Below are 69,800 nucleotides of genomic sequence, written 5' to 3' on the forward strand. Positions count from 1 at the left end.
CAACTTCATATGAGATAAAAAAAAATTGACAAATTTCAAGTGAATAGTGTCATGTTACTATTCATCCAAAATTTATCCTTTTTTGTTACCCAAATAAAGTTGAGTTTGAACTTGAGATTTGGTGAGAATGTATTTCATATTTACACCTTTAGTAATTTTTCATGAATTTACAAAACTTTTAGGTATAATTTTCATGAGTTTCCAACACTTGGCTCGTTTTCATCGGATATATCCTCTACAAAGATTATGCTCATACTCCTTCCGTCCCATATTATAAGGCTTTGTTTCAAGGAAAGTCAACATTTATAGCTTTTGAGTAGTAATTAAATTAAACTTCCGAGATACATATTTGGTTTCATGCATGTGACAATATTATGCTTGTACTTGGAAGTACTATAAAATGTTAATTTTTGTAGTTTTTAATATATTGTGTCGGACAAAATCAATGGCCAATGTTCTATAGAGACCATGTAAAAGAAGTATACAAAATAAATTTTGAGATGGAAGAAGTATATATACCCTAAATTCGAGGTGTGCATTGAATCAAACCAATCGTAGTAGTGACATTTATGTATCTAATGCTACTTAAAATGGGGAGTTTCGTTAATCCTCTCCCACCGACCACGCGCAGCGCACTTCCTTCTAATAAGGACATGAGGGCCAAAGAAGTCCAGAACTGGACTTGCATTGGAGAGAAAGGGAGGGGCAGCTAAGAAGAGGTCTACGGTCTGAGCAAGGCCTTACCACAAGGGAGCCGCGTAGGCGATTGCGACTGATAAGTAATAAGTGATTGACGGCTTAAGAAATGACTCAATAAGGACGGGGACAGCGAGTCATTGAGGCCACAAGGGCAAGAAAGAAGTTGTATTTTTGCTTTAATCTAATTGGGCTTGGGCCAGTAGGGGTGCCATGCTACCAACACTATTAACAACAACTTCCCGAGAGGGACGTCCTACAAAAAATGATGCAACCGACCAAGATGCTTCCTTAAGAACCATTGCTGGAGAGCAAACATGACACAATAAGAGTGGCTAAAGACGAAGTCGTCAAAACAATATCATCAACATATAAAAGCAAGTAAATTGTGGAACCGTTGTGATGATAGACTGAACGAAAACTATGGGAGTAGGGTCCTTCCTAGTTGGATTGGTGGCCCATAGGACATATAACGAGGGGTATACATTAGTAGGAAATTTTGACTGAGGTCAAGGCCCCCACTTGCGCCCACACAGGGCGTGCAATGGAAGGAACAAAGACTAGTTGGGGTGGAGGGCCATAGGTCATACAACTAGGGTTATACATTAGGAGGTAAATTTTGATGGGGTCCAATTTTGATGGGGGTCCTTCACCCCTACAGTTTATACGATAAATCTGCCCTTGCACACTAAGCACGTGTCAATGACCCAAGAACTGGGGTCCCCCCGGGCAGTAGGCGCATCATGAAGATGCCAAGTCCCGTGTGTCGCCTTATCCATCTTGGGTCTCCTGGGCAGTAGGCACATCATGAAGATGCCACATGTCACGTTATCCTACTCATGATATACGCTCAGGATTAAAGTGAGGGTGGCACATCCCCCATCTCAAAGCAAGAGGGATGCAAACCTCGGAGCACCCCCAACGAGTGGAGTCCTTATTTAAATTCTAAACCGCACACTCAGGCTAGCCTCGGGCCCTTAGCCTTGCCCTATTTATGTTCGATGGGACGGTTATCTGCCTAGAGTAGGAAGCATGAAAGACAGAGCAAAACATACAGTAGTTGCCTCCCATCACTTCACTTGAGTCAAGCTCGACATGGGCATGAGAAACTAGAGGGCATGGTTCATTATCGCACCCATACCTAGGCTTACCCCATTAACTGCCTTCCACCAGGCAATTACTGGAGACCCTATAGCCAACTAGGTGTGGTGCATGAGTGGGTTGAGCGGGGGTGCATGGCAGGCTTCCGCTGCACCCCATCGGTGTGGCCCCCGCTCATGACTGCCCTGAGGCCTCAATGGCTTTCGTTGCATCGCGTGGCAAGCTCTCATCATCTCCAACTCATAGCAGGCTCGTAGGGTTGGCCCTGAAGCCGGTAGAGCTAGCAAGAAGGGGAGTTGCTAACAAGACTTATCGTACCTCATAGGGATATGAATAAAATCTTCCCTAAAATTTTTATCATGTGGTGACTCCTAGAGGAAGTATAAGGGGGGGAGCCGGGAGAGGAGGTTGGACCCTGGGTGGCCAAGGAAAGACTAAAATTCTTAGGAAACCTAGTAGAGAAAGGAAGATGAACTATTCAGAGTAGCCAAAACTTGTAAGATCCTTAAAAGATAAAACAGCAAAAAAAAAACACCATAATAGGTGTAGGGTATTACACCTCCGGGTGATCCAAACATGTATAATTCCTTGTGTTCATCAGTCACAGCGCTATAGAGGGGCCTGAAGCCCCTCACTCACACGCGACTAGCTCTGCAGCCAAAATCACAAAAGGGGTCCCGTCGGGTCCCTGCTGTCGGGGTCCATTCCTCGATAGCACACCTATGCAGAAGTCCCCAAAAAAAACATTCAGTTTACTGACTCCGTATTTGTGTTCATTTGTTTTGTACAATATAGGTCTTTTACCAGACCCAAATTTTTACAAGCGGACATTTGGCAGGTTCGTAGACACTGACATTTCATCTGGGAAGAACAGTGGTACACGTTCTCCACATTTGCTCGTATGTGATAGTACTAAGAATGTGATGAACAGTGGTACTAGCTGACTGAAAATATTGATGCCACGGTACCTGGCTGGTCTGAACCGTTTGTTTTTAATCTGACTGCTCTAGTGTTACTGCAAAATATTGTAGTTCCTTGCATTAGCAGTTCAAATTGCAGAGGATCCGAATCCTTGATTGCAATAGACAAGTGTACTCATCTTTTCATCTTCAACCATGAAAAGATAGAAATCAAGGTCTCCCACTAGACGGTGTGGGAAATGAAGAAGCCGGTGATCAATGGAATATGAGACGTTGGGGTTGCCCTCATAACAAAAGTTTGTATCATTGTGTTCTGATTGCCACTCAATGGACTTAGTATACTTGAGTATTAGCAAAATTTGATGTATGCCACTCTAAAAAGGGTGATTAAAAAATACCACTTGCAACTTTGAAGACTGGAAATTGCGGGGAAAGTGACATTCTAAAACTTTATGATATCGACTAGCAAAAGTTGGCACTCTACCCCTCCTTTATAATGGACTGATTTTATGGGAATTATGTAAGAATTGAATCAGATCATATAAAATTTCCGTATTACAAAAGAATTCTAAAAGAGGCCATCCAGAATCATAAAACTATAAAAAAAAATGTCACGGCTTTTGGAAACATTCACAAATTTTGTGAAATCAAATGGTAAAACATAGTCAGATCACAATTGAAATATTTCGTTCTAACACATGAAGCATCGAGTTTCAATTACTGGAACATCAAAAAGTGGGAAATACATTAAAATCCTAGTTGAAACATTTCAGCCTCAAGTATGAAACACTGAATTTTAATAGTTAAAGCATAAATATTTTTAATCAAAATATGGTATCTTGTTAAGAAGAATTAAAAGTAATGAATATAAAATCACTGCTCAGATAAACAGCGTGTGAGCAAAATCATTTGAAGCTCGCATATTTATAGGCAACGGGAAAAGGAAGAGAGGAGGAATGGCTGTAATATGTTGGAATATTGGTGTACGGTCTGACGCCTAGTGTTGCATCAAACGACCGTTGGCCCTCAAAATATTCAAACATCATTATCAGAGGGTGTATGTCTTCTGTAAAGGTAGTGGCTCATGCTAAAAACCCTGGTGAACTTCCTGTTGCCAATTCAAGAACCTTGATGTCTCTCTCAATAAATCCTACTATTTAGCGATAAATCGCAAATGATATCGTAACGGCTGAGAAGTCAAAAGAACGAATTGCTGCAATCATTAATTATATATGATCAATCAAGAAATGTGTACAAAGATTCTACAAAATCACAAAACGAATCAAGATTTGATCACAACAATCTTGTAACCCAAAAAATTTTATTGCGATACAAACTACACGTCGATCACTTGATGAGGTTGGTTATGGCCGTGCAGATGATCGACATCTGCACGGAGCACCAGCTACACTGCACCAGCGGCGACGGGATGGCGGCCTTGGCAAAGGCATCGTCACACTGGTGCGCGAGGGGGATGGCCTCTCCCACCTTCTCCTTCCCCGCAGCATAGCTTCGCGCGTTGATACGGTCGTATCCTTCGGCGAACGCAAAGGACATCTCGTTGTACAGCTCCTGGCACCGCGCAAGCAACGGCTTCGCCTTGGTGCCGGTGCCTGGCTTGGCTACAAGTCCCTTGAATTCGAAGACCGTGTCTTCCGCGTTGGAGATGCCCAAGCTAGCCGCAATCAAGGCTAGGCCCCGCGTGTCCGCGTCTGGGCTGAGGTGGTGGTTGCTCAGCTTGGACACACAGAACTTGTAGCTGATGCGGCTGTCGATGCCGGCCGCGGCCTTGCATGTTCCTTGCACGTCCGCGTGTGCGGCGCCACTCAACGCAAGGATGGCGGTGGCTACAATGACGACAAGAGCAGGGGATGATGGTCTCATCTTGTTGGACTCGGAGAAGAGAGGTGGTCACTTTTAATGGTGGATTGTTTGACTTGCAATCTTAGTACTGGAGTGGAGTGAAGTGGATTGTTTGGCTTACAATCTTAGTACTGGACTGGACTACTAACTGGAGTGGTTTATTATAGGCAGAGGTAGCTGTAGAAAGGTATTATATACAGCTGCATGAGTAATGAGTATTAAATTACTGCCAAATATTTGATTTCGTTTCATTATCTATTGTATGAAAACATATGACATATCTTAGCTGGTATTTATTGTGTGAATATATATAACATATCTTGGTGGGATGGTCATATTTTTTTTTAGATAAATGCTATCGCACCATACGCCAACAAAAAGATGAATTAAAGGATTCTAAATTAAAGATACCTCTGCCGAGTGAGAGTTGTTTAGGGGTAAAATAAGATGAAATTTAATGAGGTAGCTAGATGGAAGAAGCATACCTTGTAATAATTGTGAACAAATATTTTACACTTGGATTTTACACGAGGAGCGCGTATGCGATGATCTTGCCTAAATGATTGTATTTTCCCAAGAAGGAATTATCAAGAGCAATAATTTACTACATATTGGAGATTTGGAGTGTTAAATGGTACAAGTGTTGTGCATACTCCATTACTCCTACAGGACCAGGATGAACCGTGTGACAATATTCGCAATATACTCCCTCAGTATTGTATTTTAATGCCATTTACTTTTTAACCAACATTTGACCATTCATCTCATTAAAAAAATTATATAATTATAATTTATTTTATTATGACGTAATTTATCATCAAATATTGTTTCAGTATGACATAAATACTTTTATATTTACACAAAAAACTTTAAATAAAACAGATAATCAAACATTCGAGGGAGTACTATTTCTTTCATGCTTTGGAGTACTATTTCTTTTTCATGAAAACAAGGTATGTTCTAAGTATGTTCTGATAAACCAGGCAATGCACATATTATGTGATCACATATTATGTGATTTTTGAGTAAACAGAACAGTCAAACGTTTAAGGGAGTTTAAGGGAGTACCATTTCTTTCTTATGAAAGCAAGGTACGTTGTGAGTATATTGTGATAAACCAGACAATGCACATATTGATGGTGTTTGAATGTCCTTAAGATGAAGATTATTAAGTTTTAATTATTACAAACTTGAAAAATGGATTAACCTGAAATTTTAAAACAACTTTCATATAGAAAGTTTTAGCACAAAACGCACTATTTTACAGTTATGCCCATTATCCTCGCACCATTTTCCAGGTTTTCATCTCCCAAGTTTGCCATGCTCTCCCGAATAAACAACGAAAGCAGTGGCCGGCCTGTAGTGGCATATGCTCAAGTAATCCAACAGGAGTATGTTCACCGGTCGAAGCAGATAACGTTGGTTACATTGAGGACAGCATGAATTGATGCAGAAACAGAGTTCAAAACTGGTTTAAATAATCCACCGAATGAAAAGCACAGAAACAAAATAGTCCAATGCAGACGGTAACATCTAGGAGAGCAGAGTGTTGTCGGTTTGAGGCCGCATGAAGATTACAGCCTCCTACCCCTTCTACCACCCTTTCTGCGTGTGCTATCAGTCGGCACTGGAGTAACATCCTCTGTATGACAGAAAATTGACAAGACGTCATCAGCTGAAAATTACAATGAAACAGCATACATTCGAAATAGAGTTCAACTAGGCCACAAAAGAACAGATGCAAGTACAGATGTTTCTTCTGTAAATTCCATTCGAGTAAATACAAAAGAAGTGTTCATTGCCTTCCTATTATCAAGGAAAATACGAACAGAATGACATAAAAAGCAAGGAAAGGCATTGCCGAATTATGCTCTTGGAAAATAAGAGTATGCAAGTAAAGGTCTGTTATCCCAACTGTAAACTCGAGCAATGATAGAAACATGGTCGATTCATGACTGAACAAAGGACTGCAGGAGGATTCACAGCTACTTATTACAGTTACACTGAGAATCCTATATAATATCGACACTTTGAAAGGCCGTGACATATTTTGAGAAACCAAAGCATTATGTTAATATGAGACACTTGTTGAACATTCTAGTTGCGCTAACATTTCATTGACTAGCATTAGGTTGATGCATGTCCATATTGCATACTTATATTCACTATGTTCATTCATACCACATTCTTAAAAGTGAATTATAACTTATACAGTCGAGTGCAAAATAATGCTAGAACACCAGGGAGCACTGTACGGTAAACAAACCAGCAATATAAAAAGCATGAATCCAAACGATCCAAAAAGAACAAGCAGATTTCAATTGGAATTTGTCTCCAATCAAATGATCTTACCATTCTGTCTAATTGGTTCATAATGTAGAGTGGTTAAACTATATATTATTTATTTGTTGATATAGCATTGAAACAAGTTATAAACTAAACAATGCTTATACGTTGATATTTTACATGCAGGATTTGTTTCAATAAAATTTTAACATTGAAGTGCTCCTCCTGGTGCAGACTTCATGCTGTCCAATAATATTAGAACAGAACAGGCCAATAGTTCAAACAGAATAAACAAATAAACCAACCATCATCCAACAAATATATCAGCAAGCATCATGCAGAAAAATAAATGTTTGTATGCTTACCAATACGACCAATCTTCATGCCAGATCGAGCAAGTGCTCTAAGTGCGGACTGAGCACCAGGACCAGGGGTTTTTGTCTTGTTACCACCAGTAGCTCGGAGCTTGATATGCAAAGCAGTTATTCCAAGCTCCTACAAAATGGATACAAGGCATTAATCATTAACTGACAAACAACAGTATTATCTTGACCAAAGTAGGGGGATACCTTGCATCTTTGAGCAACATCCTGTGAAGCAAGCATAGCAGCATAAGGGGAAGATTCGTCGCGATCAGCTTTAACCTTCATGCCACCTTGACAACAAACAATTAACATATTAAAACAACTGAACATTGTTATAACAAAGAAAATGATAACAGCCTACAAAAGACACATCTAGAATGAATATATAAATTATATTAAATGGTCAATCTGATATTAATCTTAAGCATGTAAAATTAAGTTGTGATTTCACCCATTTAACTTAAGTCTGTCGTACGACCGGTTAACAAAGATAACCACAGAAATAATTCAAGTTTATAAAGAAAATGACAGCAACATCCACAGTAAAGACAAAAATGAGACCATTTCTCTGAAAACAAAAACAACTATTTTCTAATGACTACACGATAATTTAAATTAACTGTGAAACTGCCTGATTGCTATCATGAACTTTTTACCAATCTCAACTGATATATTCACAACATCCTACAATGATTACGTCTAACAGAAAATGCGGTAATAAGTTATATATACACAGAGCGTGGGCAAATAAAAATACATTCTTGAAGAAAAATAAACCATGTCCACTCCCATAATATAGACATCTCCATTCAATTCACCGAGGCTTCCCAGGGTGAACAGCTCAGACAATCAGCACAAAATTGCGACTGATAAAAGTCCGAGCCACACAAAGGGATACACAAGCTGAGATGGAGATACCTAGAACAAAACAGGAAGAGGGAAGGACCAAAGAAAAACTCCGAGGTCCCTCATTGTTACTTTAGCACAGCTATGACTCGAAACGCTCCCACGTGACGAAAGGGAGGCGATCTTAAGGGCCGTGCTTAACAAATGAGCAAAAAAAAAACATCGCGACATGAACTCAAAAACACAAATTGTCTCCACCATTTCAGACAATAAGCAACCCCTAATGCATCACATCGGCATAGAGAGCGAGATAAACGGGGAAGGGGCTTAGGAGGGGAGGATTTTACCAGTGATGCGGACGAGCGTCTCCCTCCCGGACAGATCGGTGACATGCTGCAACGCAACCAAAATCGCACAGGGGTAAGCAAAAAAAAAAAAAATCCCAATCGACCAATCGAACGGGAAAGGGGGGAGGAGAGGGAGGGCGGGATCTGACGATGAAGGTGTCGTTGAAGGAGGCGAAGATGTGGGCGACACCGAAGACGTACTCGCCCTCGCGCACGGTCGGGCCGAGGGTGACGTTCTCCTCCTTGGGCTCCCGCGTCTTCTTCCTCCCGGACTGTCAACCGCAAACGCAGCACCATGGTCATCGCAACGCATCATTCGGCCTAACATGAGGAGAGCAGAGAGAGATAGTGTGTGTCACGGGAAACATACCATGGCGGCGGCGGTGGCGACGGCGACGGGGGCAGGGGAGAGTGGAGAAGAAGCGGCGGCGGCGGCGGCGGCGGCGGCGATAAAACCCTAGCTCAAGGGACGGCGGCTGGAGCAATTCGCTTTATATAAGTAGTGTTCAGCTGGGGGCATATGGGCTTCGGCCTTTGGGCTCCTTGTCGTAACGCGGCCCAGTATATATGCTAGGGTACGTCTTTTCCTTTTAGCTTTGCAATTGAGTCTATCTTGATTTATTCTCAAAAAAAGTCTATCTTGATTCCTTTATCTTTGAAAACTGTGCCCTAGTCTATTTTCAAAGATGGAGGAGGTATTATACCGGTTTTGCGTTTCAAGGAAATGATTCGATCAAAGGTATGGAGACGTAAAATGGACTTATTCCTTTAGCTTTTCTCAAGATGTCTTGGGCTCTTGTCTTGCTGTGGTTTGCTTTCTCATATCGTTTTCTTTTAAAACACAATACGAACGCAGGCTGTGTGCTAGTTCGTGTGCTAAAATTTATTTGAAGTATACGGATACACATTTGAAGTATTAAATGTAGACTAATAACAAAACAAATTACAGATTCCGCCTGTAAACTGCGAGACGAATTTATTAAGCCTAATCAATCCGTCATTGGTAAATGTTTACTATAGCATCATATTATCAAATCATGGCGTAATTAGGCTCAAAAGATTCATCTCACCATTTACATGCAAACTGTGCAATTGATTTTTTTTGTCCACATTTAATGCTTCATACATGTGTCCAAATATTTGATGTGATGGAATTTTTGGAAGTTTGAAGGGAACTAAACACTGCCGCAGTCACTTACAACATATGTACGCTTATCCCAATGAACACATACTCTGGATGCGTTTGGTTGGCCTGGCTGTCACAGCAGCTATAGCTGCGGCAGTTCAAACCGGCTACTATGTGTAGCCAGTTACAATTGTCGCAACCGTTGTGGCTACGGCAACTAGCATGTTCTAACATAGCCTCTATTACTATGAGTACCTCTAAAAAACTATACCAGCATATTTTGATATTAATAAAGTCAAGTCATCACGGATGTTTTGCTCTTAACAGGTACATTGTTTATCATTGAAAACATAATAAACTATAAATGCTCATGTTAAGTCTAGGGCATCAACCCGAGAGAGATGGTTCTACTACAAGAAACTCAATCATTCACTTCGTTTTCCGAAATCAATTGTGTATACAAGTGTGTAACGCGCATGTTTCTTGTAATCAGAATAAAGTTAAAATTAGATGCGTTCTATCCCTGATCTACGGAGGAACAACACTAGAAGTGATACGATGATACGAAACATATAATGCAAAATGCTTATGCGAGTATTGGTGCAAGAAAGTGTGCTTCCTGCAGGCTGCAGCCGGAAATTTTCCACGTAGAATCATGTGTACAATTATTTTTTTTTAAAAAAAATCATCATGTCATGTGTAGAACAAAAATTAAAAATAATCAGGTGTAGGAAATTAAAAATAGAATTGACAGCTGTGGGATTTGAACCCACGCCCTTTCGGACCAGAGCCTAAATCTGGCGCCTTAGACCACTCGGCCAAACTGTCGCGTTGTGTTCGACGTGCGATAAGTAATTCCTTAAACCTTTACAAAAATAATTCGGAAAAAGTTCCACAGACGAGAGTTCTATACTAGTCACAGAGTTCATTCATCGTACGGTTACAGCTTTTGGCTTTCGTTGTGTGATCTGAACTTCATTCTTCAGGTATTCAGGCCTATCACAGCAACACAAACAAAAAGGGGGGCAGCCAACAGTACAGCTAGAATACACACTTCCAGATTCCAATTGCTCATCACTAATCGAAGGGGTCTATCCGTGGGTCATGCTCGCTTGCCATTGCCGTTCCTGTGCACAAGCAAGTTGGGCACATCACCTGAAAATAGCGACCATGTACGTGAATTAGGGCAGTTTATGAGTTTATCAGGTTGGGGAAGTAGATCAGTAGAACAAGAAATGAAATGGCATTTCTTTCCTACTCTGCAACCTAAAAGGCCAGTTCAAGATAAACTTGCAGGATGGTTGGCAGAAGGAGTAAACAAAAAGTTTGGTCAGCACTGAATTTAGGCACTAAGTAGCATATGAATAGTATGTGCTGCTCCCTAATCATTTAATCCTCTTGTGTACATAAACTGTTTAGTTTCTAAATTTAATCTTGTTGACGGTATCAAACTGAGTTTTCTGAAACGAAACGGAATTCGATAGCGGGTACCTTTCCAGCTCCTGAACAATTGGGGCACCTTTCGGTTGTAGACCACATATTATGGCCGTTGTCACATGAAAGTGAAAAACTCTTGCTGTTCAATAGCATTCCACTTGCAGAACAGCGAGCGCATGGCAAGTATCCTATGATGCAGAATCAAGTTCAGGTATGAGAATGCAGTAAGATAATATCAAAGCCTAAAGAGTAATGATATCAGGAAAAAAGAGAGAGAGAGAAGAACAAAAGAAGGATCGTGATAATTGGTGTTAGCACAAGAAGCAAAACAATGTTTCAAGCATATTCCATTTTTGTATTTGGTACTACATTAGGGGCATGACCGAGCCATGTTAGGGGCAGACGGATGGTAAGGCAATTGATTATACCAGTCCCATGGCAATATGTACACCTTTTCTTCTCTTGCTGCCTGACGTTTCTAATTTCAACCAACATTAATGCCGAGATTACACCAACTGCACCACCTGAAAAGGATGCCACAATGGGATCTACCTGACTGAACAACAACCAAAAAGCATATATCAAATCACCAATTCTAATCAGTAAACACTACTGAAGAGTCTAGTAACAAAAATTTCAAGCACCTTAATTGAAGAGGCAAGTGCATGGTCCTTATAAAATCTTCATAAGATGTACCACCTAGCCCTAATTTCAGCTCAAGCTGCATGAAAAACATACTTTTAAGAGCCATGATATATTAATTAGGAAGGAAGTATGAATACAGAGACAAAGCTGCACTTACTACTGGGGCTATCAAGCCTCCAAAAAAGATTATCCCAGTTATGAATGAGAATGATGTCAAATAGAGTTGTTTCATTGTCTTCGGTGACTACATCAGGAAAAAGAAAGGAATTAATAGAGATTACTAGGAAAACAGTATGGTAAATTTCTTAAGGAGACTTATTGAGGGCCGGTAATCACCGTATTAGGCAAAAAGGGAATACTAGACGGGATTTCAGGCATTTCACTTTCTTCACTGCTTGCACCTCTGCTTTCAGAAGTTCTGATTCGCTGCTGCACCCGCAATCGTCTAACCTGAGAAAATACCCATATTGTGGTGAACTGCAATCTGCTGTTTCAACAAGCTAAAAATGGACTATTAAACTGAAGAGATGAATATAAAGTTCATATATATACTAGACACCTCTTCCATCAAGAGGAAAATTTTGTTACGGCGGCTCCTGATGTTGTCTTGAATCTCTTGTGATTGCATTTGAACAAAGTCTTGTATAGTCTCTGGGCCTTCAATTATGCAAAAACTGTAGAAGAAAATTTTTTTAATATATTTTTCTCACACCTACATTTTTATGCAAAGATAACAAAGATTATCCAATATAATACTAGGTATTTGCAGAAGGTGTATACACTTAACAATACTTGAGAACTTTTTGATAGGACTCCTCAATATCTAATTCATACTTACATTACTCTTACCATAGCGCCATTTTTACTCTCAACAACTACATTCTTGTGATGACTTCCTTGTAATCTTGGTCAATTTTTGGATACATGGTTTCCTAAGTTGCAAAACAACATTTATTTTTTCTACGATAGCACTACACCAGGCAGCCACCACAGCTGACAGATCACTAAGAGCATATGTACAATCTGAATTTTAAGTGAACCATATGTACAATCTGAATTTACGAGTTTTCAACATGTTGTTACTGTGCAATTGCCAAATCGAGGAGTAGCTCAAGAACCCCATCCATTTCCTAGAACAGAACAGAAGAAGGCGTTGGTTTTGATAAGGCAGCTGCTACAGTAACCCAACCTGGATAGGCCACCGTCGCCGGCCGCCCTGGGCTCGCCGGCGGAGGAGCACCGCCGCCGCACCAGCCGCTGGGCGGACACGGCGCCTCCCGTCACCCTCCCCCATAAAGTCGGAGGAGGGACCGACACCACGAAGAGGAAAGAGGACGCGCGCCTCGCCGCTGGCGCTGGCGCTGGCGCTGCCGGTGCCGCAGCGGCCGGCGGCGCGGCGAGGCAGTAGTACATGGCCGGCCGGCCGGCCAGCGACTAGTTGCAGGCTTGCAGCTGCAGGGCGCTGCTGGTGTATGGTGATGCTGGGGCGTACGGAACTATGGGGGGGGGGGGGGGGTGGGGGGTATCGCGACGGATTTGGATAGACGCCGGCCATGATTCGGGTTTACGGACCCCTGTTTACCACGCGGTTGGATCCGATAGGGCGCGCGGTAGAGGACAGATGGGGAGAGCTGGGGGCATCTTCCGCCAGCGGAATCGGTATTTTCCGCTTCGTCGCGCCGGCGCTGTGCGCGCGGTTTGGCGGAGTAGACGAGTGTGAAGGACTGAAGAAGTGAAGGGTGGACTATTCACAAATTAGATTTGCTGTGAGCGGTGCCTCTTTATTTAGACTTATAAATCAATTTATAAGTTAAAAAATCTAAGACTTATTCGTTTGGTCTTTTTGAAGCCATAAGCCACTCTAACACTATTAAGCCAAAAACTAAGTTGGAGAAGCTTTTTGGCTCATGTGAAGTAGATGTATGACTCCACCACTAAACTTAAGACATGAAATCCACCAGCTTATAAATCATATGGAGTATAAGCCAATAAGTTGACTTAAAAGTCTAAGCCAATAAGTCTAAGCCAGCTTCACATTTTTAGTTCATTTTGTGAGAACGCTTCACCTAATTCCGCTCATATTTTAGATAAAGCTAAAAACTATTTGGTTAGACTCTAGCTATAGGAGAGTTGAAGCTGGAGCTGTGTCAAACAGTTACTACACTTTCACAATCTGAAACATGTTCTGAGTTACACTTCGGCTGAGTTCGTTTCTCAGGGTTCTCCTCGTATTTTGTGCGCACGCTTTTGGAACTGCTAAACAATGTGTTTTTTGCAAAAAAAAAGTTTTATATGTGTTGACGACCAAATTTGGTAAGATGTGAACCAGGTTCGACATTGGGATCGAGGCGGATTCGATAAAGGGATCGATTCGAAGAATAGATTATGCGTCGGCTGCGAAGGCATCGGCTAGAGTGTGCATTGGTTGAGATGGATCGGACAGAGGATAAAAGATACAGCCGATTCCGATGAAGATGGTTTCAAGGCCGTTTCTAGAATTGTTCAAAGTGCTTTACAGGGATTGCCACGATGGAGATAAAGCTCTCGGTTTAGGCAATTGTATCTATTAATAGGATATTTTATGTAATTTATTTAGAGATATGTTTGGGCAAAAGACTTATGATATCTTAGAGTTTGTTAGAGATAAGTGTCGTGTCCGGCAAGGACATATTTTGTATCTCTGGTATAAATATGACCCGAACCCATGTAATCAAACAACAATCGTTCAATACAATCTCGGCGCATCGCCACCCTTTTTACTTTCGTTTATTTCGACGAGTTCTTGCTTTCGAGTTGAGCTGCATCGATTCGATCTTCAACTAAAGGTAAAACTTGTTATGGCGTCTTACGTTATCGGGGTTAATGCTTCCATCTTTATGATACTTTAACCCTATTTTTGTAATCAGTCGAGTTATCATATATCTGTTGCAATCTATGTTAGTTGCGCTATATAGCTTGTTATCGGCTGGTTCTTATCATTAGGGAATAATCGGTAGAGTTATATTTTGTTATTAATCTAGATTGTATCGTGTATCTACCATCTCTTGTAGATTTTCATCATCCTGTTTAGATCTCATACTTGTCTTTATGCTTGATGCTGCAACGGTTGAGTTCGATCTGTTAAGTTGCATTTATAATTATGATATCTGGCTTGTTTTATGATCATTGAGAGAGATAGTATCGGGGTTTCAACCGATCTTACCTGACTTAGCCTTATGTTTTACATGCTTAATTGATATGCTAAGTATGCCCTTTATATTAAGATCTTATTGCAATAAAGTATATTAGGCTTCTGTATGATATATTCTATCTGTTTTAACATCTTAACATAGAGTAGTATCGGAGTACTAGCCGATACACCGATACATGCTAGATCTACCTGATCAGCTATGCTATAAGCGTTTATAACCTTTATGTTAATGCATACTTCGATCTAAGTGATTTATACTGTCTCGGCATGGCGACCGATCTATCCCAATCACTTGGTTTAAATATACATCGACAGAAAGATTATATAGCGTTAATATCTACAGCCGATCGAGTAGATTTAGTCTTATCCTGCTTATTTACCACTACCGATCGATTCACATATGACATCGGCTTGAAAATAAATGATATGTCATCGGCGATTGGCCAATCGGCTATCGTTTACGGATTTAACTGTGGTTTCTTTCATCTTTATTTCTTGTTGATTGCAGGATCAAATCAACTGGTACGCTCGCGAATCTCAAGGCAAGCTTTTGGACCTATACTGGAGCTAAGCAAATCTCCTAGGCTAGTGTGTGTTTTTCGCATCAACAATATGAAAGTTGCTTTAAAAAATCATATCAATCCATTGTTCAAGTTTTTTCCAGCTAGTACTTAATTAATTACGTGTCAATGAACCGCTCTATTTTCCACGCCGGAAGAGAGCGTTCCCAACCGATACAAACGAACATAGCCTTATACAAACTTTTATTGCATCATTTTTTACTTGCACGCTTTCTAAAACGTCGAACGGTATTTTTTAAAAAATATATACAAATGTTATTTTTTAAAAAATTATATTAATTTATTTTCAAGTTTTTCTTTACTAAAACTTAATTAATCATGTGTTAATTTAACACTTCGTTTTGTATCATACGTTAATTTAACACTTGGTTTGCATACTGAGGAAAAGGGTTCCAAACCCCTTAAGAGAACACGTAGATTTGAATCCATCGACTACGATATGATTACTAAAGTTGTCAATCCCAGCAGATCCGAGGTTGTTACTACTGTGTAGTAGTAGTCCTTTTTTCCTTAGAGGGAAGGGAGTATTTCTTGATTGGCAACCACATCAATTGGCATGCTTAACACCTGTTAGCTAGCAAACAAGGTTAGACGGTTTATTCTCTAGGTTTGGTCTATTCTATTAGAGTGTGTGCACACGCAAAAAAGATTCAAAATTTTAATTTAGTATAGCCAACTCTCGTGATAGCAAAACAAATATTGTCTTTAGCCACGCTTGTTGGTCATCACCCTTATGACTACCGGCTACCACCCAAGATTTCCCTATTTCTTAGCTATCATTAACGCTTCTCATCATTAAATAGTTTATTCCTACCATGAACACTTATATTAAAGGCTCCGTCACACAAGACTTGTATGTTCGACAAAATTTCTTGTCGTTGTCCTTTCTCATGTTAGAGGTGCTCTCTCAACAATTTACCAATTGCCCATTGTTCATAATCCCAGTTTGTATTCAAAGACCTGTAAAAAATTTATGAATGATAGCCAAAGAAATGGCTTTGATGATTATCCAAATTGCTTCGGAAATTAAAATAGAATACTTATTGTTGTTTAAATAATACTACTCATCACTTAGGTTTTCTTCGTATGCTCGATGATGAATATGATGCAGCAAAAAACCGTGCAACAATCTCATTAAATTGGGTAGCATAGGTCAATGATACCAATTTAAAATATTCTTTTCAACAATTTTGAAAATAGGACAATACAAACATTCTTTTCTACACAAACAAACTATACTAATCTTACTCAGTTTAACAAAATTTACTTCATTTTGGTTAGGTTGCTCTAAGATTGGCAGCAATGCAATGCCCAAACAACACACGAGGGTCCTCCTAGTTGCAAGCCACTACAGTGAATCCTCCCAAAAAAAAATAAATTTAATATCAAAGTGGGCGCACATAGTCCACATGCCAGATAATAGTATTATAAACTGATAACATATACTCCCTCCATACTTATAAAGGAAGTCATTTAGGACAATGTTTAAGTCAAACCTTGGGAATATAAATCATGAATAACTCTCAAGTTGTTGAGTTTGAAAATGTAAAAACTATATGTATAGATTTTTCTTGAAAAATACTTTCATAAAAGTATACATATATCACTTTTCAATAAATATTATTATAGAAATAAGAAGTCAAAAATGTGTTTTCGAGACCGTATCGTTGTCCTAAACGATTTCCTTTATGAATATGGAGGGAGTACTACACTTATCTTATCCAAAGGACCGAGAAAGATATGAGTTGCAACAATGCTCTCCAACCCCCTTTTATATCCGCCATTTGCCCCTCCTCGGCTGTCAATAGTTCAACACCCAATGTGATACTAAAAGGAAAAAAGTTCACTTTGACTCCCTTAAAAGTTATCCGAATCTAATCCGTGACCCTCAACCGTAAAACCGGATAGCGTGACTCCCTGAATTATTCAAACTAGTGCAATTTGACTCCCTTAGCGGTTTTGGATGGCGGTTTTGCTGACGTGGCGGTGTTGACCTGGTCTTCATCCCACGTGGAGCTTATGTGGCATTACAATTAAAAATATTTTGTGGGACCCGTCTGTCATTTACACACAAAATATATTGTGGGATCCACATGTCATCCTTTCTCTCTCCAACCCTTCCTCCTCCCCCCCTCTCTCTCCCTTCTCTCTCTTTTCTCCTGCAGCCGCACCCGCTGAATATGCTGGTGCAGTTGAACCCGTGCGCCACCTCGCCGGTGCCAGACACCGCGATGAGCCCGATGAACCTCGTCTAGCCGTTCCTTGACGCAGTAGTCGATGGCCTCATGCAGCCCGACGCCCCTGTACTCCATAACGGCGGCGACGTCGCGCGCCAACGTGGAGCATATGATGGCCTTGCCTTCCCCCGACCCGATCAACGGCGAGTCGCCGATGCGCCCGGTCATCTTGTTCATCAGTCCGCCCGTGGACATGGCCGCCGCGGTGTGGCCGTTTGAGTGCACCACTGCGCAACCCACTGTCTCCGGCGTGGGATACGGCAGTCAAACTTCTTGTACCAATTAATCACAGGATGTCACGGTTAGATGTTAGCAATTTTCATAGGCGAATTGGTAACATGAGTCAATGCGCTGATCGACGAACCAAGATGCTGTTGGCCTCCTTGGCGAGCTTCAGCATGCCGATGTTGTCTTTGGTGATGAAGTAGCTATTGTCCACGACCTCAAGACCTTGCAAACAGTGACCAGAAAGAAAAAAATCAGACCAGTCCACGACCTCAAGATCTGCAGGACTCGGGTGGACCATGCTGGTAGGACGGATTCGTCCTGCAGCTACTGGTCCTGCCAAAATTCGACTGGATTCCATGGCGGCCGCGCATTGCTACCCCACACCGGCGCTGCACTTGCATCTGCTAGGCAACGCTGTGCACATGCATGTTCTCCGAGCAGAAAGAAACAGAGGCGGCACCCCCTGCCGGTGCAGACTGGGAGGCACGGCTAGGGCCGGCGGCATCTCAGGCCTCGCTGTCTGCATTAGCCTTCTCGTTCGTCCCAGCCTGGCGCGGCACCATTGTGGGGGAGGCCACCGGCCGGACGCCCCCGCCTTCTCCTGCAAGCTGTGGCCGTCGCCGCTCCACCGCCTCTCCTCTGGCTCTCTGCCGTCGCCGCCGCTCGACCCGCTCAAGTTCCTTCCTCCGCGCCGGCCCTCACCCTGCCGCCGCCGCCGCCGCTCCAGATTCCGCACCGAATCTGGAGGAAGAGAAACATACAGAGGAGGGAGAGAGAGAGGAGGGGGGAAGGAGGATAGATAGAGGATGACATGTGGGCCTCGCAATTTTTTTTATGTGAATGACGAATGGAGTCCATATAATTTTTTATTTTAATGCCATATAAGCGGCACATCAACAACACAGATCAAGTCAACATCGCTACGTCAACACCACATCAGCAAAACCGCCCTCCAAAACCACTGAGGGAGTCAAATTACACTGGTTTGAATAGTTCGGAGAGTCATCCTATCCGGTTTTACGGTTGAGGGTCACAGATTAGATTCGGTTCATTTTTAAGGGAGTCAAAGTGGACTTATTCCATACTAAAACCATACATATCCCGTCCTCCCTTTGATCCCACCGAGCTCGGTCTTGCCAACTCTGGGCCGGCCCGTTTACAGCAATCGGTGCCCTCCTTTTCGGGAAGTACATCCCTGCAACGGCAAAAGGACCTCCTTTTCGGGTACGTTTGCGTCCAGAGCCGGTGCGCGAGCCATGGTGGCGGCCGGCGTTAAGGCCCGGCGTTCTGCCCATCTGCCCCTGCGTGCGCGTACTCAATGCTCGATCGCGCGTATCCTCGTACTACAAAAAGGCGCACACACACACACACACACAAACCGTAGCACGTAGACACGTATAGCCGCGCGCGTGCAACGGTGCAAGTGCAACAACCAGTACTACACTCGTCATGGCTCCTCGCCTCGCGGTCGTCGTCGCCCTCGCCCTCGCCGCCGCCGCCGCCGTCGCGCACGGCGAGGCCGGGGTGCGCGGCGCCGGCACGCTCCGCGGCTACGTCGCCTGCCTCGACTGCGCCCCGGGCCACGACCTCTCCGGTATGTAATGTAGTAACACGCGGTCACGCGCGCACCGGGCAGACATGGTCGATCGTGACGTCGCGCGCGGTGGCTGCAGGTGTGGTGGTGGCGGTGAGATGCGGCGGCGGCGATGGCGGCGTGGGACAGCTGCGGGCGGCGCAGACGGACGAGCGCGGGGGCTTCGACGTGGCCGTGCCGGCGGCCGGCGGAGACGACGTCGACGGTCGGCGGAGCCACCCGCGGTGCGCGGCGAGGGTCCTCGGCGGCGCCGAGCAGCTCTGCGCGCCGGGGGGGCTCGCCGTCGCGCCCGTGGTCGCCGCGGGCGGCCGGGAGAAGCACGGCTCGTACGCGCTGGCGTCCAGCCTCGCCGTCTTCACGAGGTGCGGCGGCGGCGCCCTCGCGTCGTCGACGGCGGCGGCCACCGGTAACGGCCAGAGCCCCGCGCCGCCGCGGGCGCGCAGGGCGACGCCGCGCGCCGGGCGCGCCACCCCTCCGCCCTACGCCGGCCCGGGCCTTCCGCTCATCTACTTCTTCCCTTTCCTGCCAATCATCGGCATCCCCTGAATGTACTGGTCGGCGTCGCCTACTGCTTCTGCTTGTGCTACTCTTATGTTCGGGTTTGCAATAATAATCTTACTTACCTACTTATAGTTATTATCTATGTTACTGTTACTGTATGATTATGTAAACATCTACCAATAAGACAATAATACTCCCTCCGTTTCAAAATGTTTGACACCGTTAACTTTTTAGCACATGTTTGACCGTTCGTCTTATTAAAAAAATTTATGAAATATGTAAAACTATATGTGTACATGAAAGTATATTTAACAATGAATCAGATGATATGAAAGGAATAAATAATTACTTAATTTTTTTAATAAGACGAATGATCAAACACGTGCTAAAAAGTCAACGGTGTCAAACATTTTAAAACGGAGAGAGTAGAAGATATGGCACCAGTTCCAGGCTTCCAGAAGCTCAAGAGTGAACTTTTCTTTCTTCCGGCAAATTTTAAAGTGCAACAAAATGTGGGGAAATCGTTGTAAGCTTTCGAGGAAATGTCCCTTTATTCGTTCAAACACTATTCAAATAGTTGTTAATTTGTTTTTAAAAAATGACAACATTCATACCATTTGACAATGTTTATCTTTCTTTTTTTAAGAAAAAAAATACAAGTTCTTAAAAATATGTCACATTATATACCAGTTGCATCATGTATTCATTTTGGTCTAACCATTTAAAAAATAGTCAAAGTTAAAACGGTAAAAGTCAAAAGTGCCAAATAAATGCCAACGAGGTGGTAAGTACAAGTCAAAAATGCCAAATAAATGCAAACGAGGTGGTATCAGGTCTTGTTTGCTCAATGTATAACTAGAAATATTGATGGCACAGTTGGAAATTATAGTGCTAGTCTATGCGGATTCACTGTTTGCTATTACAACGGTTGTGTTTAGTTTCCTTCAAACTTCGAATTTTTCCATCACGTCAAATATTTGGACGCATGTATGGAGCATTAAATGTAAAAAAAAAACAATTGCACAGTTTACATGTAAATTATGAGACGAATCTTTTGTGCCTAATTACACCATGATTTTTGACAATGTTGTGCTACAGTAAACATTTACTAATGACGGATTAATTAGGCTTAAAAGATTCGTCTCGCAGTTTACAGGCGAAATCTGTAATTTGTTTTATTATTAGTCTATGTTTAATACTTCAAATGTGTGTCTGTATACTTTAAAAAAAATTGAAATGGAACTAAACACGGCCAGCATCTCTACCCAGAATCTTATACAATCCCCTATATCTAAATTTACAGAATTTGGCGAAAAAGTGTGCTCTAGCAACTATACCATCCCCTATTATGAGGCGTCCTCAGTTCATTCCCTCGTATTCCCTGAATTTGGGCGTATGATCTCTATCTTCTATCTGCTCATGTGATTGAGCGATTCAGCTAACTCTTTCCCACACCACCCCTAAGCCTGCTAATGGGCTGGATTGAAATGGGCCCAATGGATTGGTTTCAGCTTTGGGTGTAGTTTGGATGGATGGAAATGGATTGAGGAGTTTAATGGGCTGGACTGGTTAGGGTGGAGGTGGAAACGGTTTGGATTGGATTGGTTTTTGGTTTCTGATTTTTGGATCCAAATTGGATTCAGTCCATGGATTTCTTTGGATGCACTAGACAGTCTAGTACTCTCCAAACCTAGCGTCATCAGTCGTCCACGGCTCCACTCCTTCCGCCGCCGCCGCTCCCTCCCCTTGCTTCGCCTCCTCCACCTCTCCGCCACCGTCCGTGAATCCGCCGCCAAGCCGTCGCCGGTCAGATTCCCTCCCCCACCACCATTGCTTTTCTTTTTCCCTGGTTTTTCTCAGTCTTTGATCTATCCTGGTTGTTTTGTTTGTGTTTTTTTTTGGTCTCTTCCTGATCTTGGTGGTTGCGGGTGCAGGTGAAGCAGAAGAAGAGGAAGGTGCGTGCGCCGCCGGGCGCTGGCGAGGATGTCCTCCTCCGGCGGTCCGGCCGCGTCGCCAATCTCCCTGAGAAGCCCAAGTACCACGACGTATGTGAACAGTGTGATTGGTGTGATAGTTTCTATAAGATTTTGTTTTTTTTGCTACTGAGGAGTTAACTTGCTCAAGATTACAATCTTCGATGGGTTTATGTGCAGGAGTTCGAAGATTTCAAGAAGAAGATAAGGAGGTATAGTGAATGCAGGTTCCCTTCATCTCCTAATGCAAATTATTTAACATATCATTACAGATTGAGTCCTGATATGATTTTGAGATGCAAATTAATTCTATGGTCAATCGAATTTTAGTGTGCAATTTTTAGATTGTAGCACGTGTACAATGTGTGAAAAAAATAATTATAGACCATGTTCTTTCAACTATCTTGATTTTAGATTTCTTCCTCTATGCAGACAATTGAACAAACTGAATAATAAATATGTCCATACAAATGTCAGAGAGTTCAGGTACTAATAGTCCAAATAATAATCAATCTTCAAGAACACGTAAGAGAGCTAAAGTATGGGAACACTTTCAGCAAGAGGTTGTAATGATAGATGGTGTCCCCAAGACTCAATGCAAATATTGTAGCTTAAGATTGACAGCCACCAAAAAGTCAGGAACAAGTCAGCTTATTAATCACATAGCCGAATCATGTCCAGCTATTGATGGTGATGCTAGAATCAACTTCCTTGCAACAATTAAGAAACAGACTGGGGAAGGTTTCGTGTTTGTTCCCAAGAGAAGCCGGGAGCTAATGGTCATATTCTTCATTCATGTAGAGGTGCCATTCAAGAAAATTGAGGATCCTTATTTTTTGGAGTGGGTGGAGTCCATGCAGCCAACTTTCAAAGTTGTGGGGCGTCAAACACTTCGTGATGATGCCTTTAACTTGTATGAGCGAATGAGGGAAGACTTGCATGCTGAATTACATAATCTTGATTTGCACGTATGTCTAACATCCGATATGTGGACTTCAATTCAAAATATAGGCTACATGGTTGTCACAGCACACTATATTGATAGAGAGTTTAACATTAAGAAGAAAATTATAAGCTTTAAGGAATTGAAGTATCCCCACACGGGATTCGCCATTGAAGAAGCTATAATGAGTTGCTTGACATATTGGGGCATTAGAAGCAAACTGTTTACTATAACTTTAGATAATGCCAGTAATAACAATTCTGCATGTCAAGAGTTGATAAAGAATCACAAGAATGCATTGATGTTTGAGGGTCAGCATTTGCATGTTAGATGTTGTGCTCATATCCTAAATATTTTGGTTCAGGTTGGTATGAAGATAATTAAACCTACAATACACAAGCTACGTGAGTTGTTGAAGCATTTAGATTCTTCAGTATCAAGAATGCAAGATTTCAATTCTATGGCAAACTCAAAAAATCTTCCTTCGAAGTTGAGTTTTTCTTTTGATACACCGACTAGATGGAATTCCACCTATAAAATGATTGTAGAAGGATTAATGTACAGATCTGTCCTGGATAGCTATGCAAATCAACATGGTGAAGTTGCACCTACTGAACTAGAATGGCAGAAAGTTGAATCAATTTGTGCTTTTCTTAAAGCTTTTGAAGAAGCCACATTATCGGTGTCAGCAGATAGGAAACCAACAGCACATAGGTTCTTGCCCTTGGTGCTACAAATTCGTCATGCATTGAATGACCCTGATTGGCAGACTAGTGATATTTTAAAGGTATTGGCTGCAGCTATGCTCTCAAAGTTTGTCAAATATTGGGACAGTGGGTTTAACTCTGCACTTGTCATTGCCACAATGTTAGATCCAAGAAGAAAAGGAGATTATTTGAATTTCTTTTATGAGAAAACATTTAACAGTGTGACAGAGATTGTCGAAAAAGTGGGTTCTGCTGAAGATTGGTTGAAGGATTATTATGAAAAATACGAAGGGTTTGTAAGAAGAAATGATGAACACATGCTTTCACATTCTCGTGAAGGCAGCAGCAGTGTTGGATCACCTGTTCTTGGGAAAAGAAAACTCGAGGAAGAGTTTGCTTTATACAAGTCTCGAAGGAGGACTGCACGGCAAACGAAATCAGAATTTGCCATATATTTAGAAGAAGATGTTGAGGAGGATAGTGAGAGTTTCGATGTTTTGGACTGGTGGAAGAGACGTGCTAAAAAATTCCCGGTATTGTCATCTATGGCCAGAGATTTCCTAGCAATACCCCTCAGCACTGTATCTTCTGAATCAGCATTCAGTTATGGGGGCAGGATACTTGGTGACATACGAAGTTCGTTAACACCTGAAATGCTTGAAGCTCTCATTTGTGCGAAAGATTGGTTAATTGAAGCCAACGATCCTTTGATCAATATTCTAGGTGCTGAAGGTATAATAGTGATAAATGATTCCTCCATAAATGTTCTGTGTATTTCAATCATGAAGTAGTGATCATATATCATTTACAGGTGGAAATTTGTCCTGATTTATTCAGGTGGTGAAGTGAAGAAGATGGAAAGGTGACTTTCCATATACATATATGCAACTTTAAATTCAACTTTTCCTTTGGCGTATTGGAAATTTGGAATGGAATACTTCTCTTGAACCTGCATTTTTCCAAAATTGAGTTTACCACTTTGTTGCCTATTCTGTTTGTATATAAAATGTTACTATTCATTATTTACCAATTGAATCAATTTTGCACATTGTTTTGATAACACTGCAAAGGTCACATTATTTAAATTGTTATTGTAATTTTGTATATTTGCTTTCTTAAGCAACGAAGTCACAATTTTCTAGTTATTCCTGGATATAAATCTTTGATGACATCTACTTCTTTCAGGTTACTGTCATCTGCAAGAATGTGTGGTTGAGAATTGGAAGGGTTTTTGGTTTTGGTTATCTTAGAAGGTAATCTAAAGATTGAGACATGAAGAAATTGTTGGTGTTCAGTTATACATGGTTCTGAGGCTTGTAATGCTTGATAGCTTTTTTTGTTGGAGATTTTCTCTTGAGCCTGTTGTTCTAGTAGAATCTCTAGTGATAATTGTAATATTTAGTTGCCAAAACTTGTTGGATGGCACTACTTAAAGCATCAAAATTTCTAAGTATGCTAGTAGCGTTGATTGATTATTTTTGCATCTTGCTTATGTTATTTGTAAGTATGCTAGTAGCTGTATGCAGTGTGAGTGTTCGCCGGCTGCTCTGCTCTGCTCTGCTTCCTGCCGTGGATTGGGTATGGGTTGGAAAATGGATTCCACCCGTGGATTGTGTTGAATTTGGACCGAGCAACTTTGTGGGTTGGGTTGGGTGGGGTTAGCTCAAGGAATTCTTGGTCTGGATTGGAGTGACAATTTTGCTATAGTCACTTTGGGTTGGGTTGGATTTGGGGTGGATGCCAACCCATTGGCAGGCTTAACCACCCCACACTCAGTCACGCGTCACGCCACCTCTTCTCCAGCGTCGCCGCAACTCCCACGCCTCACCCGCTGCGAGGAGTTTGTGACCACGATGATCAGTGGAGGCAGCTCCCGCCGCCGCAGGTTGAGTGCCACAACCCTCCATATCTCAACAACGATGAATCCAACATTTGGTGCATGAGGAAGCTGCAGCAGCTGTGATAGGGTGAGGAGAGAACAACCGACAACCAATATAGAGAGAGAATACTGTTGTTTGGAAAAAGAAATAGTAGTAGTAGGATGTGATATATCCTAAAACTACGAACGTGGATAGTCAATAATCTAGATTTATAGTCCTAGGATATATCACATATACTCCTTCCGTTTCACAATGTAAGTCATTCTAGCATTTCCCATATTTATATTGGTGCTAATGAATCTATAAGATTCATTATATTGTGGGAAATGCTAGAATGACTTATATTGTGAAACGGAGGGAGTATATTATATTACACTTCTATTAAGACGGATGGAGTAGGTAAGTTGGTCGAGATGTTGTTACACTGTTAGTGCACTTCATCACATCAAACTGTGGTGTCCTTCGACTCGAGCGCCCAGAGTTACTGGAATTGGACAGCAACACATTGATTCTTGCGGTGTCACAATCCATAGTTTAGTTTTAAAAACTTGTATGCATTAAATCGGACAGAATTGGATCAATTTGATGCCACAGAAAATTTGATAGGGTTGATTTAATTTGATGCCATGTAAAAGTACCGTTGAAGGTTGGGCAAAGCTTTGGCAGCGCCAAATCAGTTGGGAATGATGGAAAAGAAGTGTATGGTTGATGTCAAAGTTAAGTTATTGCTATCAACTTTAGTAGCACAAAATGTTGAGAAACGAAGACACTACCTAATACCCAATTTTGTTGCGTAGGGATGGAAAAAGAAGTGTTTGATATGATAACGAAATCATGTTATTTCTCATATAAACAGAAAGATGGGTGTTACCAAAAGTCTGCAGGATAGCATTTAGATGGAGCATTTGATTTTCTAACTATGAAGAATTGGCAACGAGCCAACGAACGAGACCAAAGTCTCCACACACAATTTCAAGTCCCCGTTTCAGACAAAAAATGAAACACCACGCACACTTTTGCAGCAGTCACACAGAGCACGGTAAAACAGCCTATTCTCGGTATCTTTGCCACACTCCCCAACTCCAAGTAAAATTCTCCATAAAAATTGCACCTTATGCACTACGAGATACAAGAGAACCTTATGCTAATAGGGTTCTTATTCCAAGATGGGGCATGGTGAAAATTCATGCGGCATCAGCATTGTGCCAACCCTTTGTGCACGGAGGGATCTCCATAAATTCATCAAATTCCTTGACATGAATATCACAACATTTCCACTGCAAAAATTTTTAAAAAGATGTCAGAGTCAATGATGGCAAAAATCAAGGAATAGAGCAAAACAACAATAAGTTTGAACCAAAAACATACCCCTCTAATCCTGTCGTGAAAAACTGCAGGTCCTGGATGGTAATCGCATGCTTCATCATGATTATCCTTCTCCTTGTAGGTTTTACCACATCCTTTGTTCTTACAAACCCTAGGCTCATTCAGATCAATTTTTTTCTTTGGTGGTGGAACCGCAGGCTTCTCAACAGGTACCATGTTAGTATCACTGGTAGCGGTTGGTATTTGTGCCTTGGGTTGTGATCCTGAAAATATAGCAGTGCATAATCTGTTAAATTAAAAGTTACGATTTATTCTATCAACACATAAAAATGCATAGGGATGTCAGTCGTTAAAATAATAACGAAACAATCAGCTGTTACACCCAAATAGGGGATCAATCAGTTGTATCCAAGCATTATGCTTATAGACAGAAACTCACCATGGTCAGAGCAAAAGAAACCTTGACGGCACCTTGAGCAAGTATCAGCTCCCACACTCTGCTTCGAAGTCTGGACTGGAACTGCCTTTGATGGTTTAGTAGGAACTGCTTTTGTGATTGGTTTCTCAGTTGTGTGCTTCCCAGTTTTGCACCTACACAGCAGTACAGCATACGATTCATGCATTCATCATGCTTGGTTTTGCTAAAATACACAACAGGCCAGCCCAGATGGTAATGTTCAGGTTGATAGCACATAGTTGACTTATGTTGTGGGTGCATGCTGTGAAAAGGAAATACTAGAGAAGGATCCTTACCCAGGAATAGCCAAAAATAGGCTAAAATCATGGCTTTTTTGCTTACAGCAACTCCACTGTTTCATGCCATCATGAAACATAGGCTGAAAAAAAAATCTTAGAAAATTAACCTATGCATCCTTCTAGAAGTACCCTCTCATGCAAAGAAGAAACACTTACTCCCTGCAAGAAAACCAAAAAAAAAAGGAGACAGTGGTCAGAACACTACAGTGGAAAATTGGAAATAAATATAGTATTTGGCAGTAGACAAGAAACCATATAGAGAGTTAGCAAACATGAGTCTTGTTTAAATATGTTGCTTTATTCATCATTTTCCAAAAAAGAATGGGACCACATTTAGGTATTCTCTTATACTAGCTGTTGTGTATTTCTTCTAGACCAAATGCAGTAAACAAGAGTGTGAATTTGGTGTTTAAATATTACAATGGAATTTGGCATGGCATCACAAAGTTAGCAATGTGATTTGAATCTTTGGAGACAAAAGAAAAGAATTGCTTGATAAAATTAACCATTATTTCTTCCATTGTTATCAAGAGATATTCACAATTGGAAATAGAAGAAGTTGTGAAGAAGTTTTGCAGCAGCTGTTTGTGTACTTAATCCTTTTTTGGTACAACATGGGTATCTGACCCTTAGACACGGTAGGGATTGAAAAAGAGAAAGAGAAAGAGAATGTCATATCTTTATTCCAAATTAATTTTGTTTACTCTCTGAAGGGAAAGGTAGTTCCTTGCCTCTTTTCCTTTTGCTTTTTGTAAATAGTCAGCACTCATGTGAGCCATATCCAAAGGGGAAAAAAATCCCTCGCCACACATCACACACATTGCCCATGATGCCTCATCAAGAGGCAGCTTCAAGGTACCAATATCCTAACCCAAATAAGGGGCAAAAAAAAAAAAACTCCTAATATCACGTGTTTGCGACAACTACAATACCTTTTGCCAATGGCATCAATAACCCTTCTGATTGAATCGTGTAATCCAATCCACTAATCTACTAATCTACTATGAGTGTAGTCCAACATATCTCTATAATCGTGCAATCCAATCCACTAATCTACTATGAGTAATGAGTGCAGTCCAACATATCTCTATATGACACTAAATTTCATTATTGTATATAGAACTCAAATATTCCCCGCTGCCCAATTCGTCCCCAGAAGTTTCCCAAGAGCAGGCGAAGCCCTTGACCCCGCCATTACAGATTCGAACTGCCCAACTTCCCCCTAGAAGAACAGACTCCTCCACTCCCGTAATCCGCGGGGCAATTAGTTAGACCCCATGAGATTTAGAAGGGGAAGAAGGGGAGGAGGAGGACTCACGGAGGGGTGGTATTGGCAGGAGCCGTCGGGGTTGTTGTCGTCGGTGAACGTGGCGTCGCAGCCTATCCGCTGGCACCGCGCCGGCGCCGATGCGGGGGCGGGGGCGGGGGCGGCGGCGCTGGTGGTCTCCGCCTCCGTCGACATCTTCGTCTTCCCCCTTTCTCCACGGACGAGACGAGAGACTTCCGCTGCTGCCGCCGCCGCCTGTGGCCTCTCTAGTCTCTACTACTTCTGCGGCTGGCTCGGTGCACGGGATAAATAAAGGGAGGAGGCGCAGCGCGGTCCGACCCGGACCCGGACCCGGACACGGACGCCCCAGGTCGCTGGGTCGAGCCGTTTTTTGAGTTCGCATCGCACACGGGGATGGTCCGGTGGGGCCGGACCCGGAACCAGCCTAGATGCATGAAAACGGACGGAAACGGTTATTACTCCCTCTAAGTATGCGAATCTAGACATGATATGTACGTTCAACCAAAATCCTTTATATTTAGAGGTGGAGTGAGTAATAAAGTAGGTAGAAGTAAGGCCTTATTTAGTTGGGAAAACTTTTTGGATTTAGTTATCATATCGGATATACGAACATATATTTAAAGTATTAAACGTAGTCTAATAACAAAACAAATTACATATTCAGACGACTTTATTAAGCCTAATTAATTCACCATTAGCAAATGTTTACTGTAGCACCACATTATCAAATCATGGCGCAATTAGGCTTAAAATATATGTCTCGCAATTTACACGCAATCTGTGTAATTGAGTTTTTTTTCCTACATTTAATACTCCATGCATGTGTCCAAACATTTGATGCGACAGCGTGAAAATTTTTATTTTGGGAACTAAACAGGGCCTAAATGGTGGAGGGTTGTGATTGGATGAGTAGTGGAGGTAGGTGGGAAAAGTGAATGGTGGAGGGTTGTGATTGGTTGGGAAGAGAATGTTGGTGAAGAAGTTGTTATATTTTGAGACAAATCTTGAGAGATATAAATTGTTATATTTTAGGATAAAGGCACTATTCTTTTTCGAAATCGGAAACTAGCTTTATCACGTTCGTTTTTTATAATTTTTTCTCAAAATCGGATTTGAAAACCCGAATAAGAAAATAGAATCGAATATAGATACGAAATGAATATGAAACGGAACAAATATAATAACAAATATTTGCTAAATTAACAAATATTTGCTAAATATAAAGGGAAATTCTACGTGACGGTGTCCCGTTCGTACAGGATGGTATCTCTGAGATATCACTTGATACCTGCTAGGTATCGGCGGATACCTCGTGTTCAAACATGATGATACATCTGAGGTATCGCCTGATACTTAGTAGGCGTTCGGACATGATGATACCTCTACGGTATCGCCTGATACCTAGTAGGTGTCGACTGATACTCAGTATAAGTGTGTTGATGTAAAAACACGAGGTCTGGGAGATCTGCTTAATTCCAGTGCAGGTCCAAAAGCTTGCCTTTAGGTGTATGAGCGTGCTAGTTGATTTGATCCTGCAATCAGCAAGAAATAAAGACAAAGAAACCGCGGTTAATTCCATAAACGATAGCCGATCGGCTAGGTGCCGATGACATATCATTTATCTTTGAGCTGATGTCATATATGCATCGATCGACAGTCATTAATAAACAAGAAAGAACTAAATCTACTCGATCGGCTGTAGATATTAACGATATATAGTCCTTATATCGATATATACTTAAATCAAGTGATTAGGATAGATCGGTCGCCATGCCGAGACAGTTTAGATCGAAATATATATTAATAACAAGACTATATATGTTCATAGCATAGCCGATCAGGAAGATCTAGCATGTATCGGCTAATACTCCGATATCACTCTATACTAAGATATTAAAGCGAGTAAAATATATCAAACAGATAGCCTAATATACTTACATGCAACAAGATCTTAACATAAAGGGCAGATTTAACATGTCAATAAAGCTTATAAGATAAATATAGTCAAATCAGATAAGATTGGCTGAAACTTCGATACTACCCTAATCGGCAACCAAAGACAAGCTAGAGATTTAGATTCTAATCACGACTCATAAGGTCAAACTCAACTGATGCAGCTATAAGTATGAAAAGAAGGACAATATCTAGACAATCAAGCCGTTGGATGTGTCATAGAGTGGTGGATATCCTATATAATCTAGGTCAACATCGGTATTTAACCTAATCGGCTGCCTTCTAACAGATTTTAGCCGATTGTAGGTTAGATAACGATATTGCCGAAGATTATATAAGATATATGATAACCCGGTGAATTACATAAACAAGATTAGAGTGTTATGAAGATGGAAGCACTAATCCCGAGAACGCAAGCCGCCATAACAAGTTTTACCTCTTGTTGAAGATCGAAACCGATCCAGCTCAACCCGAAAGCAAGAACTCGTCAAAACAAAACGGAAGTAAAAAGGGTGGCGATGCGCCGAGATTGTATTTGTCGGAGATATGGGCCCGGAGGTATGCGAAGTGAGGGGAATTTACCTTCTCATCCTGTCACCTGACCCTACAGCCTGGCCCTATCCCCGCACCCCGCGACTTGCAGGAGCGGCCAGGGGGCCTCGGGGTGCCACGTCATGCCCCTCGAGCCCTCGCACCACTTTGCCCCGAGGCCCTCGCCCAGCTGCCATCTAGCGGGGGAGCAAGTGGGGAGGGGGCCCAGTCTGAACCACCTTTAATGCGCGCAGTGCCCCAACTGCCCTATGCCGCATTCAATGCAGTAGGGGCAGACGTGCGGCGTGCCCGACTGGCACGCGTCGGTCAGGAATGACCGATCTGTGACCGGCCTGTCGCCGGTCACATCCGACTGGATGGACGGCTGTGCCCCCACGTCGCATCTGCCTCCGGTGGAGTGGAGGTAGGTATGACCCGTCCCATCAGGGCGTCATTCGGAGTTCTCCCCACGAAAGGGCGGCCACCACAAGTCTTCACCTATTAATGAGGGAATGACAGGGCTGTCCCCCGTGTCAGGCGAGGGACGGCGCTGGGCCCCACTCAAGGACAAGCTGTGGCTTAGCTTCCAGGTGAAGGCACGGGTCGAGATCCGGTCAAGGTAGGGTGGGTCCCCACCCAATAGGAGAGTAGGTAGAGACAGTGCATGTGGTATCCCCTTGAGGTATAAAAGGAGGACCTTGCCCACCGAGAAAGGGGATGACTCTCAGAAAACCTGAGCTCTAGGAGAAGGGAAGCAAAGCACTCTTCGGAGTTTAGGAACCTTTGTAACTCTCAGTCTAAATCCCATACACAGGAGTAGGGTATTACGCTTCATAGCGGCCCGAACCTGTATAATCTCGTTGTGCACACGCTAGCTAGCAGCCTTGGGGGTGGAGACGCGATTTCTAGAGGCGGGCCTTTTCCCCCGGCCGAACTCTCGAAAGGGGGATCCCACGATCTCCTGCTAGAGAGGATCACTCCTCGACAGCTGGCGCTCTAGGTAGGGGGATTTCGCGCGCTTCGAAGGGAAGTCGTTTCCTTCCGCCCCAAGTTTTCCTCCGGCCTCGACGATCATGGTCGAGGTTTTGGAGGAAGAGGTGGAGGTGCACACCCCCACTCCTTCCGGGAGTGAGGATGCCAGCGGGAGTCGCGACCCGCGTCACCGCCGACGCAACTCTCGGACTCCGCCCCTCCGCGACCCCCCGCGGAGGGAGGATCCCGCCCGATCGGGTGGCTCGGCCCTCTCCCCGCCTCCGAACGGGGGGAGGCCACGGCACGTCAGAGCGGGCCGCCGCCTGACCTATCGCGATGGCAGCTCGCCCCAGGGCGCGCTTCAGGCGGCGGGAGCCCTCCTGCGGCACCCTCCGATGAACGCGGAGCCGGAGGACCCCGTCCAACGATGGTTGGACGACGTCGCCAACTTGGTCACCACTGCCCAGCGGCAGTTAGCCGCGAGTGGCCGTTCCACCGCCACAGGTACGTCACGTACCTCCACCGCCCTCTCCTCGTCAGCAAGGAGGAGGGCTCGTCGGACAGCCACAGCCTCGAGGCGATCTACGGCCCCAACGTCGTCAGGGGCCTTGGGAAGTCGGAGGCATCATGATAGCCTCTACGGGGAGCAGGACACTCGAGTCAACATCGAGCGTCGCCGAGACGAGCGCCGCGCTGCCCGCATGGGAGAAGGCGCCTCCTCGTCTGCAGTGCCGTGTTCCTCCTCGCACGGCGGCCAGCCCCTCACGTCCACCCCTGGGGAATTGGTTGTAGGGCCTTCGTGGCAAGTCTCCGGAACGTCCGGTGGTCCCTAAAGTTTCGCCCCAACCTCACGGAGAAATATGATGGCAGCATCAATCCCTCCGAGTTCCTCCAAATTTATACCACGATCATTGTGGCGGTGGGAGGGGATGACCGGATCATGGCGAATTATTTTTCCATGGCTCTTAAGGGTCAGGCGCGCGGCTGGCTCATGACCCAGCCCCCCGACACCATCCACTCATGGGAGGACCTGTGCCAGCAGTTCATCACGAACTTCCAGGGCACATACCCCCGTCCGGGGGAGGAGGCGGACCTACATGCTGTGCAGCGGAAGGACGACGAGTCCCTCCGCTCATACATACAGCGCTTCTGCCAGGTCCGCAACACTATTCCGTGCATCCCGGCCCACGCGGTCGTTTATGCATTTTGGAACGGCGTGCGGCACAACCGCATGCTAGAGAAGATCGCCTCCAAGGAGCCTAAGACCACCGCCGAGCTCTTCGAGCTAGCGGACAAGGTGGCTCGGAAGGAGGAGGCGTGGGCTTGGAACTCCCCCAACACCGGTGTGGCGGTTGCGGCTGCCCCCGAGACTGCCCCTCGCTCCAAGCGGTGGGACATGAGGGGCAAGCGGAAGCCGGTCCGCTCTGATGACGAGGGCCACATCCTTGCGGCTGATGGGTCCTCGCGGGCCCCGTGCAAGGAAAAGGCCACCGGTGGCAAGCCGAGCTCCACCGCCCCCTCCGGTGAGGGTCGATTGGCAGACAAGTGGTGCTCGGTGCACAATACTTATCGGCACAGTCTCGCCGACTGCCGCTCGGTCATGAACTTGGCCGAGCGGTTTCGGAAAGCTGATGAGGAGAAGCGGCAGAGTCGACGGGAGGGCAAAGCCCCCGCGACCCCCACCAATGATCGGCGAGAGGAGTCCAAGAAGAAGGCCCCCGCCGATGATGGCGATGACAGCGAGGATCTGGAATTCCAGATACCTCAGGGAACTGTTGCCACTCTTGACGGGGGGGCTTGCGCTCACACCTCCCGTCGTGGATTCAAGGCCATGAGGCGTGAGCTTCTGGCCATCGTCCCGACTCACGAGGCTGCACGGAAGGCATGTTGGTCGGAGGTGAAGCTCACCTTCGATCAGAGCGACCATCTGACGGTGCTTGCTCGGGGTGGGAAGTTGGCTCTCGTGGTCTCCCCGACCATCCACAACGTCAAGATGAAGCGAGTCCTGGTCGATGGGGGGGCCAGCCTGAGCATCATTTCCCCGGCCATCTTCGACGCACTCAAGGCCCCGGGGATGAAGCTCCAGCCATCACTGCTGATCATCGGCGTGACTCTAGGACACACGTGGCCTCTCGGCCACGTTGAGCTCCCAGTAACCATCGGTGACTCCACCAACTTCCGCACCGAGCGGATCGACTTCGACGTGGCGGACCTCAATCTGCCCTACAACGCGGTCCTGGGCAGGCCTGCGTTAGTGAAGTTCATGGCCGCCACCCACTACGCCTACCTCCAGATGAAGATGCCGGGCTCTAGTGGCCCCATCACCGTCTTTGGCGATGTCAAGGTCGCCCTCGCCTGCGCGGAGCAGCGCGCCGACAACCTGGCGGTGGCCACGGAGCCGCAGGCCTCGGAGGCCTCTGCGTCCCGCGCCTCCAAGAAGCACCTCACCTCGGCTGCCGAGGTGCCCGTCAAGGAGATCCCCCTTAGCGATGATCCGTCCAAGACCGCCAAAATTGGCGGGACCCTGGACGCCAAATAGGAAAGCATGCTCGTCTCCTTCTTGCGGGCAAACTCCGACGTCTTTGCATGGAAGCCGTCGGACATGCCCGGGGTAACCAGGGAGGTGATCGAGCACCGCCTCACCGTGCGGCCGGACGCGCGACCCGTCCGGCAAAAAGTGCGACGTCAAGCCCCGGAGCGGCAAGCCTTCATCCGAGAGGAGGTGGCGCGGCTCCTGGAGGCTGGCTTCATCCGCGAGGTTATCCATCCGGAGTGGCTAGCAAACCCAGTGGTTGTCCCGAAGGCCAACGGCAAGCTCCGGATGTGCATCGACTACACGGACCTCAACAAGGCATGCCCTAAGGATCCCTTCCCTTTACCACACATAGATCAGATAGTCGACTTCACTGCGGGGTGCGACCTTTTGTGTTTTCTAGATGCCTATTCTGGGTATCACCAGATCCGCATGGCTAGGGAAGATGAGGAAAAAACTGCCTTCATTACTCCCGTGGGCACCTTTTGTTATACAACTATGCCTTTTGGTTTAAAGAATGCAGGCCCTACTTTTCAGCGTATGACTCGTATTACTTTAAGTAATTAGATATGGCGCAATATAGAGGCGTATGTTGATGAACTGGTGGTAAAGACGCGCCACCAGGACACGTTGTTGCAGGATTTGGCCAAGACTTTTGACAGTCTTAGGTCCACACGCATGAAACTGAACCCCGACAAGTGTGTGTTCGGTGTGCCGGCGGGCAAACTCCTCGGTTTTCTAGTCTCCTCCCGAGGCATAGAAGCTAATCTCGAGAAAATACGCGCGATAGAGAGGATGCATACAATATAACTAGTCTCCTCCCGGGCCGTTTGTGTGGACGGAGGAAGCAGAGCAAGCTCTCAATCAGCTGAAAGCTTACCTCACCTCCCCCCCCATCCTAGTAGCCCCAGGGCCAGAGGAACTGTTGCTGCTCTACTTGGCTGCGACCTCCCACGCGGTGAGTGCCGTCCTTGTAGTTGAACGCGATGAGGGTGACCCGCATTGCGAACCCGGCTATGGGAAGGGACCAGGGGCCCCCTTGACTGGTGATGGCCTGTCGGAGCCCAGAACTAACAACTTGGATCCGACTAAGATAATGTACCAATCCCTGGATCAGTAAATATTGATACATACAATATAACTGGTTCTTCATTGCATATGTTAAAGTTTTACAATACTAAGGGTTTTACAATAATAGGTACTCACCTAACTAATTAATACACAACGGAAGTTTCTATACATTCTGACTAGGAAGGTATAACCTTTATGGATTCTCTAAGTTATCGGGGTCATCGTAGTAATAGTCATAAGGGTCCTTCTCTTGACCCAAATCTGAAAAAGGGGTTATAAGAGCAAGGATGAGTATTCACAATACTCAGCAAGTTATCATGGAAATATGTTATGCATTGACATATAGTAGGGTTCTTTGCAAAAAGCAGTACTAGACAATCTGGAAGAGTTATAGCAAGAATTTATAAAACATATAGACTTTAGATTTCTAACCAGGGTACTATATGAGTCCCGGTACTCAACTCCATGAGTACGACTATTTGAATAGTTTCAAAGATATTCTACTGCAGCAGATGTACGCTTTACCCGCAGTCCACGACTTGCTGATAATCATCGGCTTTAGTCATGGCCCAGTATTAAGTCATTAAAAATTATGGCACCTATTCCATGAACTTATATCCTTATATGCTCTGAACGTATTGTTAACAGCAGCAAGAGGAGTTCTGGCGTTTCCGAGATATTTAAGGGGAACTGATCATATGACACCACATCATCTCGATCAGGGTTTAGAAATATACCATATAGTTTATACTCGAGTATCACAAACAATTTACCTGTACATAGTAATGGTTAAAGTTGCCCTTCGCGGCTATAGTTGCCTCCTGCGCGAGGACTTAAAAATAAGAACCACTATACAGAGGTGCCATATTGCTAATTAACATAATAACTAGGTCTGTTCCCATTCTAGAAACTACGGTCGTACCCGTTCGTTCGACATAAGTACCTGGTAAAACTTATATCGATCGAGACAGTACTAGCCACCCGGAAGTCAACCAAATCTTACGTACTGTCCCAATCTAAGTATAAGGTATTTTAACCAGATTGTAAGCAAAGTAAGCAATACTAAATTATCTGGGTTTCTATGATTAATTTATGCATGGAAAATAGAATATTGAGTATAAGGCTATAAATAAATAATTTATAAAATATAGGCTTAAATGATCAAAAGGTATATGGTAACTTGCCTTGCTCGATGTCCTGAGATTGATTGATATTATCTATTGAGTCAGAAGAATCCTCAAGACCTAGGTTTAGACATATATAAAATTTAAATTCAAAAGAAATTCAAATAAAATCCAAAAATATGAAAAATAGAGAAAATAAAATAAAATGCAAAGATAGCAAAAAGGGGCTCAAAAGATAGAGAACGATTTTAGAAGAATATTGGTCCAAGTTTCACTGGAATTGGATTTATATTTTAAAAGATATGGGCTTCTAAAGTTTGAAAATCAAATAAATGTGAAATGGCACTGTGTGCGGGTCCCACCTGTCAGTCTCTCTCTCTTCTCTTCTTCTACCTCCGGCCGATCCCCAAAAGCGGCCGGCGGCGCTAGGGTTGGTGATTACGGCGGCGATGGAGGGGGGAAAGTGGTTGCAGCCGAGGAGGGGAGGGAGCTAGGGTTCTCCGGCAATGGCGAGCGGCGGCAGAGGGATTAATTTGATATGTGGATGGCCTAGCGGCTAGGGCGGCGGTGGCACGGTTAGGCCGTGATGGTGATCAAGATGATATGAGTTAGACATGGCTAGGGGAGGGGTTCTAGAGCATCTACGAGGTACCTAGATGAATTCCGATAGCTTGCCAAACCTTTGGCAAGGCGTGGAGGGTAGTTGCCGACGAGCGCCTCCATAGGCAGCGGCCGTGCTCACGTCGGCAGCCCAGAGGGCGACATGATAGTGCAAAGTGATTGCTAAAATGGAATCTAGGGAGTATGTAGATGGTTAAAACAGAAGAACTCATCGAGATATGCCGAGATGAAGGATTGCGGCCGGAAAAACTTCTCGGCGGCGAAGAACAGAGCAGCGCGGGGCGGCGATGCTCGGCTCGACGCGGCGAGGTTAAACTCGATGCAGGGCTTCGGTTAGGGTCTACTATGCTAGAACATGGTTGATATAAGGTGTTCTAAGGGATATTTAGGGCGGAGGATGGATGGAGGGGTGTGGAGTCGATCGCGCACAAGGTGTTCGACCGACGGGCGATGGTGGTTGATGGAATGGATAGGGGAAGCAGAGCTTCGAGGTTGTGGGGCTATGGTTGTTGATGATCGATGATGGACAAGGAAGGTATTGGGGTCCTATTTATAGGGCTGGGAGGAATGGATGAGCTCGAGCACCGTCATCGCCATGGATGAGCTCGAGCTTTGGATATGGCTAGGGCGGCAGAGGCTGTGAGAGGGCGGCCAAGATCAATTTGAGTGGCGGGAGGCCACGTTTGAATACTTACCGGCGAAGAATTGGCTTGACCGTGTGTGAATTCGGCTGGCGACGTGTTAGCGCCAATTTGGGCGCAACGCGCGGCAGCGGCGAGGGTGAAAACGGTCGACTCGGGGGTGAATGGTTTGAATTGTGAGAGGGGAAACCACCGTCTATCTTCAATCCAACCGTGCGACAAGAATTGGCGCGATTCACCCCGGGTAGAAGCGAAATCGCACTCGGTGGTTGCTTTGGACGAGCGCGCACGGCGTCGAGCGGCGATTTCTTGCGGCGGTCGTCGTCCCGGCTTTGTTGTCGTCAAGATTGGTACGCTGACGACGGTCTGAGGGCGTCGGACGGGTGACGGTGCGCCAAGGTGGTTGGGCACGTGCGATCCCCAGAGACCGACGCGCGGCGGCTCGGCGCGCGGCAAAGTCGGACGCCAGGACGGCACGCGCAAGGGGGAGGAGAAGGCCAACTAAACCACGGTTTTTGAGTGGGATGTTGTCCCCTAGGATCAAATCTAAACTTTGCACAAGATTGGGTAGTGGTTAGGCTGCTCTAGCTGGGCTGGGCATTTCATCGAGCACCTTGTGTGCGATGAACAATGAATTTCAGAATTTTTGAATATTTCCCTAGAAAAGATTTGAATTTAAACTATCAATTTGGATAGGTTTCACTAGGGTTTGGAGTAAAGTAAATCCTCACTAATATTAGGGTAAGCTAAGGAAATAATCTATAGTTTGAAATTTGAGAAAATTTGCTCAAATTCACTAAGGTTTGGAATAAAGGGAATAATTAGAGTAAGTTAGTAGGGTTCTAAAGAAGTAATACTTGAACCAAATTAAGAATCAAGTAGATTTTTAAAATACACTAATTTAATCAAAAGACAGCATGATGCAGTCAAATTTTAGTTTAAGATTTGAGGATGTTGCATGGCCCCTCGTTCCCGGACGGCTCGGTGCCCGAAGCCCCTGACCCCCGGGAGGGCCCCGAGGCCCCCATTTGAGGGAGAGAGGCTCTGACGGTTGCCCCTGAGGCCTGTCATCCCGAACTAGTCCGGGATCCCCCCGGGGCCACTGAGCTCGGGCGCCTCGGGGCAGTTGCCCCTGACAGCAAGGACCGGCCCCACCGAAAGGTGCAGCGGCCCGTCTACTTTGTCAGTGAGGCACTCCGAGACGCGAAAACCCGATACCCGCAGGCACAGAAGATGCTTTACACAGTCTTAATGGCCTCAAGGAAGTTGCGCCATTACTTCCAAGCGCATCAGGTTTCCGTCGTAACGTCTTACCCTCTTGGCCAAATCTCGCACAACCGAGAGGGCACCGGTCGGGTCGTGAAGTGGGCCATCGAGCTTGCTAAGTTCGACGTGCACTTCAAACCGCGACACGCGATCAAAAGCTAGGTTCTGGCTAACTTCATCGCAGAATGGACGCCGTGGATGACCCTCTTCCGTCCGATCTTCCCTCCCTCCCCGGAGACGGTGGAGACCCGAGCGCCGACATTCGCGCCGGGCACTGGGTTATGCGCTTGCTCCCTCAACCTTCGTGGTGCGGGGGCCGGAGTCACGCTAACTTCGCCAACCAGGGATGTCCTCAAGTACGTCGTTCGGCTCGATTTCCGAGCCACGAACAATATGGCAGAGTATGAAGGACTCCTTGCAGGGTTGAGGGCGGCGGCCGGAATGGGCATCCGCCGCCTCCTAGTCCTAGGTGATTCCTAGTTAGTCGTGAATCAGGTCTCCAAGGAGTACCAGTGCACCGACCCACAAATGGATGCATACGTCCGTGAAGTACGACGTATGGAACGCCACTTCGACGGACTCGAGCTCCGGCACGTTCCCCGACGCGACAATGCAATCGCTGATGAGTTGTCGCATATCACGTCGGCGCGAGCCCCACTCCCTCCGGGGACCTTCGAGGAAAGGCTCGTGCAGCCGTCGGCACATTTAGACCCCCCGAGGGACCCCGACGCCATGACCTCCGCCCCGAGCCCCGACAGCCCGCGGGCCTCGGGGCCCGAGGGGATCGACCCCGACCCCCCTCGTCACGTCGCCTGGATGACTGACATCCGGGCATATCTCGACAATAATACTCTTCCTGAGGATCGCGCAGAAGCTGAGAAGCTTGCGCGTATCTCTAAGCGGTACGTGCTCGTAGAAGGGACCCTCAACCGACGGGCCGCCAACGGGATACTCTTGAAGTGTATTTCTCGGGAACAGGGCGTCGAGCTCATTGCCGACGCTCATGAGGGTGAGTGTGGGGCACATTCCGCCTCACGCACATTAGTCGGTAAAGCCTTCCGACAAGGTTTTTACTGGCCGACCGCGTTGCAAGACGCCCAGGAATGGGTGCGACGATGCAAGGCGTTCCAGTTCCACGCTAAGCAAACCCACCAGCCGGCCCAAGCCTTACAGGTCATCCCGCTCTCTTGGCCTTTCGCAGTTTGGGGGCTAGACATCCTTGGACCGTTCAAAGCGGCTCGAGGCGGGTATCAGCACCTGTATGTCGCCATCGACAAGTTCACCAAGTGGCCCGAGGCTTACCCGGTTGTCAAAATCGACAAGCATTCCGCCCTCAAGTTCATCAGGGGCATCATGTCCCGGTTCGGGGTGCCCAACCGTATCATTACAGATAATGGCACCCAGTTCACCAGTGAGCTGTTCGGCGACTATTGCGACGACATGGGCATCAAGCTATGCTTCGCCTCGCCCGCCCACCCCAAGAGCAACGGCCAAGTCGAGCGAGCCAACGCAGAAATCTTCAAGGGCCTCAAGACTAAGACGTACAATGTCCTGAAGAAGCACGGGGATTCGTGGCTTGAAGAGTTGCCCGCTGTGCTGTGGGCAAACCGGACCACTCCAAGTCACGCCACAGGAGAAACCCCCTTTTTCCTGGTGTGTGGCGCCGAGGCGGTCCTACCTTCGGAGCTTTCCTGGGTTCGCCTCGTGTCGCGCTGTACAATGAGGCCACCCGGGATAATCTCCGCCGCGACGATCTTGACTACTTGGAAGAGCGGAGGAGGCGCACGGCCCTGCGGGCGGCGCACTATCAACAAAGCCTGCGACGCTATCATCAGCGCCACGTCCGAGCCCGATTACTACAAGTTGGCGACCTCGTCCTACGCCGCATACTGTCGCGCTTGGGGCTAAGCAAGCTCTCACCAATGTGGAAGGGCCATACAAAGTGATCGGCGTTCCCCGGCCAGGCTCTGTTCGGCTAACCACGGAGGATGGCACGGAGTTGCCTAACCCCTAAAATATCGAACACCTCTGCCGCTTCTATCCATAGCGTCGCGATTTTTTGCTTTCCAGGAGCTCGGGCCAACCCCCGCACAACCCCTCGGCTTGTGCTGGCTTGACCGGGGGCTACCACTGTGAATTACTTTGTATCTTTTTCCCTTTCCAAGCAATAAATTTTTTTCCCGCCTAAAGTGGAGGCCGTTACGTGCCTTTTTTCTTACTCTTTCCTCTGGCTCGTCCTGGTTCAAAGGACATTTCGCACTTACTCCGAACCCTAAGTGGCATTGGGCGACCTAAAAACCGCCGAAAGGGAGCCTAATCGCGGGCCGCGCCCCGGGGGCTTGGATGGGCCTACGCACGGCCGTCCCCGACCCCCGGTCGTCGTAGCCTCGGTCTGGCCAGTCCCGCTGGGCGGCTCCCTCGGGGCTACGGTCTTTCTCCTCACCACTTAGGTATCGCGGACCAAGCGCGGATTTACCTTTTCACAGGAACGAGCCCGAGGGGGGATGGGGTAAAAACGGCAATTCGGTCACAGGGAAGTTAATTGAATATTTTTGCTCTTGTTTTTCTTCTTTCCTTGCCGCAGGCATTCAATGGAGAAAGCAAAGGGGTAGAAAGTGCGAAGGGGAAGCTTTATTTATAGACAAGATGGCATGATGGCCTAAAGATAAGAAGTGTTCACTGCAGGCACATAACAGAAGGAAATTAAAAGCGGGGATGATCACGGAGTGCCCGAGCCCCTGAGGCCGGCGCCGCTGACCACGTCGTCCCAGTCCTCGCCGCCGATGTCGTCACCACCGTCTCCGCTCCCGCTCTCCTCGTCCGGAGGTGAACCGAGGGGCCGACCCCTCGAAATTAGAGACGATCGTGTCGGCCGCCTCCCGGACTTGCTCCCGAGCCCTTGCTTAAGTCCCCGGGGGGAAATCCTCGAGTGCGCGCCATGGGACGAAGTCGGGGTCACGTGCTTGGTGGCTTGCGAGGACCAATTCCACCGCAGCCCGCGCCAAGGAAGCCAATGACGATTTCACGGTCTCGCCGACCTCCTCCTCCAGCCTCTCCAGATCCGCCGCCAGCCCGTCCAGCCGGATCGCGAGTGCCAGCTGTGTGGGAGGGAGCTTCCTATCCCGGCGTACGGAGATGCCCACTCGGCGCCCCGCACGCTCCAGCCGATCGACGGCATCGGAGAGTTGCCCGGGTCTGATCTCGTGGGTAAGGCGGAGGGCCGCGATCTCCCAGCCTGGTCTTGCACCAAGCGCCCTAGGTCAGCAAGGGTGCTCTGAGCCGCGGTAAGCTGGCTCACCAACTCCGCACCGCTGGGCTACCCGCCGCCGCCAGGTCCTTCTCCCGGGCTTCCAGCTCAGAAGCCCTCGCTGCCATCGCCGCGCGCTCGGCATGAGCACTCTTCAGATGCCGAGCCTCGCGCCCGGCGACGGCCTCCTCGTGTTTCGCGAGTTGCTCGCCCAGCCGGCGCCGCCACCTCACGGCGGTTCACCTCGGCTTTGCGCTCGGCAAGCACGGCGTCCCGTTCCCGGCATACCTCTTCCCAGAGCTGTAGCTCCTCCGCGCGACGGGCCGCCAAAGCTTTCGCAGCGAGGGTGGTCCGTTCACGCTCGGCTGCGGCCTCCTCACGAAGACGAAGGGAGGCCTCCGCCTCCGCCGCCGTTCTCTCGTGGGCGGCCAAGGCGGACTCCTGCTGGTCTAGCAAATGCGCTCGCTCCTCCAGCGCCTGAGCTCGCCCCTCCAGCTCCTGGGCTCGCTGCGCCTGATCCCGGCTGCGCATGTCCTGCTCGCGCTGGTTCCGGTCGAGGACCTCGATACGCTGACGAATCGTGGCCTCAAACTCCTGCGCAGAGCGGGCGCGCTCATCCAAGGCCTTGCGTTCGGCCTCGAGTGCCGCCGTCCGAGCCTGCAATGAGGCGTCGGCCTCCGATGCCCGCCGCTCTTGGGCGGCAGCCGCGACAAGGACACCGCGGGCGTTTTCGACCCTCTTCGCTAGGTCCTCGGCATGGGCTTCGTACTGCAAGCGGATGTCACCCAGCGCCTCATCCAGGACACTTGAGGCGATCAGTGCCGCCTGCCGCTCTTCCTCCGTGTCCCGCATGACAGAGTCCAGCGTCTCCTCGCACGCCTGGATCTCTGCCAGTTGGGCTTGGCACATTTTGCGCCCCACCTCCACCACGTCATCCACGGCGCGGCGCCCCTCGTCAACCCGCGCGCGGTCCGCCGCGAGCTATGCCCACTCTGCCTCCAGGGCCGCCCGCTCCTCCGCCAGGGCTTGAACTTGGGCGTTGAGACCCTCCCGGACGGTGGAATCGGCAGCGACGAGCACCTGCAGGAGCGGCTCCATACTTGCCGGAGTCGGAGAAGGGAAAGTTGCGGTCCGCCCCCGGGACGACGGAGTGCTGCTGGATCCCCCGCGAGACGGGGTGCTCCTCTCAACCCCTCTCCCGCGCGGCCAGCCCCGAGGGCGCCCCAAATGCAAGGAGGAGCGGCTGTTCCTCTCGCCCCCCGTTTCGGGCCCTCGGGCAGACTCGGCTTCGGCCTCGGCCTCGGGTGCGCCCCCAGTTTTGGCCTCGGCCTCGGCCTCAGGGCCGCCCCCAGCCTCGGCTTCCGGGCCGCGACCCCCTCGGCCCCGCTCCCGGGTGGCGCTCTACACGGGTCTGAGCCTCGGAGTCGCCCCCGGGAGGGACGCCGCCGCCGCTGTCGCTCGCGGCAGGTCGTGTCCCAGCTGTGGTGGACTCGGGGCCAGACCCGGTGTGCGGCCCGTGGGCCCCGCCGGAAGGCTGTGAAGGCCCCGTGGCGCTCGATTGGCCGAGCCCGGGCCGCTTCGGTCGCTCGGACTTTGACCCCTGCAAAGGGTCGGACGCTGAGACCCCTTGGGAAGGAATCTCGCTATAGAAGAACCCTGATCGCGTTAACAAAGAAAAAGAAGAGGAAGGAACAAGAGGCCGAGATGAGTAAAGATCACCGAAGCGGACGCCGGCAGTCGTACCTGCGGGGAGGGCGGTTGAAGGTCCACTTCGGGGGCTCGATGAAACTCCCCCGGCACGGCTCCGTTTGACCTATCTTCTAGAGTCGCTTCTTCTTCCAGCCAACTTCAGGCATGGCGGGGCGCTTGTGGCCCGCCGGCGGTAGGTCCGCCACGCGCTCGGCGCCCCCTCTGTGCGGAGGAGATGGCGGTCGAGATTCGGACATTTTCCGCTTCCCTTTCGGGTCGCTGGCCGAATTGTCCCCGGGCCCGCGGCTCGGGCCGGGTGCCCTGGAGCTGCCACCCCCGCCGGAGCCGCTGGTCCGGTTCCCGCCTGCGGTCGCGCCACTGCTACCCGCGCCGATGATGTCGGCACCGACGGCCGACATCACAGCTAGGATGCTCTCTCGGTCGTGGTCGCTGCAGAGGGGAATGATCCCGTCTGGGATCAGTGTTTGCTCGGCGGTGTCCAGACCCAGCACCCGCCGAATCACCGTCTTCGCGTCCTCCTTGCCCCAGTCCCAGTGCTCGCCACTACTAGAATCCTAAGATTTGCCAAGCGTCCAAACAAAAAATCCTACAGACCGTCAGGAAGATTTAGGTGGCCGACCGTTTGAAATTTTAATGAGGGTTGTTATGAGAACATTCGGCTATTTAGCATGTGGCCGACGGGATATATCAGTGAGTGAGAGTTATAAGATACCACTCGGAAATGGTTTTAAGTGGCCGACGGGGTATATTAGTAACCGAGAGGTTTAATTTAACTCTCGGAAATTATCATTAGTGGCCGACGGGGTATATTAATAACCGAGTGGTTTAATTCAACTCTCGGAAATTATTATTAGTGGCCGACAGGGTATATTAGTAACCGAGGGGTTTAATTTAACTCTCGGAAATGATTATTAGTGGCCGACGGGGTATATTAGTAACCGAGGGGTTTAATTTAACTCTCGGAAATGATTATTAGTGGCCGACAGGGTATATTAGTAACCGAGGGGTTTAATATAACTCTCGGAAATTATTATTAGTGACTGACGGGGTATATTAGTAACCGATGGGTTTAATATACCTCTCGGAAATGGTTATAAGTTCCGAAGGTACAGGAAAAAATTACCGAGAGGACATAACTTTACCGATGGTTCACAATGGTACCTTTGGCAATAATATGTGACAAAGAGAACTATATTTGCATTAAAAAATGTAATATAATATGTACTGTAGGCTATAACTGAAAAAAACAAACGTCCTTATATATAGTAACTTTGTTTTTTTAAAATCTTTATTTTAGATCAAATTGAAGTATATACACGTGGGCACAATAAATTAATAGACTCTCTAGTCTTTACCATATTAACCACATAGTTGTTATCTTCAATTTGATTGGTTTCATATGTAAGACATCTTGTGCTTAGCATCAAAGATAGTATATATGCTTATCCATTTTATTCTCATATATCCTCTTCGTACGAGTTATTCTCATAGCCAATTTTCTCCTTTTCCATTTCATTAACTCGGCCCCCTGCCCACTGTATGTACCCGCTTCATGGCACCTTTGTAGTTACGTCCCAATCTCATAAATTATTATCTCATTTCTTTACAAATGCAATGGTATACGATTATTTTTCACATGATACAACCATGTATGCTCATGTATGTTTGCATTAAAAGAATTTATAACTTTGACCAGATAAGTTTATGAAATGGCATGCATTTACGTCAAACTAAAGAGAACATTATTCAATAGTATTAAAATTGTGCAAAAAAAAAATCATGAGCATAAAAATGTGGCCATATTTTATTAATATTATCTATTTTGTAAGCATGATGTAATACAATCCGAAATTTTAAAAAATATATATTTCAGTTCTTGGGTTTGAACTCAAGACCTCCAACACATAAATATGATGATTCCAAACCAGCTGAGCTACGCCTTGCACACTGAACAAAGAGGCACCAAAATATTAAACTACGTGTTAGCGACCTAAAAATTTCCAATTCGCAGAGTGTGGCCGACGGTTTCCTTATTCGCGCCCACTTCCGATCTCCTAAAATAATACGCGCGCAAATTCGCCGCCCACGCGATAAGTAATATATAACTCTTGCGTCTTTTCTCCTTCGAAATAGTTGGTAGCAAAACTGATTCATTAGATTGAATCTGTGAATTCCCTTCTCTCCGTACGTCATCGCCGGTCCCTCCTCTCCCTACCGGCAGAATTTGCTTCGCCGGGCACACGCGAGGGCACCACTCCACGTCAAGGTATGGTCATCCCTCCCTCCTGCTCTCCCTCCCTCAAAGTTTTCTTCCTGCAATGGCCTTATTCTCTCCATTATTCTGATTTTCGATTTTTGTTGAGTGCAATTTTCTAGCAATGATCTGTAGTGGATGAACAACTATGTGCTAAATTCAGATAATTATCAAAGATCTGTAGTGGATGTTGCGCTGTGGCCTCTACTATTCGCCTAGGTGGCCTAGTGCTGGCTCTGTCATAAAAATTCTGAAAATACTCCTCTTCTCAAATCTCCAAATCCACTTCTCCCTTTTATCTGGGATGTAGCGAACCTGCCCTTCACTTCACAGTATTCCCATATTACATGCACACCTGTTGGCACCGTAGAATTCTTCAAGACATGTACTATTGTCCTTTAGTTTACTTCCCCTGCAGATTGTCCATTTTTTTTTAGGAATCTATATACTGTCATTCTTCTCTGCACAATCATGCCCTTGTCTGTTGAATGTAGAAAACTCCCATATATACTCATTTTTAACTTCCGCAATATAGTATATAAAATTTTGAATGATACACTCAGGCAACCTGCTAATGGAGGAAGACCGTGGTTGGATGTACTCTGAAAAAAAGGGCAGGTCATTAGTACAGCTTGGAGGCAGGGGTTAGAAAAATTTCTAGACCATGCTTTTTCATTGCCTGAAGTTACTGTTGATGGGAAATCTTATTGTCCATGTAGTAAGTGTGTTTGCTGCCACAAACGCACAAGAGAGGAAATGACACTCCATCTATGCCGTTATGGCTTCCAATTAGGATATGAAAGGTGGACTAGTCATGGTGAGCCAGAAATACTTGAGGAAGATGAAGCAGAACAACATATAGGTCCGGTAGATCAAATGAATGAAATGTTAACTGATGCAATTGTTGCACATGATGTTAATCCGAGTGAGGAACCAACACCTACAGCTGCAGAACTATACAGATTGCTAGAGGAAGTAGACACACCAGTGCATGAGAATACAAGACAAACACGTTTGTCAATTGTGGCACGTCTAATGAGTATCAAAACACAAAATAACATGTCAGAAGCCTGCTATAATGAAATAATGAATCTACTACATGATAGTTTAGGAGATGAGGCTAGAAATAAACTCCCCAAAAATTACCATAGGTCTAAAAAGCTTGTGCACAGTCTTGGCATGCCATACAAGAAGATTCATGCATGTACAAACAATTGCATGCTTTTCTATAAGGAAAACAAGCATAAAGAAAACTGCACTGTTTGTGGTGAGGCTCGGTATGAAGAGTCGGCTAGAGGAAATAGATCAAAGCGAGTCCCACGGAAAGTTTTGCGATATCTCCCCATCACTCCAAGGTTGCAGCGATTGTACATGTCTAAGACCATGGCAAAGCATATGAGATATCATGCAAGGCCTCGTGAGGAAAGCAATGTTATGGGTCACCCTTCGGATGGGGAAGCTTGGAAGGAATTCGATAAGGAGTTTCCTGATTTTTCTCAGGAGGTACGGAATGTGCGGCTTTGTCTAGCAACAGATGGTTTTACACCATTTAGTATAGCTTCAACTGCATACTCTTGTTGGCCAGTCTTTGTTGCTCCATATAATCTACCACCTGAAATGTGCACTAAAGATAATAATATTCTTCTTTCACTTGTTATTCCTGGCCCAGAGCACCCAGGAAAAACTTAAATGTTTTCATGGAGCCTCTAGTTGATGAGCTTCTTGATCTATGGATGAATGGAGCTGTCACATATGATCGTTTTTTGAAGCAAAACTTCAATATGAAGGCTGCAGTAGTGTGGACTATTCATGACTTTCCTGCTTATGGCTTAGTATCTTGCTGGAGCACCCACGGAAAACTTGCTTGTCCTATATGTGGGGGTGGTACGAAGGCCTTTCAGTTGAAGCATGGGCATAAAGCTTGTTGGTTTGATTGCCATAGGAGGTTCCTCCCTAGTAATCATGAATTTCGTAGGAGCTTAAAATGTTTTCGAAAGAAAACAAAAGTGTTAGATCTTCCCCCAGAGCGCTTAACTGGTGATGAGATATACAAGCAGCTCATGAGCCTTGTTCCTGATAGAACCGGTAAGCATACCTTTGAAGGGTTTGGGGAGACACACAATTGGACAGGTATAAGTGGTTTATGGAAATTACCATACTTCAAGAAATTGATGCTTCGTCATAACATTGATGTCATGCATAATGAGAAAAATGTTGCAGAGGCAGTGTTGAGCACTTGCCTAGATATTCAAGATAAAACTAAGGATAATGTGAAAGCACGACTTGACATGGCTGATATTTGTGATCGACCAACTCTAAACATGACTAAAAGCACCAATGGTAGGTGGCAAAAGCCTAGGGCAAAATATTGTGTTACAAAGGAGGATAAATTGACCATTATGAAGTGGTTTAAGGACTTGAAATTTCCTGATCGGTTTGCAGCTAACTTAAAGAAAGCTGTGAACTTGTCTCAGTGCAAATTTATTGGGTTGAAAAGCCATGATTTTCACATATTTATAGAACGTCTGCTACCAGTTGCATTGAGGGGGTTCATTCCAGAGAAAGAATGGAAGGATTTGTCTGAACTAAGTTTTTTTTTATAGACAGTTGTGCGCCAAAGAAATTGATAAAGAACAAATGCATAGACTTGAAAAGGAAATTGTAGTTCTGTTATGCAAGCTTGACAAAATGTTTCCACCGGGTTTCTTTAATTCAATGCAACATTTGATTCTACATCTTCCTTATGAGGCAAGGGTTGGCAGTCCTGTACAATTTCGTTGGATGTACCCCTTTGAAAGGTATTGTAGCTTTAACTAGCTTAGATACTATTTGTCTTGTCAATTAAATTGAAAATTTTCTAATATATTTATAGGTGTATGCGCAAACTTCGTCTTAAAGTTCGTAACAAGGCAAGAGTAGAGGGCTCAATCGTGGAGGCATATATTGTAGAAGAGACAACAAATTTTATGTCTATTTATTTTAACAAAGACATTAGAACAACCTGGAACAAGCCTAATAGATACAACAATGGTGGTACAGTGGTGCAAAATGATGGTTGCACCTTAGATGTGTTCCAGGAACAGGGCATGCTTCATGCTAGAGGTGTGCCTCGAGACCTTAGTCCACAAGAGTTGAATGCTGCGATGTTATATGTCCTGACTAATTGCTCTATGGTGGACAAATTTCAAGAGTATGTGATGAAAATTTCATTATATTTAGTTTGTTACAAACAAAATTTCTAATCATATCTTATTTGTAGAAAGTTTTCTGAAGAGAAGCATGCAATGCATAATAATCTTTCAGTCGAGGGGCTTGATCAATTGATGAGAGAGGAATTTGTTGACTGGTTTAAGAATGCTGTAAAAACTCTATATATATCCTTATATTTTCTTACCTATAATGTTCAAAATATATATTTTTAATTTCTAAATTATTTACTTATTGTAGTGTCGAAATGATCCAAGTGCAGATGATGATTTGTGGAATTTAGCTACTGGATGCAAGCCTAGGGTCTTGTCATACAATTCTTATGATATTAATGGCTATCGTTTTAGGTCCAAGAAATATGAAAAATCTCGTAGAAGGTTGACCACAGTAAACTCAGGGGTTTGTTTGTCCTCGTTCACCTCTGATGACCAGCAACTTGACTACTATGGTGTCATCGAAGACATTATAAAACTAAGATTTGATGCTGGCCGGAAGATTGAAATAGTGCTGCTCCAATGCCGTTGGTTTGACCCCATTCGGGGCAAACGATCCACACCAACTTTGGGAATGGTAGAAATAAAGTCTACCTCAAAATTAACAAACTTTGAACCATTTGCTATGGCTCATCAAGCAACACAAGTATATTATCTGCAATATCCTTCCCGAAGGCGAGACTTGCGTGATTGGTGGGTTGTATACAAGATGCAACCAATTAGAAGCTTGGTCATCCCAAGTGAAGATGTCTGTTACCAAGAAGAGGATTTGCAGGGAAATTTAGTCGTAGATTCAGGGAACTTATTTGATGAGATTATAATGTCAACCAATGATTCTGAATATGTGGTTGATCCTGATGAAATTGAAATTCTACAAAAGCAAGGCAATGAGGAACCTTCAGATAACATTGGTAGTGATGAGATCCATGAAGAATCAGATGAAAGTGGTGGGGAGGAGGGTTCTGAAGAACAAGTTGATGATGGCGATGACGAGGACGAGGACAATGATGACGAGGAGAATGGAAATGATTCAGAATATGATGATGATGATTATTGAGTTTATTTTTTTCATAGCTTTATTAATTTGGTGCAAATTTATTTGAGTTATCTTGATAATTTATTTTAATAATATATGGTATTATATAATCAATACTTTGGTGCAAATTTATCCTAAGTGTCATGCTAATTTCCTGTAGTACTATGTTCTATTATATAATCAGCTATTTAATTTGTTTTCACTCTAGAAGGTCAGTACCATGTTTCTTTATTTTCATTATTTTTCTGTGCAGTGCTTCACTGTGATACAACTATACTAATTACCATCTCACACTTGTAGGATGAGCAGGCGCTTAAGACATAGACCTCAACCTCAAAGTGAGGGATCATCAAGGCAAACAGGATCAGCTTCCAGTGCTCAAGCAGGAAATGGAGGGTCTTCGCCAACCAATGTCGAAGACGATGAGTCCAACACCCGTGCAAGGACTGGGTGTGGTGATAGACTGGAGGAGGCTGATCGTCCTAGAATAGTCCCAGCTGGAGAGTAAGTTTTACATAAATTTCATTTCAACTTCTTCAAGTGCATGCTTAACAAAAATCTTTATTACAAAACAGAGCTAATATATATGGATGAACGAATTTGTGGATATACTAATATTTTACTTTCTGTTTGTAGCGCTTTTGAAGTGTATCCTTATATCTCATCTCGTAGACCATCAACAGTGCAAGGTGCACTATTGCGTAAGTTCTATCCTGGTGCTTTTGGTCTCGTAGAATGCAGGACACCTGCACTTACTTGGAGGGACTACAAGAGGTCTACAAATGAAAGAATAATGTCACCAGCTGACCGAGTTCTTAAAGAATTTTGGATAAGTTTTTCTCATATTTGTGATAGTCTCAACAGCGTGGAAAAATAATATTATTCTTGCTTGATTTGGCAGTATCGTTTTAAATGTGATCCCACTGACAAAGTGGAAGCTGATAAAGTCTTGGAGCAAAATTTCAAGAAGAAAGTGCCACAGGTGCTGTTCGAAGAGAAGAAAAGAGCTACCAACAAGTTATATAAAAAAGGCAAAGTACCAGCAGAGGATGTTGATGAGGATGGTAACCATTGGCCTACTGTGCAAGCTTTGGTTTCTGCTAAACCAAAGGATTTTTCAGTTACTGAAGAGGGTTGGCGTTTACTTTGTGAGCACTGGAGTACACCTGAATTTAGGAAGAAATCTTTAAATGGGAAGAGAAACAGGTTAGCTGGAGGTGATACTGTATACCAATGCGGCGGGTCGCAGGGCTTGGTCGCTACAAAGCAGTACCTGGTACTTGTTAATTTGTAGCAATCCATAGAGCTTGTTCCTATATAAAATCGATGCATATACTAATTTACTTGTAATGCAGCAACATACAAAAGGTGGGCAGCAAGGACTTGCTGCTACTTGGCAGCACACACACAGGATGCAACAAGGAAAAAATGAGCAGCTATGCAACCAGAGGGCAGAAGAAGCTTGGGTAAGCTCTGTAATTTTACTTTTTAAAGACTGCTGCTTAATTATGAGAACCAAAACCTCCGTAATGTTGAACCTCTCATGATCAATTACTAGCTTAAGTTTGGACTTAGACGTAGATGCTACTTGCCTCCTATTTTTCGAAATTTTCATCAGGAACTCCTCCATGTGTGCCAATTTAGAAACCCTCCAAAACACATGGTGTGATCTGAATGATCTTTTAAGATGAATTGATGGTTTCTAGATCGTCAGCTCGCATGAAAAAAGAAGTTTATAATGAATTTACATAATGTTCGATTGAGAAACATATAAACTGCAAGTCAAATAAGCAATTAGAAATAGTTATGTAGTCTGATTCCTGAAAGTTGACAACTCCAATTTCTTACTAGTTAGTTAAGTATAGAGGCCTGATCAGCCTTGTGACACTAAATACATGTGTTTTCTGCTATTAAGACCACATAGAAAAACATTTGACGTATATATGTACAATATTTGCAATTTTAAGAATTATGGATCACTGATTAATGCATGGTTTCTAATTTTGACAAAGGGATGTCTTTCAAGAGGAATGGAAAGAGAATATGGACCAAACTGGCAAGTTGAGAAGCCTGACTTAGATGCCAATGTTATTTACAACAGTACAGGTCGAATGCCACATGGTAGGCTAGCCATTGCTAATGAGGCAATTAGCAATAAAGATAAGGATGCAATTAAGTCAAGGAAGAGGGCTGTGACACCGCCACCATCACGTGTCTCTGCAAGAGAAATTTATCAACAAAAGAAGATTAAATGTTTGGAAAGAGATAATGCTTCTTACCGTGGCTTGGAGTGTGTTGTGCGGGTATGATTTGTTCTTCATAAATTGGATACAAAAACAAGCATTTACTTAATTTTTATTAGAACCATGGCCTTAATTTTGTAACTTTGCAGGCATTGGCTGCTAAAGGTGGACTTGACTATGAAACCCTTGTGAGACAATATGCTCCTGAGTTGGTTAGTTCACTCTCTCGATAATATGTAATAGTTTTTCATTCCTGTTTTAGTAACTAACTATATTTAAATAATGCCATGATATCGATAGTATACATGAGAGCAACTAAAAGTGGTTTACTCATCTTGACTTCTGTTTCAAATGATGTTAGTGTCTTGTGTTTCTAAACACTCGTAGCATAATATATAGATGTTGCTTCAAAATTGTAGGCTTACTCAACTAAAGATGTTGGGTCTGCTCCAGATCATCATGAGGCTGAATATCAACATGACCAGGTAGAAAATAAGTTTCTTTCAAAATATTCTTGTGATAGCGAATAAAAATTTGCTCTAGTGCAATACCTAACATTATCTAAATAAAGTGCAGTACCTAATGTTTAAGATACAATCATATATGCAGAGTGATGTTGATCAAGAGGGAGGAAATGATATTGGTGAAGATGAGGGCAATGATTTTGATCTTGAGGAAGGAAATGAGATTCTTGATTATGAGGACAATGATTTTGATCTTGGGGAAGGAAATGAGATTCCTGAAGGAGAGGGCAATGGTGATGACACTGATGGGGATTATGGAATGTCTGAAAGCGACCATGAAGATATTGATTTATGGATTATCTAAAAGCGAACATGGAGACCATGAATTTTATGAAGCTTACTTTTTCTTATGTAGAAGATGGACCACCCTTGCAGTTTAGAGAATTTTCTCTTAGTCTATCTTATTTTAAATGTTACAGACTTGTTTCAATTAAAGTCTTTCATGCAAGACATGTCAGGAATTACTTAGTTTTGCTATGGTGATGGATGATAAATATTTTTGAACAATTTGGTTATATATCTATGGTTGAACTTCCCGTGGATCTGTTTATGGATTAATTAAGCTGAAATTTGTTTTGATGTGACTATGCGCAGTAAGTTACTTTTATAAGATTAATTAAAAATGGGTACAATTTAAATTTGCATTTTTTTAGAAAATATCAAATCACCGAGGGTTTGATTTTCTTTTTCAAGTAACTTAAATAACCTCTCGGCAATACTATTTCCGAGGGTAATGAATGGATGACGGTATATAAAAACCTATGGCAAATACTATTTCCGAAGGCTTGTAGAACCATCGGTTACTAAATTGCCGAGGGTAATCACAATTTGACGGGAAAATAAACCTCTCGGTGAGAATAAGGCCGACGGTATATTATACTGTCACTCAATGAATAACCGACGGTATACGCTCGGGAAATGTGGTCGGCAAGAAAGAACCATGCGTGGTCTCTGAAAAAAGGACCGACCGTAAACCCTCAGGACGAAACCCTCGGGTACATAGTTACCGAGGGTATCCTCAGCAATATGATCAATTACCGACCACATGTGGCTGAGGGGAAGTTGCCGACAGTTCACACTCAGTAATATGTATGGCCGACAGTTTTAATAGGTGGCCGACGGTTTAAACACCCTTGGTAAAAGTTAGGAATCTTGTAGTGCGCCCACATGGGTGCGCATGGGATCGTTGGGTCCAGTGTACTCCCACGCGCCGCGGGACCGCTCTTGGAGAGGCCCTGGCCATCGTACTCCTCGCATCGTACTCCTCGCCCAGTTCCGAAACCGCCAGCCATGCGGTGGATCGTTCGGGGCGGCCGGCGGGGAGCCAAAGTCACGGGTGGTTCGGCAGCGCGGTGTAGAACCAGTCCTTCTTCCAGTCCTCCCACTTCTTGTGGAGATGACTCTCGATGTATTGCCCCGCCGTGCCTGGCCGGGGCTGGAAGTAGCATCCCCCCACCACCGCACCTTGCAGCAGCTGCAGGACGAAGATGGACTGGAACAGCCGCATCGTCAGCCGCACCCCGACGAACATCTCGCACAGATGCGCAAAGATGGCCAGCGTCATCACGGAGTTGGGTGCGAGATGCAGGGCATGGATCTCGTAGAAATCCAAAACCTTGTGGAAGAACCTGGAGAATGGTGGGATCAACCCCGCCATGGCGAAGGACAGGAGGTGTACGGATCACTCCGGGTACCGCGGCCGTGGCTGCGATTCCCTCGCCCTCACGGCGGTGCCTTCCGGCATAATCTTGCGGGGGAGACTAAGGTGCCTATCCGCTGTGATGCGCGATGCCAGAAGCACAGCGTCGCCAGCGTCTTGGGCCATGACGACCGGCGGTGAAACAACGAGGGGCTCGGTGTGCGGAGTAGTGTGGAGTGGCGAGAGTGTTAGGGCTTAGGGAGTGAGTGTGTGGGTGAGCAGTCGGCGAAAGGAAGGAGGCAAAGTCCCCGCCTTTGTATCCTTTTATCCCTGCCTTGCCCGCGCTCGCCTCCTCGTTTCACGCCCTCACGGTTGCCCCCACGATTCTTGCGCCTGCAATTGCCTCATCGTTTCCCGCGACCACTCATCACATCGCCCACTGAATCTGCGCCCCGCATTTAGTGCGCCTGTTAGCGGCGCACTCGGCGTTGGGCGTGCGACGTTCACGGGTGCAATCTAGGTGGACCGTCATCAGTACTGCCGCATGCGTGGCGGGCGAGGGAGTCGAGGTGTGGTCCAACCGACCCTCCCAATTTTCGTGCCTTAAGCACCCCCATCATCAGCGCGGTTAGTGGCGGTCAAATCGCCGTTATTGTTAATACGCCAACCTGGCCGCTCGGCGGCATCCGTTTAGATTCCTCGCCGGGCCCACAACCCCAGCTTGGGAAGTTGTGAGGCGCCACGTCAGACCGACCTCAGGAGGCCAACGTACGATGTGGTGTCGGGGGCTACTGTCGGAGATATGGGCCCGGGGGTATGCAAAGTGAGGGGAATTTACCTTCCCATCCTATCGTGTGACCCTACAGCTTGGCCCTACCCCCGCACCCCGCGACTTGCAGGAGCGGCCGAGGGGCCTCGGGGTGCCACGTCATGCCCCTCGGGCCCTTGCGCCACTTTGTCCCGAGGCCCTCACCTAGCTGCCATCTGGCGGGGGGAGCAAGCGGGGAGAGGGCCCAGCCTGAACCACCTTTAATGCGCGCAGTGCCCCAACTGCCCCCTGCCGCATTCAATGCAGTAGGGGCAGACGTGCGGCGTGCCCGACTGGCGCGCGTCGGTCAGGAATGACCGATCTGTGACCAGCCTATCGCCGGTCACATCCGACTGGATGGACGGCCGTGCCCCCACATTGCATCTGCCTCCGGCAGAGTGGAGGTAGGTATGACCCGTCCCATCGGAGGGTCATTCGGAGTTCTCCCCACGAAAGGGCGGCCACCACAAGTCTTCACCTATTAATGAGGGAATGACAGAGCTGTCCCCCGTGTCAGGCGAGGGACGGCGCTGGGCCCCACTCAAGGACAAGCTGTGGCTTAGCTTCCAGGCGAAGACACGGGTCGAGATCCGGTCAAGGTAGGGTGGGTCCCCACCCGATAGGAGAGTAGGTAGAGGCGGTGCATGTGGTATCCCATTGAGGTATAAAAGGAGGACCTTGCCCACCAAGAAAGGGGACGACTCTCAGAAAACCTGAGCTCTAGGAGAAGGGAAGCAAGAGCGCTCTCCGGAGTTTAGGAACCTTTGTAACTCTCAGTCTAAATCCCATACACAGGAGTAGGGTATTATGCTTCATAGCGGCCCGAACCTGTATAATCTCGTTGTGCACATGCTAGCTAGCAGCCTTGGGGGCAGAGATGCGATTTCCAGAGGCAGGCCTTTTCCCCCGGCCGAACTCACGAAAGGGGGATCCCACGATCTCCTACTAGAGAGGATCACTCCTCGACAGTATTGAACATCTGTTAGTTTGATTACATGGGGCTCGGGTCTATTTATACCCGAGAATTACAAAATATGTCCATATCGGACACGACTCTTATCTCTAACAAACTCTAAGATATCATAAGTCTTTGTGGCAGACTTTTGCCCAAACATATCTCTAAGTAAATTACATAAAATATCCTAATTAATAGATACAATTGCTTTCTCAGGACTCTATCCATGCGTGGCAATCATCATGAAGCACATTAACCTAGCCCGACAACATATGCCGTGTCATATTGTCAGATTCGGCTCAATCAGCTAACCCTGTCCGACTCGAACTCTGCCGATCTTAGTCGTCGCCGATTCAGACTTCAGCCAATCCTCACTATGTTTCCGGGACAATCTCTATCTCTGTTAACAGTGAAATTTGGTAAGCCCGAAGTAATCATCGGCTTAGAGTCAGCATCGGCTTCGAAGTCCTGAGATTAGCCGATGAGAGTTATCAAGTCGTCAATTGTCGGATTCTTGCTATATTCAGTTAAGGAAATTGATCTACTAAAGGAAGCTTATCCAGAAGAGACCGAGTTCGAAGAGAATGCGGCATGGCAAGTTATCTATTAATTAGGAATAGTTTGTTAGTTTCCTTTTATCTTTAGGAAAGTGTGTTTCGTGTCCGATGGGGACTTTATGTTTTTCTTTTATCCTTACAAAAAGTTTCTTTCTTGTCTGACAAGGACTTGTATCAACCCATGGGTATAAATATGTACACCCGGGTCTATGTAATTTATCGCTACGATCAATACAATTCGGCGCATCGCCACCCTTTTTACCTTTTTCTACTTTATTTTATCGTCCGGCGGGACTTGGCACCTGACGCGGGGCTGCATCGGTGTTCAATCTCCGGCTAAGGGGTAAGTCCAATGTTCCGCCGGCCCAGGCAATAGTATCGTTTACGTCGGCGTCGTTCAAGGCTGCATCAATACATTCGACCTCTTGGATTGCTCTGGTTTGGATGATATATTTGCCTACCTATTTATCATATGTGTCTGTTAATCTAGTCTTAGCATATCAATTTAGCTCTATCGGCTGCTTCTCGTTTTAGGGTTTCCGCTGGTATCGGCTAAATCGCGTTGCTAGATTAGATTAGCCTAGGCATCTACCACCCTGAAAATCAGTCAACGGCTTGATTGTCTAGATATTATGTTTATTTTCATACTTAGTGCTGCATCAGTTAAGTTTGATCTACTAAGTCGTGCTTAGAACCATAATCTATAGCCTGCTTCTTGATTGCCAATAAGGGTTTCATCGAGGTTTCAGCCGGTGAGTTATCTGGACGTTGCATCGGCTCATAAGGATTGCATATACATATAAGTTGGATCTAGCCGATGACAACAAAGGTTTCATTGTTTAATCTAATCTTGTGGATTTCATGACATCGGACCTCTAGCCAATATGTGCTTTAACCTTCGGATCGATGCTTATTTACCATATCATTGCTAGCCGATTGGTTTATATGGGATTATATTGCTATTTTATTATATCATCATCAGCTGATTGCCTTTATATCATCATCTACATTGGACATATAGCCGATTGCTTAAACCCTATCGCTATCGGCTGGTATCGGCATCGGCTATTATCGGCTATTGGCCGGAACTACTCCATCGGCTTGTCAGCCGATCGACTGTTTTGATCTACTATTTGCATATCTTGTCAGTTGCAGGATCAAACTGACTAGCACGCCCGCATCTCACCAATCTTTGGACCTGCACTGGAGCTAAGCAGATCTCCCAGGCCGGTGTGTTCGATTTTTTCGTCAACAATCTCGAACTCCGTCTCGATTCCTTCTCCACATCCAATCCTTGGATTACCAAATTTGGTCGTTAACAAAGTGATACCTCTGAGATATCATCTCGTCCGAACGGATACCTTCACGTAACATTTCCCAATCAAAACCCCTTAAATCAAGCTTCCTCAATTAAGGAAGAGGTATTACTTTGTTTTTCTAAAATAAGAGACCATCGCAGATCCGACTCTGGTCTAGGCCAGTTGTGTGACCGTCTAGGACCCAGAGAGAAGGGAGCTCATCACTACCATTCCACCACCCCCAGACTCAACAAGCCTTAGCTAGACCCAGACGCCCAATTAAATGCGAGGTTTGATTGTGTTGATTTGTTGCTTCTAAGAGCATCTCCAATCGTATCTCCAAATTAGACTTTCCAAATACCTATATAGCCAACTCTTCAACTAATTTGGGTAGTCAAACTAGGTGTTCGCTCAAACAGACTCTCTATTTACATCTCCAAAATCATAAAGGGACCTACTTGTCAGCCTCCATTCCCTTCTTCTTCTTCTTCCTCTTTCTCTTTCTCTTCCTCCTTCTCTTCTCCCGCATCGGCCCATCGATCCATCCTCGACTGCCTCGTGGCGGCGACGGCTCCCAGGCGGCGGCGGCGGCGGCGACGTCTCCCCGCGCGCGCGAGGCGGGAGGCGATGGCGGCGGCGGCGACAGCACCCCGCGCGCGCCAGGTGGGAGGCGGTGGCGGCGGTGACGGCTCCCCGCGGCGGCAACGGCTGATGCGTGACCGTGGCGCGGCGGCAATGACGATAACTGCCGTGGCAGACTGTGGACCAGACATCAACGACGCCCTCGGTTCACCCCTGCTTGCAGCTTGCTGGTGGAGTGGTGGGTGGATGGGAGAGAGAGGAAGTATGGTGCTGGGAGTGGTGATCGGACCCATCTTTGGCCAGTGGAGAAGGCTGGCTATATTTGGCTAGCCGAAGGAGCAATTTAGCTATTCGGATGGAGAGTCTGTTGGAGCTTGTTTTTTTTCATGTATTGGCTAAATTTTAACTTGGAGAGCTAAATAGAGAGTCTCTTGGAGAGGCTCTAACCCGGGATACTAGGGCAGGGCAGGTGACAGAAGTGCCCATAGTACCGCACCTGAGGACCGCGTGGTGGTGGTTTTTTTAGGGGGATGGGGGATGGGGCGAATGTGACCCGAGCACTGTCCACGGGCCGTGCTCAGGGGTAGGTGATGTGATGCCCTGAACAATTGGTGATGAGGACCCTAATTCCCATTTATCTAAAAATGCCTATGCCTATGACTAATGTAAAATCATGCACAATGAGGATTCACTACCGTACACCTCAAATATTTCTATGAAAATTGGTATTGTTCTCTCCGGTAAAAAAGAATATCTTGTACTTTATGGTTTGATAAAACCTTTAAAATTCCGACCATTATAATTTCTCAAAAGCATAGTTTAAAACCAAAACAAATAATATACACAGGTTTATTTATAAGAGTACGATGGTAATATCTTAAACTTAACTTTTGTTTTAACATAGAATTAGTTGCTAGAATTTCATAGAATTAGTTGTTAGTAGAATTTTAAAAGTTTTGACGAAATTTTGTGTTAAACGGTACTGTAAATATTTTTGACCCTGGGAAGTAGTAGTACAGTAAAACTGGAGAATTCGAGAGAGTGGGTGACAGCAACTGCCTGAAACTCGAGAACCCTACAGAAACACGCAACCGCTGTGGCCGCCGAATCGACACCAAACCCCCCAAACATCTCGCAACACATCGAAGTATCGAACCTTCCAATCCTACCCCGACCACGAGCGAATCCTCCTCATCGAAGTGGAGGAGAAGGAGATCCTCGCCGGAGCATCCGGTGGCTTGGTTCGTGGGGGATCGGCCTGCGGCCGGCGAACCCTAGGCCGATGAGGCCGATCCGGCTGCCGGAGCCCCCCGGCGTCGGCGGCATGGAGACGCCCGAGATCTTCACCGGCGCCGCCGCCGCCACCGTCGTCGTCCGCCGCGCCGTCGTCATCGGCAACGGCTCCCCCGGCGCCGAGAACCAGTGCCTCGGCCTCGTCCGCGCCCTCGGCCTCGCCGACCACCTGACCCTCTACGTCAGTTCCCCCCCCCCCCCCCCCCCCCCCTCTCTCACCCCAGTTCAGTTGTTCCTGCTCTACTGTTGATTTTTTTCTCTCTCTCCGTTTTTTGAACGAATTGCTCTGTTTTTTTTTTTTTTTTGGCTTGCAGCGTGTGACGAGGCCGCAGGGAGGGATCAACGAGTGGCTGCACTTCCTCCCCGTCTCGCTCCACAAGCTAATCGACCAAGTGCTGAGGCAGTTCTTCCGCAACACGAGGCTTGCGCCGGTGGTCGAGGGGCGGAAGCACTACCGCGTCCCGAACGGCGGATCGGTTGGGGTTGGGCTGTCCTCTGTCCTGGAAGCGGACGCCAAGAAGATCGTGGCTGTGGCTCGCGATACATTCGAGAAGTAAGGCGCGCATTGCTTTGCTATCTCTCCGTCCACTTGTTTAAAATGTGTGGAACTGTGGATTAGGGGGGGTTGTTTTACATTATATTTATTTTCAGTTGTGTTAAGTTGCTGAAATGATGTTTTACATTATATTTATTTTGAGTTCGGTTAAGTTGCTGAAATGATAATGTTAGTTCAGGAATTCTGGCAACGGGTTAGAGTAGATTTATTTATTCCGACATCTCTTAGAAGTTACGGGCTGCTGGAGTTGCTATGAAATTCACCCACTTTTTTCTTTTATGTACCCTTTGTTTTTTTGGCAAATTCGACATCACCGCCCTTTTTGGAGTTAACAAGTATTGTGATAAATGGTACAATGCCATTTCCATATGCAATGCTCGTATTTTTAATGCCGAAAATAGTTAGAAATGGAGGATTAAGAGGACTATTGCTATCCTGATGATTTTGGTGAACATAGCAAGGGATGATTAAGGTGGATATTGCTGTCCTGATGGTTTGGAACAACATCTATTTGCCAGTTGAATATGTTTGTGTAAATACCTTGTAGAGTGCAGTCTTATGTCACTTAAAACATTGGCAAACCACACATGATCTGCAGAAATCTGAGTGTTTTTTCTCCTAGCAATATATTTTGTTTGCTGGTTGCTTTATGATATTTTCTATTATGCTCATGAAAAAATAGTTTCTCTTGTCTTCCTAAAAATAGTATAAGCTGTGAACATGACAGTTAACTCTTCTTTCAGGGAAGGGCCAACTTTAATTGTCGCGTGTGGCTGGGATACCATATCATATTCAAGCTCAATAAGGCATCTAGCTTCAGGCAATGTGTTCGTCATTCAGGTAGTATTCAAACCTAATGTGTTGGATCCATTGCTATAGTGATAGGCAACAAAATACCTACTGATTGTGATATAGATCTTAATTTAATTCTGGAAATGTTGTCCTTTCGATTTCAGATACAGCACCCGAGGTCTCGCCTAGATAGGTTTGATCTGGTGGTGACTCCTCGCCATGATTACTATGCTTTAACTGCTGGCGGACAAGAAGAAATTCCACGCCTGTTCCGTAGATGGATAACTCCGCAAGAACCACCTGGGAGGAATGTGGTATGCTGCTTTCTCTTCTTTATTTTGGGAAGTGAAAAATGGTTGCACTGCGATGTCATACTTATTCTGCATTTTGAAAAAGTTCAGGTGCTTACTGTTGGTGCACTACACCAAGCTGATTCTGCTGCACTGCGCCTTGCTGCTATAGCCTGGCATGATGAACTCGCCCCTTTGCCTAAGCCATTGCTAGTCGTCAACATTGGAGGACCCACAAGTAGATCTCCCTATCTTTCTCACGTTGCACATTCCATTGTTTCTGTATTTGGATACGTAGTCCTGCTTTGAGTTTGCAAGAATAAATCTAGCCACAATTCAAATGGTTGCACTCTGATGATTTCTCATGGAGAAACCCATGCGCACCTGAGTGCACACACAAAAAATAAGAAATGATATGTCGATGTGTTACTGTTAGATGTGGCTAGTCAGTTGCATAGAAGATACACCTGTTATTTCTTTCAGTAACAGGAGATTCATCATTTTTAGGATATCTCAATTGATTTCTTTACTCAATATGATGATCTCTAAGGGGATATCATCTCTTATTTATCGTAGCAAGGAAAAGTTCCTTGCAACGCCATTGTCCCTGGAACATTATGAAATTGTTTTAACTAATGTGATGCATCATAAAGATACCATAGAAGCTAGAATCATCAAGAGTAAAAGGCCGACCTTTTTTATGTCCTGAAGTTGCATTCTTTGCCCCTCCCCCTAGATCTTTGGGGGTGCAGAACTAGTGATGTGCCATTACTCCATGCTACCTGTGGACTGTGGATTGAGAACCCCACATTTGATGTTGTTGTTTAGATATCTGTATTAGCCTTCAGCTTTCCTCCTAAAACCCATGAGAGCCTATGATACAAATCAACTCAGGGTCAGAATTTCGTATATAGTATGTGAGGACTATAAACATATAGCGGATCTTATAATGAGCAAAGCATTTCGATGCTATGATCTTTTATATCCTTCTCTATACACCTTTCAGAAGTATTATCGACTAGTCAACTGCCTTGGGACTCTTGGATATGCTTTTGCATGTCTAACTTACAGAGAGCTAACAGAATTTCTGTTGGCTTTTAATCCTTTTTATCTTAAGCTTATTTTGTTACAGTTTTGTATGTGTCCCATTATTGATTTTCATGCCCAGATCCAATATTGACTTTTGTTATTTGTCAATGATTAGGGAATTGTAAGTATGGTGTCGACCTTGCCAGGCAGCTCATAGCTTCTACGTATAATGTTCTAGACAGCTGTGGGAGTGTGAGAGTTTCATTTTCCAGGAGAACACCGCGAAAGGTAGGACGATTGGTATTCTGGTTTTTCTGTTATAATATCGTTAAAGAACTTGGCATTTAAGTTTAATTATCTGCTGACAGGTCTCTGATATTATATCGAAAGAGTTCGCTGGTCATCCTAAGATCTATATTTGGGATGGGGAAGGTAGATGAAATATAACACTAAGTTATTCATGATGTAATATATTTATTATGCATGTTGTTACATTTGTAAGTTGTAACAAGTTGATTTTATTTTTGCAGAACCTAACCCGCACATGGGGCATCTTGCATGGGCTGATGCTTTTGTTGTAACAGCTGATTCTATAAGTATGTTAAGTGAGGCTTGTAGCACAGGGTAAGCTGATATTAAAATTCACGTAATTTCCAGCAAGCTCCTACCTTTTTTATGGGTTTGCATGACTTGCTTCACATCACACGTGTCACAGGAAGCCTGTTTACGTCATTGGGACTGAGTATTGTAAATGGAAGTTTTCTGCTTTTCACAAGACTCTACGGGAGCGAGGAGTTGTCCGTCCTTTCACTGGATTGGAAGATGTAAGTCTATCAATCCTGTCAATGATAATTTGTTTTGATTTATACTGCCTACTTGGCTACTTGCCTAATAGAATAGTGCATAACTTAAGCATGTACCATTTGTCCGTTTTCTGAAAGCTAAGCTGTAGTACTAATCATTCACTATTTTAATATCTTTATAAACTCTGAACCTTATCCCTTGAAGGTTTTACTTTAATTATTTTGGCACCTTGATTTTTCTTAATCCTTATGCTTCATTGATTTTGATCCTAGTTATTAAATTCTTTTCTTTTCTGCACTTGCTGCATTTACTTGAATAAAATCTAATGCATTGTGAATTCATTTGTGCATATAGTAGAATTATGTCAATTATTGTTGTTGTTGCCATCAATTATCGTTGTGTGGGAAATACTATTGTTGTCACTCTGACAATCTTTAATGACAAGGCTCGCATAAAAATACAGTAAAACTATGTCAATGTGGCACATGAACTTTCTGCTTTACCAACTGAGCTATCCTGAGTTCCTGACCACTGCTGACATATTTTTGTTTTTGTGGTATAGTTGGTGTAGATGGTAAGTGGAAGTTTATGGCACATGGACAGTGTAGATTAACTCACAATTCAGAAAATATTAGTAGATATGCTAATGAAAAGATGTAAATCAACAAGACAACTTATGCTCAAGTAACTACACCTGATAACTAGTGGTTTTTCAAGTACCCTTTTTTTTTAGATTTTCTTGAGGTTCACAAGGATGTACTTGTATATCCACAATTCTGGGTGGCTATATCATTCTTCTTTTCCTTGTAGATTTCAAATAGCTGGAGCTACCCTCCCCTAAACGATGCTATTGAAGTAGCTACACGTGTCCGTGAAGCGATTGCAGAACGAGGGTGGTCTGTGGGATGATAGTGACAGTTAGGATGTGTTGTTCTGTCCGACAGTAAATTATGTAGTTTGATTAACACAGTCACTTAAATTCAAGTTACATTGTTCAGAGGAAGAATAATATAGCCATGGAATGGCCTGTACAAAAGTTGAGCCTTTTCTTTTGGTGGTATACCCCAATTTTGGAGCCATTGCACAGCACCCAGGAGATCCTTTTTGGTTTGAGATTCTCTTCCCTCCTTTTGTACTTCTAACTCTACTGGAGAGAAGCCAACATATGAAGTATTGGAATTGAAACTTTATTCTGTGTGATACATGAGAAGCAATCTGACATTGTGAATTGTTTCCCTGTCTGTGGTTTAGGTTTATTCTTTTCATTAATTAAAAAAATGCGATGCTTTCTGTAAAATTTCATCAAAGCCTATGCCCTGATGCCTTCTGGCTAAAATCATAATGTTATTTATATGGTGCACTAATATTATGGGCTCCTATTAATCTGTCAATTGCTGGGACGGCCGCAAAACAAGCAGCAGGGCAGCTTGTTTCTGTGCTGGTCTGTGGACACGTGGTGATGGTAGCAGCTCGCATTGCGTGGGCTTGTTAGTTGTTACAATCTCTGGTTGCTGGTTGGCTTTGCATGCTGTATGCATAACATGGCTTGTGCTGTACTCATGAATAAACAACATGTTTTGAGAAGTTGCACATGTATTCGCTTCCCCATTTGAGTAATCGCCGTTTGAGCTGAGGTCACCGTAATAGCTTACGGTGCTCTGTTTTTGTAAGGTCCAATGACTGAATGTTCGCTGCCGCCATTTGTTTTTGCCTTCTTGAGCTGCATGCGTGTATTGCTTGCTCGACCAAATCGATGTAGCTTTGCAAAATTATCACATTTTGTATTGGTGTTTTCTCCCACCAGTTTTTGCCAAATTTTGCTCATCAAATAGGCAAACATGTGGCTTTTGCGAAACATTCACAATGAAATAAGGCGGAGGGGATATGCTAAATTTTGCTTAAAAGTGTTAGGCAATTGTTGTAGGACATAGGTCGGCAACAAATACATTAGACCAAGCAACCTCTCGATGTAGTTGAAATGAACGTCAGAACAACCAGATTGGGAGATTTCGTAGTACTGCTCAGGCTTCGAACTTGTGATGAAGTGACCTGCTTAGGCTGTGTTTGGATATAGGGATGAAAAATTTTGGCATGTCACATCGGATATACGGACACATATTTAAAGTATTAAACGTAGACTAATAATAAAACAAATTACAGATTCCGCCTGTAAATTACGAAATGAATTTATTAAGCCTAATTAATTTGTCATTAGCAAATGTTTACTGTAGCATCGCATTGGTAAATCATGGAGCAATTAGGTTTAAAGATTCATCTCGCAATTTACACGCAATCTGTGTAATTAATCTGCGTAATTAGTTATTTTTTTTGTTTATATTTAATACTCCATCCATGTGTCCAAACATTCGATGTGATAGGGTGAAAAATTTTACCAGTGGATCTAAACATGCCTTTAGTCATATATGTGTGTTTCAGGGAGCACTTTTTGTATGGAGATGGAATTAAATCTTGGTGCCACAATTACAAACATGGGGGGTGGATTACTTGTTAGGAATGAGAACGGAAGAATAGTTTCTGATCCAATCCACTATAAATTCAACAAGACACAGGATATGGCAAGTAATTTCTAAAATCCAGTGGATTAAGATTTTTGTTATAAGTGATGGATTAGTACGAGTATTAGAAAATGCTATTTCTAAAAGGGAGTGGCTATACAATATTACACGGTTTTTGGGTAGAAACTTTCAAATGTAACTACTCCTTCTGTTCCACGATGCTATTTTTAGGTTTGGAGAGTAAATTTGAATAAAATATGATTGATGGGATAAGTAGTACTCTTAAGGGATAACTATTGTAGGATAAATTTAATTTGAACTCTAAATAGACATGGATGGAGTATATTAATATTACATTTGGAGTGTAATTACACTATAAATATAATGTAGTTATATTGTAACTTATAACTTATGTGTAACTCCTATAAAAGAAAAACTTGCTTGGCTGGCTGGTTAGCGCGCGGTGTAAAAATTTTCTCCTTGTTTATAGTGAAAGTTTTTTGAAAAAAAAAACAATGTCGACAATTTTATAGCAATCCCGTTCCTAAAATCCGATTAATGAGATAAAATACTACTTTCTCCATTTCACAATGTAAGTCATTCTAGCATTTCCCATATTCATATTGATGTTAATGGATTTAGATAGATATATATGTCAGATTCATTAACATCATTATGAATGTGGGAAATGCTAAAATGACTTACATCGCGAAACGGAGGAAGTATTAAGATAAATATAATCTTATATTTTGGCCCATGTCACCACATCATATGGCTAGACCATACACCATGATAACTCATACAAATGCTATTAAGTGATTTTTTTCATGAGTTTAGGAGCCTAAGCCTAATTGGCTTCCTTAGTTGATGCTAATTTGTTGAGTATTTTACTTGTTATGTTATCTGCACATGCACATATTATCCGATAATTTGATATGTTTCTAGACCAAGTTCGCTCATGCCGTACCTAACACCTGATTTTTCTAATCAAATATACAATGACAATAATCCGTTTAAATCCGACCAGTTTTCATTCCTACTCTTTATCCTTGAACGATGCGCATGTACATCTTTATATGATTGGAAAAGAAAAATATATGCAACATATTTCTTCTTTGGTACTTGAAGAGGTACCGAACACCATAGTACAACAGACACCCACTGCATTGCGGATACAACCTGTAGACTGTCTGTCTCATTTTTTCGTTTATGCTTATATTTATAAGCCAAAATTTAAATTTTCAACCTAAAATTTAGTGTTGATTTTGAGGTTTTTTTTCTCGTAATTTATTTTTTAATCTTTGGTTTTAAATCACTAACAACACGTATATAAAAATTTTATTCACAATTTATTTTTCGTTCACAAATATACATGCAAACGATAGCACCATCTCGGATAAGGATGGTGCCCAGTTGACTGTCATGTAGCGATCGCGACGAGTACGTCTCGGTATGGACCCCGAAATGCATGTTTTTATCAGTTTATGGACTTTTGCCAGCCATTTGGCCATGACAGATTGCAATATCCTTCAGCCCGGCCCCCCTCGGCGATCGGTATGTAGACCTCACGATTTTATTGCTGACACTATCATGGCTAAGGTCTTCTGTTGAAATGCCTGAATTTTTAGCTCCAATAGTGTAGAGGAACATGGTGTTTCTTGGCAAGACGGATCTGATGCAATTATGCAACACAGTAGGGTATCTACTGTACGTACGTTTACTCTCTTTATAAAAAAAAACCTAGAAGTAGAAGTGACCCGGCCAAAAAAAATTAACCTATGAGAAAAAACGATCCCTCTAATATATTGTCTTAGAAGGGATCACATGTTAATTCTTTTTGAACGAAAGGAATATGCTGCACTGCTTGGTTACCAAATGGGAAAAAAAACACATTTTATCTCGATACAGTGATATTTACAGAGAAAAATTTTCTCTCGGTAAAAGAGCAAAAAAAAGGTTTTTTGGTTTTATCGGTCTTGGTTGGGAAAGACTCTGCTTGCTAAGCTACCGGAGCACGACGGCGGCGAGGAAGCTGATGACGGCGACGGCGCTGACGGCGGAGCAGCAGAGGTCGACGAGCACCTCTCGCCTGGCCTTGGACTCCTTCCTGCCCCTCTTCCTCCTCACGAACTCGTCGTACCTCCTCTTGGCTTCCCCTTCCTGGCCCCGCCCTCCCTTCCGTGGCCCGGCCATGGCCGCGGCGAGCAGCCGCAGGCAGCCCTCGCCGCTGACCGCCGCGCCGTCGGCGTCGTCGGCGGCGAGGCTGACCTCCGTTATCTGGCCGGCCTCCTCCGAGCAGCTGACGGTGGCCTCGAACTTGCACCCGGCGAGCACCACGGCGTAGCGCACCAGCGTGTCGCCGGTGTACCAGTGCCTCTCCACCGCCACGGGTCGCCGGCTCGACACGTTCACCGCCCGGCCGGTGCTCGGGTCCAGCAAGATCCAGCTCAGCTCCAGCTCCGCCGGCGACCACGACGACGCCACCGAGGCGGGCGCCGGCGCCGGGCTCTTGCCCTCCACGGCGTCGACGCGGAACGGCGAGGCGAGGAACCAGGAGGACGACGTGGAGGTCTCGACGACGCGGGAGACGACGGCCGCGCCCCCGTGGTAGACGTCCACGGCGGAGACGAGCTCCCCGGGCAGCCGCTGATCGTCTCCGTCGAGCGGAGCGGCGGCGGCGGCGTCGTCCACGCAGGGGAAAGGGAAGGCGTCGGCGAAGAGGCGGCGCGGAGAGACGGCGGCGGCGGCGGAAAGGACGCACCGCTGCTCCGCCGCCGCCAGCGACGGCCACCGCGACAGGCAGAGCGCGCGCCACGTGTCCGGGTCGTCGGCGAGCGCCCTGAGCCCGGACGTGGCGCAGCCCGCGGCGGCCAGGGACGGCCCGTCCAGCCGCCGCAGCGCGCACGTCAGCACGTCCCC

At 45.3% G+C, this 69,800-nt stretch overlaps 8 protein-coding genes, 1 non-coding gene and 1 pseudogene across 9 annotated transcripts in view; 3 read left to right on the plus strand and 7 right to left on the minus strand.

The window, feature by feature from the left end:
* Positions 1-4,064: 4,064 nt before the first annotated feature.
* On the minus strand, positions 4,065-4,667 carry LOC127761211 (pectinesterase inhibitor 8-like). Its single transcript, XM_052285464.1, has one exon. It carries the CDS (start codon positions 4,599-4,601, stop codon positions 4,065-4,067), a length of 537 nt encoding a protein of 178 aa, XP_052141424.1. The 5' UTR covers positions 4,602-4,667.
* Positions 4,668-5,958: 1,291 nt separating this feature from the next.
* LOC127762901 (40S ribosomal protein S14) lies at positions 5,959-19,570 on the minus strand. Its single transcript, XM_052287430.1, has 7 exons — positions 19,563-19,570; positions 8,795-8,870; positions 8,574-8,696; positions 8,425-8,470; positions 7,436-7,521; positions 7,232-7,361; positions 5,959-6,222 (listed from the first exon to the last, which is right to left on the minus strand). The coding sequence occupies exons 2-7, from the start codon at positions 8,795-8,797 to the stop codon at positions 6,155-6,157; spliced, it is 456 nt and encodes a 151-aa protein (XP_052143390.1). The 5' UTR covers positions 8,798-8,870; positions 19,563-19,570; the 3' UTR covers positions 5,959-6,154.
* On the minus strand, positions 10,299-10,378 carry TRNAL-UAG (transfer RNA leucine (anticodon UAG)). The gene has a single exon. It is a non-coding gene; the product is annotated as a tRNA-Leu (tRNA).
* On the minus strand, positions 10,349-13,123 carry LOC127762898 (protein ORANGE-LIKE, chloroplastic). The gene is made up of 8 exons (XM_052287428.1): positions 12,822-13,123; positions 12,192-12,306; positions 11,969-12,082; positions 11,790-11,876; positions 11,632-11,708; positions 11,416-11,543; positions 11,042-11,175; positions 10,349-10,705 (listed from the first exon to the last, which is right to left on the minus strand). Exons 1-8 carry the CDS (start codon positions 13,043-13,045, stop codon positions 10,628-10,630), a joined length of 957 nt encoding a protein of 318 aa, XP_052143388.1. The 5' UTR covers positions 13,046-13,123; the 3' UTR covers positions 10,349-10,627.
* LOC127762570 (probable isoaspartyl peptidase/L-asparaginase 2) lies at positions 16,297-18,166 on the minus strand (annotated as a pseudogene).
* Positions 19,189-20,517, plus strand: LOC127762900 (uncharacterized). Its single transcript, XM_052287429.1, has 2 exons — positions 19,189-19,462; positions 19,542-20,517. The coding sequence occupies exons 1-2, from the start codon at positions 19,318-19,320 to the stop codon at positions 20,006-20,008; spliced, it is 612 nt and encodes a 203-aa protein (XP_052143389.1). The 5' UTR covers positions 19,189-19,317; the 3' UTR covers positions 20,009-20,517.
* A 5,835-nt stretch (positions 20,518-26,352) lies between these two features.
* LOC127761277 (cysteine and histidine-rich domain-containing protein RAR1) lies at positions 26,353-29,104 on the minus strand. Its single transcript, XM_052285547.1, has 6 exons — positions 28,867-29,104; positions 27,705-27,707; positions 27,546-27,628; positions 27,232-27,383; positions 26,835-27,055; positions 26,353-26,743 (listed from the first exon to the last, which is right to left on the minus strand). The coding sequence occupies exons 1-6, from the start codon at positions 29,008-29,010 to the stop codon at positions 26,651-26,653; spliced, it is 696 nt and encodes a 231-aa protein (XP_052141507.1). The 5' UTR covers positions 29,011-29,104; the 3' UTR covers positions 26,353-26,650.
* A 21,564-nt stretch (positions 29,105-50,668) lies between these two features.
* On the plus strand, positions 50,669-51,016 carry LOC127762571 (rRNA biogenesis protein rrp36-like). The gene has a single exon (XM_052287069.1). The coding sequence runs from the start codon at positions 50,669-50,671 to the stop codon at positions 51,014-51,016; it is 348 nt and encodes a 115-aa protein (XP_052143029.1).
* A 9,655-nt stretch (positions 51,017-60,671) lies between these two features.
* Positions 60,672-65,602, plus strand: LOC127764369 (mitochondrial fission protein ELM1-like). Its single transcript, XM_052289247.1, has 10 exons — positions 60,672-61,075; positions 61,209-61,447; positions 62,194-62,290; positions 62,407-62,556; positions 62,644-62,770; positions 63,737-63,849; positions 63,930-63,993; positions 64,092-64,185; positions 64,277-64,385; positions 65,176-65,602. The coding sequence occupies exons 1-10, from the start codon at positions 60,884-60,886 to the stop codon at positions 65,272-65,274; spliced, it is 1,284 nt and encodes a 427-aa protein (XP_052145207.1). The 5' UTR covers positions 60,672-60,883; the 3' UTR covers positions 65,275-65,602.
* A 3,056-nt stretch (positions 65,603-68,658) lies between these two features.
* Positions 68,659-69,800, minus strand: part of LOC127763813 (probable F-box protein At2g36090) — a 1,292-nt gene continuing 150 nt past the window's right edge. The window contains exon 1 of the mRNA XM_052288608.1: positions 68,659-69,800. This exon is cut by the window's right edge and continues 150 nt beyond it. Within this exon, the coding sequence (XP_052144568.1) occupies positions 68,886-69,800 (915 nt within the window). The 3' untranslated portion in view covers positions 68,659-68,885.

The sequence above is a fragment of the Oryza glaberrima genome, chromosome 2 (assembly GCF_000147395.1).
Source record: "Oryza glaberrima chromosome 2, OglaRS2, whole genome shotgun sequence".
Lineage (NCBI taxonomy): Eukaryota > Viridiplantae > Streptophyta > Magnoliopsida > Poales > Poaceae > Oryza > Oryza glaberrima.

What these genes read in the sequence shown, in the direction of transcription:
- LOC127761211 (XM_052285464.1), bottom strand. Translation starts at nt 4,601, where the DNA reads ATGAGACCATCATCCCCTGCTCTTGTCGTCATTGTAGCCACCGCCATC.
- LOC127762901 (XM_052287430.1), bottom strand. An exon ending in GACGCTCGTCCGCATCACTG is followed by an intron (nt 7,522 to 8,424) that starts GTAAAATCCTCC and finishes TTTGTTGTCAAG; the next exon opens with GTGGCATGAAGGTTAAAGCT. An exon ending in ATGTTGCTCAAAGATGCAAG is followed by an intron (nt 7,362 to 7,435) that starts GTATCCCCCTAC and finishes TCCATTTTGTAG; the next exon opens with GAGCTTGGAATAACTGCTTT.
- LOC127762898 (XM_052287428.1), bottom strand. Translation starts at nt 13,045, where the DNA reads ATGTACTACTGCCTCGCCGCGCCGCCGGCCGCTGCGGCACCGGCAGCG. An exon ending in TTCCCTTTTTGCCTAATACG is followed by an intron (nt 11,877 to 11,968) that starts GTGATTACCGGC and finishes TTCCTGATGTAG; the next exon opens with TCACCGAAGACAATGAAACA. An exon ending in ATTGTTCAGGAGCTGGAAAG is followed by an intron (nt 10,706 to 11,041) that starts GTACCCGCTATC and finishes CGCTATTTTCAG; the next exon opens with GTGATGTGCCCAACTTGCTT.
- LOC127762900 (XM_052287429.1), top strand. Translation starts at nt 19,318, where the DNA reads ATGGCTCCTCGCCTCGCGGTCGTCGTCGCCCTCGCCCTCGCCGCCGCC. An exon ending in CCCGGGCCACGACCTCTCCG is followed by an intron (nt 19,463 to 19,541) that starts GTATGTAATGTA and finishes CGGTGGCTGCAG; the next exon opens with GTGTGGTGGTGGCGGTGAGA.
- LOC127761277 (XM_052285547.1), bottom strand. Translation starts at nt 29,010, where the DNA reads ATGTCGACGGAGGCGGAGACCACCAGCGCCGCCGCCCCCGCCCCCGCC. An exon ending in CTATTTTTGGCTATTCCTGG is followed by an intron (nt 27,384 to 27,545) that starts GTAAGGATCCTT and finishes ACTGCTGTGTAG; the next exon opens with GTGCAAAACTGGGAAGCACA. An exon ending in TTCACGACAGGATTAGAGGG is followed by an intron (nt 26,744 to 26,834) that starts GTATGTTTTTGG and finishes AAATTTTTGCAG; the next exon opens with TGGAAATGTTGTGATATTCA.
- LOC127762571 (XM_052287069.1), top strand. Translation starts at nt 50,669, where the DNA reads ATGCAACCAATTAGAAGCTTGGTCATCCCAAGTGAAGATGTCTGTTAC.
- LOC127764369 (XM_052289247.1), top strand. Translation starts at nt 60,884, where the DNA reads ATGAGGCCGATCCGGCTGCCGGAGCCCCCCGGCGTCGGCGGCATGGAG. An exon ending in CCGACCACCTGACCCTCTAC is followed by an intron (nt 61,076 to 61,208) that starts GTCAGTTCCCCC and finishes TTTGGCTTGCAG; the next exon opens with CGTGTGACGAGGCCGCAGGG. An exon ending in CCAGGAGAACACCGCGAAAG is followed by an intron (nt 63,850 to 63,929) that starts GTAGGACGATTG and finishes ATCTGCTGACAG; the next exon opens with GTCTCTGATATTATATCGAA.